This window comes from Maylandia zebra, linkage group LG11, assembly GCF_041146795.1.
Source record: "Maylandia zebra isolate NMK-2024a linkage group LG11, Mzebra_GT3a, whole genome shotgun sequence".
Classification (NCBI taxonomy): Eukaryota; Metazoa; Chordata; class Actinopteri; order Cichliformes; family Cichlidae; genus Maylandia; species Maylandia zebra.
The window spans coordinates 1,586,760-1,657,145 of NC_135177.1; the positions used below are offsets into that span (position 1 = coordinate 1,586,760).

The 70,386-nt window shown below is 45.1% G+C and overlaps 4 protein-coding genes and 1 long non-coding RNA gene across 6 annotated transcripts in view; 3 read left to right on the plus strand and 2 right to left on the minus strand.

Annotated features, from left to right (window-relative positions):
- Positions 1-27,251: 27,251 nt before the first annotated feature.
- On the minus strand, positions 27,252-33,499 carry rrp15 (ribosomal RNA processing 15 homolog). Its single transcript, XM_004569105.2, has 5 exons — positions 33,345-33,499; positions 28,637-28,884; positions 28,126-28,223; positions 27,863-28,052; positions 27,252-27,777 (listed from the first exon to the last, which is right to left on the minus strand). The coding sequence occupies exons 1-5, from the start codon at positions 33,376-33,378 to the stop codon at positions 27,640-27,642; spliced, it is 708 nt and encodes a 235-aa protein (XP_004569162.1). The 5' UTR covers positions 33,379-33,499; the 3' UTR covers positions 27,252-27,639.
- Positions 33,500-33,626: 127 nt separating this feature from the next.
- rwdd1 (RWD domain containing 1) lies at positions 33,627-40,472 on the plus strand. The gene is made up of 8 exons (XM_004569104.6): positions 33,627-33,782; positions 34,727-35,044; positions 35,871-35,936; positions 36,616-36,746; positions 37,853-37,996; positions 38,079-38,211; positions 38,296-38,358; positions 40,039-40,472. Exons 2-8 carry the CDS (start codon positions 34,972-34,974, stop codon positions 40,149-40,151), a joined length of 723 nt encoding a protein of 240 aa, XP_004569161.1. The 5' UTR covers positions 33,627-33,782; positions 34,727-34,971; the 3' UTR covers positions 40,152-40,472.
- Positions 36,848-46,078, minus strand: LOC143421017 (uncharacterized). The gene is made up of 3 exons (XR_013100731.1): positions 45,944-46,078; positions 42,216-42,368; positions 36,848-37,505 (listed from the first exon to the last, which is right to left on the minus strand). It is a non-coding gene; the product is annotated as an uncharacterized LOC143421017 (long non-coding RNA).
- On the plus strand, positions 45,319-58,677 carry kpna5 (karyopherin alpha 5 (importin alpha 6)). 2 transcript variants are annotated; one of them, XM_004569106.4, is made up of 14 exons: positions 45,319-45,463; positions 51,272-51,405; positions 51,842-51,943; positions 52,026-52,125; positions 52,579-52,673; positions 53,055-53,186; positions 53,406-53,494; positions 53,564-53,663; positions 53,798-53,961; positions 55,107-55,185; positions 55,273-55,398; positions 55,486-55,613; positions 56,023-56,201; positions 57,005-58,677. In XM_004569106.4, exons 2-14 carry the CDS (start codon positions 51,277-51,279, stop codon positions 57,190-57,192), a joined length of 1,611 nt encoding a protein of 536 aa, XP_004569163.1. In that variant the 5' UTR covers positions 45,319-45,463; positions 51,272-51,276; the 3' UTR covers positions 57,193-58,677. The 2 variants fall into 2 exon arrangements, with proteins under 2 accessions (XP_004569163.1, XP_076745781.1); XM_076889666.1 differs by having other exon boundaries at positions 45,329-45,416.
- Positions 58,678-65,818: 7,141 nt separating this feature from the next.
- cnih4 (cornichon family member 4) overlaps positions 65,819-70,386 on the plus strand; it is a 4,739-nt gene continuing 171 nt past the window's right edge. The window contains exons 1-5 of the mRNA XM_004569107.5: positions 65,819-65,967; positions 66,455-66,523; positions 66,689-66,801; positions 68,846-68,986; positions 69,066-70,386. The exon at positions 69,066-70,386 is cut by the window's right edge and continues 171 nt beyond it. Coding sequence (XP_004569164.1) covers positions 65,899-65,967; positions 66,455-66,523; positions 66,689-66,801; positions 68,846-68,986; positions 69,066-69,093 — 420 coding nt within the window. The 5' untranslated portion in view covers positions 65,819-65,898 and the 3' untranslated portion in view covers positions 69,094-70,386. The remainder of the gene's footprint in view (positions 65,968-66,454; positions 66,524-66,688; positions 66,802-68,845; positions 68,987-69,065) is intronic.

Consider the following 70,386-nt stretch of genomic DNA (forward strand, 5'->3'; position numbering starts at 1 on the left):
AAAGCGCAGACTTCCCAGTCCGTTCTCGACCCTTCTACCCCTGTCCCTAGTTCTGCTGTCTTTGACAGGTTCGAGCCAGTTTCCTTGCTCTGCCTGCAGGAGTTGGTTGCTCACATGAAGCCCTCAGCTTCCCCTTATGATGCTCTCCCTCCTCGATTTTTCAAAGAGGTTTTTCTCTTTTTGTTTTTTTTTTGCGTGTCCCGTTTGGCTCTTTTGCATCAGAATTATTGTCTAAAGGCAAAGAAAGATGCCCAACGGATTTACTTTACCAAATTGACCATCCCAGCCTTGCCGTAATGGTCCATTTGATTCACCTTTTATTGTTTATTTTATTTTCACTTACTGAATACGGGACAGACTTGACTGGAGGAAAGAAGGGGAGAAAGAAAGAGGGAAAGAGAAACAGCTGAGAAGAGGGACGGGGGAGAAGGGCAAAAGACAAAAACCAACAGAATGAGCAGAAAAAAAAAGAAGAAAAAAAAAAGAGAAAAAAAATGCATATATCGATCACCTGGATCACCTGTTGAGAAAGAAAAAAGAAAACAAGCAGAAGAGTGTTGTAATAGTAATTTTACAATGTATGTTGAAGAGATATTACTGCCCTCTGTTGGTGTGTCTGTGCATTACAAGCAATAAAAGGTGTTCGTTAAAAACATCAGGTTATGGGCCCAGAGGTCGCCAAGGGAAGCTGCTAACACGTTTTCTTTTGGGAGTCATAATGTCATGGTCCTGGGTCGTTGACCCAGCGTTTTGTGTTTTGTGATTATTTCCCTCTGTTCTAGTTATTCTGTGTCCTCCCCCCTTGTGTCCGGTTCGGGTTCTAGATTTCCTGTTTTGTTCTGAAAGTCTGTGTCTGTTGTCATTGTGTTCAGCTTGTGTCCTCCAGTCATCATGTGTATTCAGATCAGCTGTTCTTCCCTCCTGTGTGCGATTACCCGATTACCGTGTGTGTGTGTGTGTGTGTGTGTATATATAGTGGGTGTCGGTCTGTGTTCGTTGTCGGCTCGTCTGTGTTTCTTGGTATCCTGGTCCTTGGTCTGCGTCTCTCTGCTCCGCTCTCCGTTTTGTAAGATTTCAGGTTTGCTCTTTAGTTTCTCCCAGTTTAGGTTTGTCATTACTCATGCTTCATTGCCTGTTTTTGCCACTGCCACCGTGTAAATAAACTTCACTCGTATCATCAGTTTGCTGCATTTTGGGTCCTCCTTTTCCTCCACACCACACGGCTCACTCCGCCAGCCGTGACAGTACGAGCCGACCAAACATGGACCCAGCGGCATCCGCACCTCCCGAGGAGCTTCGGGAGGAACTAATTGACTCTGTTTCCAGGTTGGTTAACCTATGGCTCGAGCATGAGGGGGAAGAGTGTCTCCGCGCTGTAGAAGCCAGGCTACAGCAGCTCATCTCTGCTCACTCCTGGCTGCTGGACTCTCTTCACCCGCTCGCACAGGACTTCATACTCAACGAACTGCACCTTCACCCACCAGCCGCTACCGCTTCCCAACTCAGCCCGGCGGTGAAGATTTTGCCCGGCCCGCCGGAGGTTTTGCCCGGCCCGCCGGAGGTTTTGCCCGGGAGGAAGCGACGATCGCGCCGTCGGCGCATCACCCCACAGCCGAAGACTAGGACTTTGGAACTGCCAGCTGTGGTGAGTGAAAAGGACCCTTTTTCTGTTTTGGACTGTGTGTCTGTTTATTCCGGGGCTGTGTTTTTTGAGTCGGCTGCCCTGCCGGTAGCTCAGTTAGCTGCCCAGCAGCCACTAGCTCAGTTAGCCACTCAACCGTCACCCCCATTACAGTCACAGCCAGACCTATTAGACACCTTGTTACAATCCGTGGCTCAGTCAATAGCTCAGTTGGCAAGAGACTCATCAGCGTTATTACCAGCTCAGCCACCTATTCAGCCACCATCTTCACCAGCTCCGCCTGTACTACAAGTCCAGTCCATCCAACCGGAAAAGCACTGTATTTCACCTGTTCATGTCAAGCAGAGAGACACACCACATAACGCAGTAGTCAGTCCGCAACAGCTGGCCAGCCCAGAGACTGTGACGCACTCCAGGGCCTCCCCAGAGGCTGGGTCCCAGCCCCCGGCCGACTCTGGACCCCTGGAGATTAAGAAGCCAGCTGAGGACTGTATCCGGCTGTCGCTGCCCGAGCTGGGTCAATGCTCTGTGCAGCTGCAGTCTGCCTTGTGTTTGCCAGAGGCCCGTGTGCCTGCTGGTTCTGACCCGTGCCTGCCAGAGGCCCGTGTGCCTGCTGGTTCTGACCTGTGCCTGCCAGAGGCCCGTATGCCTACTGGTTCTGAACTGTGCCTGCCAGAGGCCCGTGCGCCTGCTGGTTCTGAACTGTGCCTGCCAGAGGCCCGTGCGCCTACTGGTTCTGACCTGTGTGTTCCAGGGGCCCCGGTGCCCACTGGTCCAGAGACTGTTTTCGCTGGGGGGCCCGAGGAGCCCGTCCAGCCTCCTGCCTCGTCAGCTGGGGGGCCCGAGGAGCCCGCCCAGCTTCCTGTCTCGCCAGCTGGATGGCCCGAGGAGCCCGTCCAGCCTCAAGACTCATCGGCTGGAGGTTCAGGAGAACCTAGCCAGCCTCCTGTCTCGTCAGCTGGGGGGCCCGAGGAGCCCGTCCAGCCTCAAGACTCGTCAGCTGGAGGTTCAGGAGAACCTAGCCAGCCTCCTGCCTCGTCAGCTGGAGGGCCCGAGGAGCCCGTCCAGCTGCCAACTGCAGCCTCATCATCCTCGCCAGCTGCAGCTTCATCCACGCCGCGGGCAGCAGCAGCTTCTTTCACGCCTGCAGCGCTACAGTCTCCGGCTTCCACGCCGTCGCCTGCTGCAGCCTCATCATCCTCGCCAGCTGCAGCCTCCGAGCCTTCATCCTCGCCCGGTCCAGCCTTCGTGTCTTCAGCATCGCCTGGTCCGGCTCCAGCCTTCGTGTCTTCAGCATCGCCTGGCCCGGCTCCAGCATCCTCGTCAGCATCGCCTGGTCCGGCTTCTGCTTCAGCTTCGCCTGGTCCGGCCTCTGCTTCAGCATCCTCATCAGCTGCCTCGTCTGGTCCAGCCTCTGCTTCGGTCTCGTCTGGTGCTGCGACGGCCACGCCACCTTCGGGTCCCAAACTGCCGCCTCGACATCGGCGGTCATCTGCCAGGCCGCTGGTGGAGCGTCATCGTCAACATGGACGACCTCCTAGACGCCGCCGCTGCCTTCTGCGCGGTCGGCCTCCAGACTTGTGTCATCGCCGCTGTTGCCGTCCGCACGGTCGGCCTCCAGACTTCTGTTATCGCCGCCGTTGCCGTCCGCACGGTCGGCCTCCAGACTTCTGTCATCGCCGCCGTTGCTGTCCGCACGGTCGGCCGCCTGAACGGTTTCCCTGTTGCCGCCGCTGCCGTGTGCACGGGCGGCCCCCTGAACTGCCTCCACTCCGCCACCGCTGCCTTCCGCTCGGTCGGCTTATGGATCTACGTCGCCGACGTGGCCGGCCTCAGAAGATGAACTGTCCTGGACTTCTGAGTTGTCAGCCTCCGGGCCGGCCTCCTGAACTGTGTTTTGTTCTCGTGCTCCAGCATGTGTGTTTTTGTTTTGGACAATTCTCTCGGTTCGCTGGAGCTTGTGTTGGTCCCTCCGTCCTGGGCCCCCGCCGCCCGCCCTGGGTTGGTCGTCTGTTTTTGTTTTGGGCTGTCTGGAGCCAGCCCTTGGAGGGGGGGTACTGTCATGGTCCTGGGTCGTTGACCCAGCGTTTTGTGTTTTGTGATTATTTCCCTCTGTTCTAGTTATTCTGTGTCCTCCCCCCTTGTGTCCGGTTCGGGTTCTAGATTTCCTGTTTTGTTCTGAAAGTCTGTGTCTGTTGTCATTGTGTTCAGCTTGTGTCCTCCAGTCATCATGTGTATTCAGATCAGCTGTTCTTCCCTCCTGTGTGCGATTACCCGATTACCGTGTGTGTGTGTGTGTGTGTGTATATATAGTGGGTGTCGGTCTGTGTTCGTTGTCGGCTCGTCTGTGTTTCTTGGTATCCTGGTCCTTGGTCTGCGTCTCTCTGCTCCGCTCTCCGTTTTGTAAGATTTCAGGTTTGCTCTTTAGTTTCTCCCAGTTTAGGTTTGTCATTACTCATGCTTCATTGCCTGTTTTTGCCACTGCCACCGTGTAAATAAACTTCACTCGTATCATCAGTTTGCTGCATTTTGGGTCCTCCTTTTCCTCCACACCACACGGCTCACTCCGCCAGCCGTGACACATAAACAGAATTGTGGGATTCACAATGGAAGATAGACTGTTTATTGACAAGCTGAGCGGACCGAAGAATTGGGCAACATGGAAATTTCAACTGGAGCACCTGTTGAAGGCAAAAGGACTGTGGGGTATGGTACAGGAGACGGAGCAGTTAGCTGCGGATGCTAATGCCCAAGCACGAGCTGAATTTGAACGGAAGAAAGAAAAGGCATTTTCAGTGCTGGTACTGAATGTAAGTACACCCCAATTGTACTTGATAACAAACTGTAAGACCCCCAAAGAAGCATGGGAGATGCTAAAAGCACAGTTTGAAAGAGATACTGTTGCTAACAAGCTATTTCTGAAGAAGAAGTACTTCCGGTGTGAAATGAAGGAAGGAGAACATCTCAATGATCATTTAAAGAGGATGAAGGAACTTACTGATCAGCTAGGGGCAATAGGTTCTGTAATTGAAGAGGAAGATCAAATTGTCACCCTTCTAGGTAGTTTGCCACCCAGCTATGCAACTGTTGTTACTGCTTTGGAGACAAAGATGGACAGTCTGACACTACAGTTTGTTCAACAAGCCTTGATAAATGAGGAACAAAAGCGAGTGCTTACTGAAAACACCACTGTGTCCAGTAGTGTATCAGCGATGTCATCTCAGATGCAAAGAAATGAACAGAGTGGATCAAAAACACTGGGAGCAAACAGCTCCGACTCATGGAGATGTTACAAATGTGGGAAGGAAGGACATATCAAGCGTGATTGTCCAAGCATTAAAAAGAAATACAAGGCCCACAAGGCTAAAAGCGTGGTGTATAAGGACAAAGAGGACTCATATGAGGGAGCTTTTGTTGTAAATGAGTCATGTAAAAGTGATGCACAACAAGAAGAATGGTTAATTGATTCAGGAGCGTCAAAACACATGACATGGAATAAAGAAGCTCTACAAAACTACCAAGAGTTTTCAGAACCACAAACAGTGAAACTCGGTGATGGCAGAGTAGTTGAGGCTTTAGGTCTGGGCAACATAACAATGAAAATGTCATTCAGAGTTAGTGATGGAAAAGATGTCACAATGTATGATGTGCTGTATGTTCCCAAATTATCAATGAACCTTTTCTCAGTGGGAGCTGCTGCCAAGAAGGGAAACAGTGAAGTTCAAAAGGACTCATTGCTACATAAGAGGAAAGAATGGAGCTCTCCATGGAATGGGAACACAAAGATCTGACGGATTGTATCAGCTGGATATCGAGGGAAACTGCACAACCTGTCATGGAGCGTCAACTGCTTCAGTTCCAGCAAGTACACTCAACAAAAATATAAACGCAACACCTTTGTTACTGCTCCCATTCCCCATGGGATGGACGTAGAGACCTAAAATTCATTCCAGATACACAATATAACCATCCCTCCCAAACAGTGGTCACAAATCAGTCCAAATGTGTGGTAGTGGGCACATCTGCTATATTGAGATAATCCATCCCACCTCACAGGTGTGCCACATCAGGATGCTGATCTGACATCATGAGTAGTGCACAGGTGTACCTCAGACTGCCCACAACAAAAGGCCACCCTGGAATGTGCAGTTTTTTGCACTATTGGGGGTCTGGGGACCCAGAACCGGTCAGTATCTGGTGTGACCACCATTTGCCTCATGCAGTGCAACACATCGTCGCATGGAGTCTATCAGATTGTCAATTGTGGCCTGTGGAATGTTGGTCCACTCCACTTCAATGGCTGTGCGAGGTTGTTGGATATTCGTGGGAACTGGTACACGCTGTCGTATACGCCGGTCAAGCACATCCCGAACATGCTCAATGGGTGACATGTCCGGTGAGTATGCTGGCCATGCAAGAACTGGGACATTCTCAGCTGCCATCTGCCCTGAACAATGTGAACCATGATTCATCCGTGAAGCGCACACCTCTCCAACGTGCCAGACGCCATCGAATGTGAGCATTTGCCCACACAAGTCTGTTACGGCGACGAGCTGGAGTCAGGTCAAGACCCCGATGAGGACGACGGGCATGCAGTTGAGCGTCCCTGAGACGGTTTCTGACAGTTTGTGCAGAAATTGTTTGGTTGTGCAAACCAATTGTTCCAGCAGCTGTCTGGGTGGCTGGTCTCAGACGATCTTGGAGGTGAACCTGCTGGATGTGGAGGTCCTGGGCTGGTGTGGTTACACGAGGTCTGCGGTTGTGAGGCCGGTTGGATGTGCTGCCATATTCTCTGAAACGCCTGTGGAGACGGCTTATGGTTGAGAAATGAACATTCAATGCACGGGCGACAGATCTGGTTGACATTCCTGCTGTCAGCATGCCAATTGCACGCGTCCTCATTGCTTGTGGCATCTGTGGCATTTTGCTGTGAGACAAAACTGCACATTCCAGGGTGGCCTTTTGTTGTGGGCAGTCTTAGGTACACCTGTGCACTACTCATGATGTCAGATCAGCATCCTGATGTGGCACACCTGTGAGGTGGGATGAATTATCTCAATATGGCAGATGTGCCCACTACCACACATTTGGACTGATTTGTGACCACTGTTTGGGAGGGATGGTTATATTGTGTATCTGGAATGAATTTTAGGTCTCTACGTCCATCCCATGGGGAATGGGAGCAGTAACAAAGGTGTTGCGTTTATATTTTTGTTGAGTGTATATATATATATATATATATATACATATATATACTGGTAAGATTTCTGGATATATATATATATATATATATATATATATATATATCCAGAAATCTTACCAGTGGCTGGACAAAGCTGGACTGAAAGACAGCACAGAGGCACTAATCATGGCAGCACAAGAACAAGCTCTGAGTACAAGATCCATAGAGGCTGGGGTCTATCACACCAGGCAAGACCCCAGGTGCAGGCTGTGTAAAGATGCCCCAGAGACAATCCAGCACATAACAGCAGGGTGCAAGATGCTAGCAGGCAAGGCATACATGGAACGCCATAATCAAGTGGCCGGCATAGTGTACAGGAACATCTGTGCCGAGTATAACCTGGAAGTCCCGAGGTCAAAATGGGAGATGCCCTCAAGGGTGGTGGAGAATGACCGAGCTAAGATCCTGTGGGACTTCCAGATACAGACGGACAAAATGGTGGTGGCTAACCAACCGGACATAGTGGTGGTAGACAAACAGAAGAAGACGGCCGTAGTGATCGATGTAGCGGTTCCGAATGACAGCAATATCAGGAAGAAGGAACACGAGAAGCTGGAGAAATACCAAGGGCTCAGAGAAGAGCTCGAGAGGATGTGGAGGGTGAAGGTAACGGTGGTCCCCGTGGTAATCGGAGCACTAGGTGCGGTGACTCCCAAGCTAGGCGAGTGGCTCCAGCAGATCCCGGGAACAACATCGGAGATCTCTGTCCAGAAGAGTGCAGTCCTGGGAACAGCGTACTGCGCAGGACCCTCAAGCTCCCAGGCCTCTGGTAGAGGACCCGAGCTTGAAGGATAAACCGCCCGCAGGGGCGTGCTGGGTGTTTTGTTTATATATATATTAACCACACATTTAAATGGAAATGGCCCTTTTCTGCCGTGCATGGAGCGTTTAATTGGCCTCTGGCCCTTTAAACTCCGAGGGGCTGTAACTTTGGTTTCTTTTGGTCAATTTGCATGATTGACACCTCTTTTTAATCGTTTGAGCCAATAGAATCACAGTAACGATGCCACGTTCACGTTACTTCAACCAATCAGACGTTGCAATGCCAAAACCCATGTGGGCCCAAATTTACTGCATGTGGCGTCTGTCCAGTCACGTGTCTGTAAGTGGGTCTAAAATGGAGGTTGTTGATGGGAAACGGCTCTGATGCGGCTAGGTAGGCGTGGTAACTGCTGATAATCACGTGGCTACCAGCTACCAGTGAAAATAACAGAGGAAATCGGGACGGTAAGCTAATTTCTGTCTTAGCGCATTTGCGCCGCTGTGTGTTTTTGTGGTCTTCTTTTCCGGCTCATTCAGTGAATTTTGGTCTGATTGTGGTGAAACTTGGTGTGTGGAGTCAGTAATAGCTCTGGAAGCTAACCAGCCTGTCTTTAGCCGGTGTTCTGGGAATCCATTACCTCAAAAAACATCCTACCCAATGTTTCTGCGCAGACGCAGCGCATGCACACAACACCAAACCCAAATTAACTTCTGTTTCTCTCATCCAAGGTTGTGGTTCTTAAGGTTATGGTTAGGGGATAGTGTTAGGGTTAGTCACAAGTCAACGTCAAACTATAAGACGGGTAGGACACTTTGTCAGAGTAGGATGGCTTCTCAGAACACCTGTTACATGAAGTTTGAAGAATTTCTTGTTCGGTTTTGTTTGTTTAGCGGACTAATGCGCATTTACGTAACTGCTTGTTTAATCGTGGCTTGTTTTCGGTGTGTTTGGTGGTTGTAGAAATGGTTTATATGACATTTTAGCTGAGATTCAGAGGTTTCTGTGGATACCACACATGTCTGGACTTATATTTCTCACCCCGTGTTATAACCGATTAAACATGATCTCCTCCTTTTCGCCCCTGATACCGGGGGCGGACACTAAAACCATTAACTGAAGTATAAAAGTATGCAAGTATGTAAGGTTCCCTTCAGGGTCCATGGGGTCAGGTGTAAATTAGCTTTAGTCACTGTCTGTGGCAAATAAATTCAACTTATCATCAGAACCAACGAATATCTCCATAATTAAAACAGCAGCAAGACGTCTGCAGGGATGTTTCCTGTGCTCACTGCAGTTAAAGTAGTGTTACTATAAATGTCTTTAAATAAAGACAGAAATGGCAGTAACACACATTGTGTTAGGTACACTTGCTCAACTGCTCATTGTCACAAATATCTAATCAGCCAGTCACATGGCTGGAAATCAATGCATTTAGGCAAGATGACCCACAAAAGTTCAAACTGAGTATCAGAACGGAGGGAAGAAAAGGTGATTCAAGAGACTTTGAATGTGGCATGGCTGCGGGTGCGAAATCGGCTGATCTGAGTATTTCAGAAACGGCTGATCTACTGGGATTTTCCCACAGAAACCATTGCTGGAGGTGAACGACAATAGAAGTAGCAAGCCTGAAAAAAGCGTCCATAGCAGAGGAAAAGATCAGCCCATCATGATTGCAGAAAAAGAAAATACAGATCTTCAGCCTGGTTACCTACCTTTGATTTTAAAGTTCAGCTTCTTCCTTTCTGTACCAGCTTGTTGTGGTGAGATGTAAATCATGTAACTGCTTTGCTGTCTCACTTGTCAGTTACTGCCTTTAGGTGGCACTAAATGCCTGTAAGAAAGCAACATTCAAGTATTTGTAATTTTCAGTAATCTCTGTTTCATTATCAGTCTGCAAAGGCACTATATTTTTCTACACCTGCACTCGTCATACTGCGACAGAGCACTTATGTGTTCGCTGTTTCAGATCTGCTGTGTTTAGAGTGCAATATATGTTTTTACTTAACCTTTTATGTTGTTACGCAGGAAAATTGCATCACATTGAATTTTAGATGTGTTAAAATACACATTGGCTGATTTTCATGTAAACAAATAAATAAACATTTTAATGGGGAGCCATGAAGTTTTTGGAGTAACTCTCAGTAATTATTTGGACGTGAAATATTTGGTCGACATGTCTTATAACCTTATAAGAAAGCCTTTAGTTTTATTCAGGTACAGAACACCAGTGCTCCCAGTAGCAGGGGCGAAGGGGGGCAGATTGTATTTCATGGGCTGTAACACGAGCTCAGCTATGTAAGTATCAGCATGTGATTGTTTTCACAGAGTTGTAATTGCAGAGAAATACTCCATTCATTTTCAAGCAGGAACCTCTTTTGGGTTCTTTGGGGCTCTGTTACGCCCCTAGTCTAGGCGGGTAGGGACGCACATAAGGTTGGAGGAGAGAGAGACCAAATCCCCGCCCTGGTTCCCAAGCCAAACATCCAAACCAGTTGTAAGTAAAAAAAGTGATTTTATTTAAGGACAAGAAGCATAGCTCCGGGGTGAGCCCAGGCCAAAATAATAAACAAAACCAACTAAGTCCCACCAGAAAAGACTAACTAAACCCTAAGAAAGAAAAAAGAACAAACAAATGACAGAGCTATCCCTCGCTCCCTGACCAAGAAAACAGGAGAAAACGATTCCAAAAGAAAAGGCAGCTCACCCCTTCCGCTTCAGCCCACGAGTGCCTAAGCTTACAATTCACACTCCCACAAATACACAAGATAAACGCAGGCTGGGAAAACCAGGGTCAGGACTGCGACGGCTGTCAGGCTACTCGCTCGTTCCACACTCTCTCTCTCTCTCTCTGGAGCTGTCAGAGCGGCTTTTTGAATGTGGTCACCTGTTCCATGGTCCAATCAGCTCACTACTCTTCATTAGGGGAGGTACCTGTAGAGAGTCTTAAGCACAGTAAAGAGACACAGAACAAACAGCCCACACAGTGTTCTTATGGCCACAGCCGTAACACCCCCCTTCCCAAAATCAAAGACATCTCCTTTGTAGATGTTTTGGACAGTCATGTTTAAGGGAAAACACGGGATAGGGCATCCGCTAACACATTCTCTGTGCCCTTTTTATGACGGATTTCCAAATTGAAGTCCTGCACCAGGAGGGACCACCTCATCAGCCTTTGGTTCGAGTTCCGCATCCGCATTAGGAATACCAAGGGATTGTGGTCGGTATAAACAATCACAGGCGAGGGACTGCCACCGACATACACCTCGAAATGCTGCAATGCAAACAGCAGAGAGAGGGCCTCTTTCTCAATCGTGCTGTACCCTCGCTGATGGACATTGAATTTCTTTGAGAAATAGCCGATTGGGTGATCCACACCATGATGGTCTTCCTGCAGCAATACGGCACCTGCCCCGTTTGCACTGGCGTCCACTTCCAACTTAAAAGGGCGTGCAAAATCAGGGGCGGCCAGCACTGGCGCACTGCACAGGAGAGTCTTAACAGCCCGGAACGCACTCTGACACGCAGAGGTCCACACAAAAGGTCTCAACACACTAGTGAGGCTAGTGAGAGGTGCGACCACGTCCGCGAAGTTTTGACAGAAACTCCGGTAGTAGCCCACCATGCCGAGGAAACGGCGAAGCTCACGCCTAGTCTGAGGGGCAGGAAAATCCAGTATGGCCTGGATTTTGGCCGAGATAGGGCGCACTTGCCCCTGACCCACCTGCTTTCCTAAGTACGTTACCATGGCTTTACCAAAATCACACTTGGCGAGGTTGAGGGTGAGGGATGCCCTTTCCAAGCGATGGAACACATCAGTGAGTGTCTCCATATGCTCTGACCAGGTGTCTGAATAGACGACAATGTCATCCAAATACACTTCACACTTGCAGACGCCGCCCAGCACGATATTCATGAGCCGTTGAAATGTGGCGGGAGCGTTGCGCAACCCGAAAGGCATGACAGTGTACTGGAGAAAATGGTCAGGAGTAACAAAAGCAGAGATTTCAGCCGCACGTGATGTTAGGGGAACTTGCCAATAGCCCTTTAACAAGTCCAGCTTGGTAACGAAGGTCGCAGAACCGACCCTATCAACACAATCCTCCATTCTGGGCAGAGGATAGGAGTCAGGCTTGGTCACACTGTTCACCTTCCGAAAATCTGTACAAAACCGTGGGGTCTTATCCGCTTTAGGCACTAGGAGACATGGGGAACTCCACGCACTAGAGCTAGGGACAGCAAGACAATTCTCCAACAGATAAGAGGCTTCTGTCTGGAAAAGAGCACGCTTAGTGGGATTCACCCGGTAGGCATGCTGTTTGATTGGAGGATGGTCCCCCACATCGATATCATGCTCCAACACGGTGGTACAGGATGGAGTGTCCGAGAAAAGATTAGGATGATTTTCAATCAACCGACACACGTCATTTCGGACATCATCGTCTACCCCAGTTAAATGTGACCTTAAATCACGTAGGATTTCAGAATTCCTAAGTCGTGCGCAGCCCACAGCACAACCGAAAACCAAATCGTCACCTACTGGGTCATACCGAGTTTCGGAAACCGGCACCCCCACAGTCGCAACTGTTGACACACCACCAGCAAAGTAGGGCTTCATCATATTAATATGACACACACGGCACTTTTTCCTTCGCTCTGGGGTGTCGATGACATAATCCGTGTCACTCAATTTCGCCTGCACTGTATACGGACCACTAAACTTGGCCTGGAGGGAAGATCCAGGGACTGGTAAAAGTGTTAAAACTTTATCACCAACCTCAAATTTTCGCTGCACAGCCTTCACATCAAACTTCCTCTTCATCCTACCTTGTGTTGCACTGAGAGCATCCCGTGCAATTGCGCACGCTTTATGCAAACGCTCTCTGAAAGAGCTCACATAGTCTAACACATTTTCCTTAGGGGCAACAGTGTCGGACAGGAAGTTCTCCTTAAGCAATCGCAAGGGGCCACGCACTGTGTGACCGAACACCAGCTCAGCAGGGCTAAATCCTAACGACTCCTGCACACTTTCCCTTACTGCTAAAAGAAGCAGCGGCAACCCCTCATCCCACTCCTTTTGAGACTCAAGGCAAAATTTCCGCATCATCGATTTCAATGTCTGATGAAACCGCTCGAGCGCACCTTGCGACTCCGGATGATAGGCACTAGATTTCCGATGTTTAATGCCAAGTGACTGCAAAACCTGAGCAAAAATCCTAGACATGAAATTAGAGCCTTGGTCAGTTTGAACAGCTTTTGGTAAACCAAAGATAGAGAAAAAGTTCACCAATGCCTTAACAACTGGTTTAACCTTAAGGGTGCGCAACGGAATTGCCTCGGGAAAACGGGTAGCAACACACATCAGAGTCAAGAGGTACTGGTGACCCGATTTTGTTTTAGGGAGCGGACCAACGCAGTCGATGAGGATGTGTTCAAAAGGTTCCCCTAAAACTGGAATAGGGTGTAATGGAGCGGGTGGAATGACTTGGTTAGGCTTACCACTAATCTGACAGGTGTGACAAGAACGACAATACTGCGCGACGTCATTCTTCAATCCTGGCCAAAAGAAATGACGCAGAATGCGGTGATAGGTTTTCCTAATACCTAAATGTCCAGAAAAACTGTCATGGGCAAGACCAAGAACTTTGGGTCGGTACTGTTGAGGCACCAGAACCTGTTTAAACACATTCCAACCCAAATCACCAGCTGTAGGCGGATACCAAGTACGCATCAACACGTCATCCTCGACACTATAAACACGAGGGTACTGGTCGCTAGAGTTGGCCGCGGAAAAACAACTCACAAGAGTTGGGTCACTCTGCTGTGCCGAAACCAACTCCTTTTTGTTGATTTCCAAAGACAGTTGAGGTGTCACTGATGGGCTGATAGGCAGCATCGCCTCAGAGTCGCCCGTCAGTGGAACACGGGTTTCAGATTCAGACTCCGGACCACCACCAGCACAGAGAAAAGAATCAGATAAATCCACGTCACCGTACTTGCGCCTATGCGCACGAGTTACCGCGCAAGCAGGAAAAACAGAGGAGGAATGCTCCTCAGCGACAGGGTTAGGTAATGAAATATCAGGCACCGGTATCTCAACCACTCTCGGGGTAGAAAACACTTTTCCGTTAGCCAAATCATTCCCCAGAATCATCGCAACTCCGGGCACTGGCAACTGGTCGCGCACGCCAACCGGTACCGAACCCGAAACGAGCGGCGATTGAAGAAACACATTGTGCAATGGCACACGTAGTACATCCATTTTTACACCCCAGACAAGAGCATCCGAACCACAAAAAGAGTCATCAGAAAAAGGTAGAATACCCTTCAAAATAAGAGTCTGCGCGGCCCCAGTGTCACGCAGAATCATGATCGGCACCCGATCCTCCTCTTTTTCATTCAACGAAACAAACCCCTCCGACACAAAAGGGCGGTAGCTCTCATCAAAGCCTTCACTTCCCACTCCATTGCTAGGTGAAGTGGAAGCTGACATAGAACGAACGAAACCCACACTTTTCGGCTTCCTCACCGTGTTGGCCTGCTCCCTGCGCTGTAGTGATGGGCAAGCAGCAACGAGGTGCCCGATTTCATGACAATAAAAACATTTGCGATCTGACATAGGAATAGCAGCAGAACGTGTCTGGCGCTTAGGGGAAACCCTATAACTTCTGACAGGACGAGGTGAGGAAGTGTACTCACGGCGCTCTGTCGAAAGTGCAGCACGATGAGTTAACACAAACTCATCGGCAAGGACCGCGGCTTTAGACAGTAACCCCACCTTCTGCTCATTAAGATACACGACAATGTTTTCAGGGAGACATGTCTTGAACTCTTCCAGCAGGATCAACTCCTTTAGCTGAGTAAAGTCCTCCGCGTGACTGGCAGCCACCCACTTGTCAAATAAGACAGTTTTCTCACGTGCAAATTCCACAAACGTTTGACTATCAAACTTGCGACAGGCACGAAACTTCTGTCGATACGCCTCTGGGACAAGTTCATAAGCCCGCAAAATAGTGGATTTGACAACCTCATAATCCAAGCTGTCCGCAATAGAAAGACTCGCACAGACCTCCTGCGCTCTTCCCATTAATTTGCATTGCAGCAACAGACTCCAGACGTCCTTTGGCCATTTTAAAGTGGTTGCGATGCGCTCAAAAGCAGTGAAATATGAGTCAACCTCTCCTTCCCTAAAAGGAGGTACCAAAACAACCTGTTTGCTAGCGTTAAACTGGTCTATGGTGGGAGTGTCGGGGAGTGTACTTACAGGAACGGGAGCAGCGTCACTCGCTCGAGAACGATCAAGCTCCATAGCTCGAATGCGGAGATGCATGAGCTCGACTTCCTTAGCCTTAGCCGCCAACTCCACCTCCTTCAAGCGAAGGGCAAGCCTGAGATCCTCCGTCACCAAACCCGCCCCAACCTGGCCAGCCGGGTCAAATACAGGAGACTGAATGGCGACAGGAGCTTCCGCCCCCGACGGCATCCGCCCCTTGGAAGGCTTCGGGACGGCCCCAGCAGCTTCCGCCCCCACTGCCGTCTCCAAACTCCCAGACCCACTCGGCGAGGTTTTCTGCCCCCCAAACACTCCCCTGTCCACCAGTCTCTCCACCAAACAGTGTTTAATTTCCGCCTTCTTAGCATTCAACGGAACATCCACCCTGAATAAGTTAGCCACTACCAACAAATCTGCTTTTGTGCACCGCTCCAACTTTTCAATGGAGGGACGTTGCGCAAAATCATCCATGTCAAACGACATCACGAGCAAAGCGAAAAAGGAAAACACAACACCGCAGACACCCAACCGCATCCGCGCACTCCAGAGCCGCAAAACTCGCGCACGACGTTTCCCCCCCACCACAAACGCAAAAAGGAAACGAACCAATCACACGAACGAAAAGGGACGAGCCCCCATTTATGTTACGCCCCTAGTCTAGGCGGGTAGGGACGCACATAAGGTTGGAGGAGAGAGAGACCAAATCCCCGCCCTGGTTCCCAAGCCAAACATCCAAACCAGTTGTAAGTAAAAAAAGTGATTTTATTTAAGGACAAGAAGCATAGCTCCGGGGTGAGCCCAGGCCAAAATAATAAACAAAACCAACTAAGTCCCACCAGAAAAGACTAACTAAACCCTAAGAAAGAAAAAAGAACAAACAAATGACAGAGCTATCCCTCGCTCCCTGACCAAGAAAACAGGAGAAAACGATTCCAAAAGAAAAGGCAGCTCACCCCTTCCGCTTCAGCCCACGAGTGCCTAAGCTTACAATTCACACTCCCACAAATACACAAGATAAACGCAGGCTGGGAAAACCAGGGTCAGGACTGCGACGGCTGTCAGGCTACTCGCTCGTTCCACACTCTCTCTCTCTCTCTCTGGAGCTGTCAGAGCGGCTTTTTGAATGTGGTCACCTGTTCCATGGTCCAATCAGCTCACTACTCTTCATTAGGGGAGGTACCTGTAGAGAGTCTTAAGCACAGTAAAGAGACACAGAACAAACAGCCCACACAGTGTTCTTATGGCCACAGCCGTAACAGGCTCCAGAGGTTAAGTGCTTCCAAGCTAACATTCACACACACTTACACTCCAAGGGATCCGAGAGCAACCTTGAGTTAGTGTTTAGCCCAAGGATATTTGGCATGCAGACTGGACCAAGCCAACAACCTTCTGATTAGCAGATGACCTGTTGTAAGCTTTAACTTCCCAGTTTATCAAATGCCCCTCAGCACTCCTTACCTTTAAATATAACCTCTTCTTTCTCTCCTATCCTGTCTGTCTTACATTTTTCTCCATCTCTGAGTGAAATCTCCTCACAAATACAGCTGCTGTATATTAGTGCTGTTGCCAAACTGCTGTTGAGTTGATCCAAACATTACATTTGAAATTACTTGCCTTATTCCCTTAATGTTCACTTCTAGCTTGTTGCTGAAGCTCCAAGACCACAGATAATGAACATCTGTACCAAAAACACTGTTTCGGATTATCCATCCATCCCTTTTCTGCTGCTTATCTGGGTTTGGATTGCAGTCTGAACAGAGAAGCACAGGCTTACCTAACCCCAGCCAACACCTCCAGCTCATCCAGGGGGACACGAAGATGTTCTCCTCCCAGTAGGACTTTCCTGGAATACCTGACCAGGGACACGTCCAGGAGGCATCCTTGTCAGATGCCTGAACAATTTTAACTGGGTCCTTTCAATGTGGAGCAGCAGCAGCTCTACTCCAAGTCTGCTTACAGGCTTAAACACAGCCGTGTCATACTAATGATCATATAAAAAACTTCTATCTTTGGGCAGTTTGCAGGGTCAACATCTAGTTCTGTGTTCTGTAGGTCAGAAGGCTTCCAGCAAAAAGGCTCTCTTAGAGATAAACATATGTGGTGTCAGATGTACAGAACAACAGCAGGTATAAATGTGAATGTAGACAGGCTGTGTCTGTTGTCTTACTCTGTATGATGGGAGAGATGAGACCCAAGTGTAAATAAATACTTCAGGCCACTTGGAACTTTCTTTTTTATTGTCTCCTTCTTTAACTCAACCACCATCATTACAATAATGTTCTAAATATCTTAAGCAGGCAGCGGTGCATCACGATCAGCTCCAGTGGCTACAGGATCAGGCCAAGCATTGGACAAGAGTGTTGGAGGACCTGGTCACTTGGTCTGCCTTTCTCCCGGCACCGCCGCTGCACTCGAGGTTGATGCTCCACCAGGTGGGGGAGGGAGATGACCCCAGGCATTCCTGGAGGTTTCTTCCGGTCCATGGGGGAGGTGTGCCAGTGGCCTGAAGAAGATTCGAGGCTGCAGCTACTGCTTCTACTGTCGAGGAACCCCAGGCAGCAGCCCTGAGCCTGCCAGTGGTGGTGAGGGGCCATTTTGAGGATGTCCACCAGGCAATTATGGACCACCTGGTTGTCGTACCTGTGGAGCACTGCAACACTTCCAGGAGGGCTGAATGGGGCTGGAGGATCGGCCCTTCACCTATGTCAGGCATCTGAACAACGTGGCAGCCATGTGGCTACAGGGGGGCACAAATAAGGGGAGGCTCAGCTGGTGCATCTGATCATTCTCAGGTGGTTTCTGGAGAGACTCCAGGCAGGAGAGGCGGAGTGGGTCCACTGCACCAGCCAGTGGACCGGATGTTGCTGCAGTCCAACAGCAGTTTGCAGATGTGTACTCCCCACTTCTTGGCTGTACAAACTCACCATTTTGAATCATGCCCTGGCATGACAGTGCGTTCTCTGTCCTATCGGTTACCTGAACATAAAAGACTAGATATTCAAACAAAACCAGCTGAGATGCTGAAAATAGGAGTAATAGAGGTGCACAGTGCGTGATGTTCTTATGCTAAAGAAAGATGGGTCCATACTGTTCTGTGTTGATTACTGCAAGTGTCACAGTTTGATGCCTATACCATGCCCCAGCTTGATGGGGTCCTGGACACGTTAGGCACTGCTCGCTTGGGGACTGGATTGAACCCAGGGCAGATTCCCTGCCTGCAGAGTCCAAAGAATCATTCTCAACTTGTACAGTGTGCTGAATGGAAGTGTGACAAATTGGTCAAAGTCCAGCCACTTATAGACTCTGTGCAACATATGCTGCTGCCTACCTGGATGACATCATCATCTGTAGTGACACCTGGGCAGAACATGTGTCCGCAGTGGCCACGGTCCTGGGGTCCCCGAGGCAGGTGTGGCTTGCAGCTAACTCCAAGAGGTTTGCAGTTGGACTGAGGGAGATACAGTATCTGGGCACCACTTGGGAGCCAGGCAGGTGCAGTCGGGACACAGGCAGGATGTGATGGCTGTTGTTTTCTCCAAGAACAAAAGAGAGGTGAGACGGTTCTTGGGGTTCACTGGTTATTGACTAGGTTCGTGCTGAACTTTGCAGAAATGACCGGCACTTTGACAGCCCTGAAAGAGGGCCCCACATCTAGTCCAGTGGACCGAGCAGTGCCAGGGAGCATGAAGAAGGCTCTCTGTGGGGTCTCTATTCCACACCCCTGATTTTTTACTCCTTTTATTCTGCAGACAGATGCCTCAAGCAGAGGGCTTGGGGCCATTTTGTCCCAGCAGGTAAGGGGGTGTCAACCTGTCGTTGTTTACCTCATCCTAACAAACCATCACTGATTTAAGTGATCGGGGCTGCTATTTCAGTTCTCAGCTGGGACCGGAGGGGAAGTCTGCACCAGGATCAACAGCTGCACAGAGTACCGAACAGTGTGTACGTGTGGGCCCTTCATGTCACACACAGCTAATAATATACGATATGATGTAACCAAAGACAGAGTCAGTCCATCATGTAGCTGTGGATATGTACTGCAGTGAATGGGCCTCCACACATATCAAAGTTACCCTTGAATACTGTTCTAAATTTCTTTTTATTACAGTTTTAGCTTACAGATGTACACTGTTGTCTAAATATTTACATATGTTCTGACATAAATCATCAGCCTGTCTTATTAAGCCTGATACCTAAACTTTTTTTATTAATATACTTTAAAAAATAATTATGTTTAAATTCATGTCTCAGACATTTTTAAAAGCATATTTTTCTTCAGATTTTGTAATATAACTATGATAACTCATATTGTGACAGTCGTAATGCCAATATGATGATTTATCAAAGCTCCTGCTTTTAAATACAGAACTTTGAAGTTGCACCTCATGAAAGTCAATAATTCAACAATAAAAATGGCATTTTAAGACACAGAGGCACTTTGTCAGGATAATTCTGACTATAAAATCGCTGTATAGAACTGCTGACAACGGCTGAAAACATGACCACATCTCACAGCTGTGTGGTCTTATAGCCTTCAGCTGATCCAAAATGCTGCAGCAAGAGTCCTGACAGGGACTAGAAAGAGAGAGCAGATTTCTCCTGTTTTGGCTTCCTGTTAAATCCAGAATTCAAAATCCTGCTCCTCACATACAAGCTCTTAAATAATCAGGCCCCATCTTATCTTAATGACCTTGTAGTACCATATCACCCTATTAGAGCACTTGGCTCTCGCTCTGCAGGCCTACTTGTTGTTCCTAGAGTATTTAAAAGTAGAATGGGAGGCAGAGCCTTCAGTTTTCAGGCCCCTCTTCTGTGGAACCAGCTTCCAGTTTGGATTCAGGAGACAGACACTATCTCTACTTTCAAGATTAGGCTTCAAACTTTCCTTTTTGCTAAAGCATATAGTTAGGGCTGGACCAGGTGACCCTGAATCCTCCCTTAGTTATGCTGCAATAGACGTAGGCTGCCGGGGGATTCCCATGATGCATTGAGTTTTTCCTTTCCAGTAGGGCTGTTCAATATAACAATATATATCGGATGGCGATATAAAAACGTCTGTCGTTTCCTATTATGCTATCGTTTGTTTTGTGGTGTCACAAAATAAACTGTTTAATATTTTTCATGGTTTTGATGGTCACTGTAGTTATTATTAATTTCTTAAAGTTCTCTCTTTCTCTTATATTTTATATAAGTAACGCGTTACTGCCCATCTCTGGTACACTCATTCATACAAGGACTTTTTCCTTTATTCTGCTGCGTTCTCTCTATTATTCACACTCTGATGTGATTCTTAAATGTACATGCTGCTCTTCAGGATTCATATTTGAGTTGCAGCATCGATTATGGCTCACCTGGGAGGAGGCACTTGTTTTAATTACCTAGTGAATTTGATTTAATCTCCTCATTCCTTTCTTGGTAGACGCTGCAGTCTTAATGGAAAAATTTTGCTCTCTCTTCCACGTTCATGTCCTTCATTCTACCTCCAGTGCTTGAAGAACAGAAGCATATATTGCGCAAATACAGGGAGTGCAGAATTTAGTATTTAGTATTTATTTATTTATTGTCATTGTCAAGAACAATGAAATTGCGTTTGGGGCTTCCATACAACCCAAAAAAAAGAAGAAAATAATAAATACCCCTTAAAACCCAAGTGTACATATTTAACCCAGTGTGACTCCAATGCAATAAGACAATCCTTAGCAATAATGTTCGTAGAAATTCAGACAAAGACCTGAGAAACATGACAAAATACAACAATGCAACCCATTCAATATTATTGTACTGTGAGATATGATATCAGATATGATAGTTATCTATTTAAGAAAGAGGGGGGGGGGGGGGGGGGGGCGCAGGAGGGGGAAGAGAATAAAGATATGATGCACCAATGCAGACCAGTTCATTGCTATTAAGAAGTTGGATATGGTTATTGTCCGTGAGAGGGGGGCAGAGAGTTCAGGAGCCTCACAGCCTGTGGATACAGGCTGTTGGCCAGTCTGGATGTTCTGGCCTGTATAGACCTGTACCTTCTCCCTGAGGGCAGCAGATGGAAAAGGTGGCGCGCAGGGTGATGTTGGTCCCGCAGGATACTGTGCACCCTCCTCAGACAGCGAGTGGGGAAGATATTACTGATCTCTGGCAGACTTGTTCCAATAATTCTGCCAGCTTCTTTCACCACCCGCTGGAGTGCTTGCTGATCGGCCTTGGTGCAGCTGGGGAACCACACTAGAAATCCATACGTCAGAACGCTGCTGATGGCACAGTTGTAGAAGTTCAACATCAGAGATCTGGGAATGTGTGCGCTCCGCAGTCTCCTCAGGTAGTAGAGGCGCTGTTGGGCCTTCCGTGCAACTGAGGTGATATGGTTGCCCCAGGACAGGTCCTCGGTCACAGTTACCCCCAAGAATTTAAAACTGCTCACCCTCTCCACCGCCTCACTGCCAATGAAGAGAGGCAGATGGTTGTTATGACCCCTCTTCCGGAAATCTACAATGATCTCCTTGGTCTTTTTGGTGTTTAAGACCAAGTTATTGTCGTGGCACCATGACTCTAGTTGTTGCACCTCTGTCCTATAGTTTGTCTCATCAATGTTGGATATAAGTCCGAGCACTGTAGTGTCATCTACAAACTTAACAATGAGATTGGACGCGCAGGAGGAAATACAGTCATGGGTGAAGAGAGTGTATAGCAGAGGGCTCAGAACACACCCCTGAGGGCACCGGTGTTGACCACAAGGGTGGAAGAGGTGTTCTTACCCACTCTGACACTCTGTCTACGGTTAGTGAGGAAGTCCACAATCCAGTTGCACAGAGAGGAGTTAAGTCCCAGTTGGTGGAGTTTGGGACGGAGTTTGTATGGCCGGATGGTATTAAAAGCCGAGCTGTAGTCTACAAAGAGGAGCCGTGCATAGGTGTTCCTGTGTTCCAAGTGCTTCAGTAATGTGTGCAGCACTGTGGCGATCGCATCCTCGGTTGACCGGTTCTCCCTGTATGCAAACTGGTGCGAGTCCAGGGATGGTGGAAAAGCAGCTCTGATGTGTTTAATGACCAGTCTCTCCAGGCATTTGGCGGGAATGGGGGTGAGTGCCACAGGTCTGAAATCGTTCAGACATGTGACATTTGACTGTTTTGGGATGGGAACGATGGTTGCTGCTTTGAAACAGGATGGTACCAGTGAACAATTATTAGGCAAATGAGTATTTTGTCCACATCATCCTCTTCATGCATGTTGTCTTACTCCAAGCTGTATAGGCTGGAAAGCCTACTACCAATTAAGCATATTAGGTGATGTGCATCTCTGTAATGAGAAGGGGTGTGGTCTAATGATATCAACACCCTATATCAGGTGTGCATAATTATTAGGCAACGTCCTTTCCTTTGGCAAAATGGGTCAAAAGAAGGACTTGACAGGCTCAGAAAAGTCAAAAATAGTGAGATATCTTGCAGAGGGATGCAGCAGTCTCAAAATTGCAAAGCTTCTGAAGCGTGATCATCGAACAATCAAGCGTTTCATTCAAAATAGTCAACAGGGTCGCAAGAAGCGTGTGGAAAAACCAAGGCGCAAAATAACTGCCCATGAACTGAGAAAAGTCAAGCGTGCAGCTGCCAAGATGCCACTTGCCACCAGTTTGGCCATATTTCAGAGCTGCAACATCACTGGAGTGCCCAAAAGCACAAGGTGTGCAATACTCAGAGACATGGCCAAGGTAAGAAAGGCTGAAAGACGACCACCACTGAACAAGACACACAAGCTGAAACGTCAAGACTGGGCCAAGAAATATCTCAAGACTGGTTTTTCTAAGGTTTTATGGACTGATGAAATGAGAGTGAGTCTTGATGGGCCAGATGGATGGGCCCGTGGCTGGATTGGTAAAGGGCAGAGAGCTCCAGTCCGACTCAGACGCCAGCAAGGTGAAGGTGGAGTACTGGTTTGGGCTGGTATCATCAAAGATGAGCTTGTGGGGCCTTTTCAGATTGAGGATGGAGTCAAGCTCAACTCCCAGTCCTACTGCCAGTTTCTGGAAGACACCTTCTTCAAGCAGTGGTACAGGAAGAAGTCTGCATCCTTCAAGAAAAACATGATTTTCATGCAGGACAATGCTCCATCACACGCGTCCAAGTACTCCACAGCGTGGCTGCAAGAAAGGGTATAAAAGAAGAAAAACTAATGACATGGCCTCCTTGTTCACCTGATCTGAACCCCATTGAGAACCTGTGGTCCATCATCAAATGTGAGATTTACAAGGAGGGAAAACAGTACACCTCTCTGAACAGTGTCTGGGAGGCTGTGGTTGCTGCTGCACGCAATGTTGATGGTGAACAGATCAAAACACTGACAGAATCCATGGATGGCAGGCTTTTGAGTGTCCTTGCAAAGAAAGGTGGCTATATTGGTCGCTGATTTGTTTTTGTTTTGTTTTTGAATGTCAGAAATGTATATTTGTGAATGTGGAGATGTTATATTGGTTTCACTGGTAAAAATAAATCATTGAAATGGGTATATATTTGTTTTTTGTTAAGTTGCCTAATAATTATGCACAGTAATAGTCACCTGCACACACAGATATCCCCCTAAAATAGCTCAAACTAAAAACAAACTAAAAACTACTTCCAAAAACATTCAGCTTTGATATTAATGAGTTTTTTGGGTTCATTGAGAACATGGTTGTTGTTCAATAATAAAATTATTCCTCAAAAATACAACTTGCCTAATAATTCTGCACTCCCTGTAGACCCCAACCTCATCTCCCAATAACAGATAAGTGTTTGAGCACTGGAGACTTTCCAAGCCGTCAACTGAGACCAAAAACAATCCCAGTCGTCTGACGCTAAGTGGGAACTGATTTCAGAAAGTCCTGTGCAGTGTAGGATGAAGACCTTCACTGCACAGTGGTTTTAAGAGCATCTGCTGGCCATGGCTCAGTCTGTCACTGAGAACAATGGACAGCTCACAGTGCTACAAACTTAACCGCTTCTTGTATGAAGCAAGCCATTTATTTATATAGCACAACTCCCAGCTGAGCACAGAGTGCTGAACACTTGACACGCTAAACGTGATGCAATGAATACGTTAAAAAATAAAGATAAAAATAAAAGAATAAGATGAGAATTAAAATAAATTTTAAAATAATGAAATTAGCACAAATACCAAAAAATAAAATAGTGTGCAGGTTTGTAAAAACGACAGGGGCGGTCTCAGTGTCTCACTCCAACTTAATTACTGAGCCAGCAGAACTTCACATACAGAAAAGCGCCAAACTCTCCACCCCAGCACTGCCCTTCCACTTGGTGTGAGTGGAGCCACCTGGTGGTCCGCCACGATAGTATAAAATGATAATTAGAATTAAATTTAAAACAACAAAATCAGGGTCAGACTGTGTCACATGCCAAGGAGTAAAAATGGGTTTTAAGACGTGTTTTAAAAGTGGACAGTGAAGGGGCCTCTCTAATGTTCTGGGGCGGAGAAGACCGCGAAAATCTAAGATGAACAGGCAGCCAATGGAGTGAGGCCAGGATGGGAGCTATGTGCTGGTTAAAAGTCGTGCAGTAGCATTTTGGACCAGCTGCAGACGAGAGAGAAGACACCGACTAACTCCAAAACACAGCACATTACAGTAATCCAAACGAGATGAAATAACAGCACGCACTGTTTCAAAATGCGGCCTGGATAAAATAGTCTTACCTTTGCCAAACGCCTTAAATGATAAAAACTGGCCCTAATTTGAGCGTCCATCTTAAAACCCAGATTAGTGACAACAGGTTTAAAATACTCTGCCAGGGGTCCCGAGTCAATAGCAGAGGGTTAGAAGGTCTGCTAGGACCAAACACAATCACCTCAGACAAAAAGACAACCTCAGACCATCTCCAGTCACAGATGCCACTTACACTCTAGAGCAATGTTACCTGGCTTATAAACAAATGCCTACAGACCAGTGGCAACGTTTGGTCCAGTGTTAACTGTTTTTGTAGGACCACTGCAACCATAATAATAAAGAACATCAAACTTACTTTTGATTCAGGGAATGTCAGAATCCGTATTTAAGAGCCGAGAGTAGAGCAATGCCTTTGAGTGTATCAGCTCAAGATGAGAAACATCCAGATCCTCAAGCCTCAATTATTCTTTTAAACTTATTCAGAAGAATAAGTTTAAAAGAATAATTTCAACTAGTATTTTGTTTTCTTTACATTTCTTTTGCTTCATTTGATCCACATCACAGCAGCACAAGTGACAGCAGGAAACAGTGAAGCTGAAATAAAATGCTGCATACAGCTTACAGTCAAATATACCAAGATTTCTATCCTGTGCACATGAGGTGCAGCTGGAATGACAACATGTAGGTGACAGTATCTGTGGGCACTGTGCAGTCTGACAGCTGCTGGGATGAAAGACCTGTGGTAGCTGTTACAGTCTCGCCCAGTTCCTCTGTGGAGTCTGGGAACTGGCCAGGACCCAGTTGGTCCTTTTTACCAGCCTATAATCCAGTTCCTTCACCACCTGTTTTTAAGTCACTCCTGAAAACCCACCTCTCTACCCTGACCTTTGACACCACGTGAGAAGTTGCTTTTTATTGTTTAGTCTTATTTTAGTTGTTTTTAGTTGATTCTATGCTCTTTTATCTTGTTTTCTTTTTTAATATATGGCTGTTTTAATTTTTATGTGTTTTATTTACTTATTTGTGCTGTTTTCTGTTATTCTATTGTTTTGAACTTGTACAGCACTTTGGTCCTGTGCTTTAGAAATAAAATTAGACTGGAGTTCCTGTCCCTCTCCATGCTGCCACCTCCCCAGCAGACAACAAGATGCTCCACCATAGTGGCATAAAGTGGAGGGGAGTGGTCAGGGAGGGTGGCGGGAATTGTGATAGTGGAGGAGTGTGGAGCAGCCTCGGGTGGAAAGAGGGAGCGTGTCATTATCAGCCCAGCACGTGCTCCCGACGCAGGGGAAACTCTTCTGCAGGGAGACGTACCTGGGCACCAGCGTTGTGCAGCGTTCGAGTGGGAGCCCCGTCCATTGTGCTAGCAGTGTCCAAGCATTCCTTTTTTTATTCATACCCCCCCACCACACACACACACACTTTGGGAACCACTGCTTCCATATTAGTTTCTTTTATAATTCATTAAATTGCATTTTTAGAAAATGTTTTGTTTTATTCTCCCTTGGGGAGGGGGGGGTCGGTGTGAAGTAGGCTGCTTCTAATAATTATGTCCCGTGGGGGACATGCGTACCTAGGTGGGCTCAGCATTTGACCTTCACTGCCCGAGGACAAAGCTGACCTTGGAACCAAATTTCAAAACACCACACTGACTAATATACTATCTCATCATATATCATATTAGTCGTAATCCATTCCTTGCAAGGTCGTGGTGATCCTCAGAATCACCTCAGATCTATGGCGTTATTTTAGTGCCTCTATTCTGAGCGCACGTAAAAATAAATAAATTTGCGAGCACAAATGTTGCGTTGAGGAGAAAACTATTTTGAGCGAACAAAATTCATTGCTGCGTGCAATAAATGTGTTTCGGTGTTTGCGATTATCCACACACAGAATATAGCCCCTCCCACTAACATCTCTGCTCCCTGCACGAGCAACACTGTTATAAATGTGCCACAAAACCAACCAATCACAGACTTGGATGCAAACCTTCTGATTGGCTGTTATTGTCTCCAATCAGCTCCCTAGCTACTGCAATCCAGGAACACGCTCCAGAATGTAGCTAAACCCATTTTAGGTTTGTATGTTTAATTATTTTAAAATATATAATTTTTTAGACCCTTGTTGGCAGCTGCTCTGCTCTGTGTTGGTACAGGGCATTGAAGATGATAACAGTGGGTGGATTATATTCTTAAACTTAGTTACAGCGCTTTCAGAAAGACATCTACTGTGATAAAGTCTACTCTCCACCGCTGTGTAATCAATTATTGTAAATGTAAATGTTATCAGGAAATGATCAGACAGCAGAGGGTTTTCAGGAAACACTGTTAAATGTTCAGTTTCTATGCCATATGTTAAAACAAGATCTAGAGTGTGATTAAAGTGGTGGGTGGGTTCTTTTTCATTTTGAGAGAAACCAATTGAGTCTAATAACAGATTAAATGCCATGTTGAGGCTGTCATTTTTAGCATCTACATGGATGTTAAAGTCACCCACAATAATTATTTTATCTGAGCTCAGAACTAAATCAGATATAAAGTCTGAGAAATCAGACAGAAGCTCTGTGTAAGGCCCAGGTGGACGATAGATGATAACAAGACTAGTTTTGCAGTTGCCACACCCCCTGCTTGTAGCCACACTGAGATGCCACTGCTCGACTCGTACTAAAATCAGTCTGAAAGCAGCTGATGTAACAGGCTGTTCCACCTGTGAGCGTGTAGTACACTCCAGCATGCACACATTTATTGTTGAATAGAAAACTGTTAACATGAAGGATGCATTTCTCCAGTGTCAACAAATAAACAGTTTTGCATTTGAATGAATCTGTGAAGAAATTTGTAGTTTAACATGTTCTCTGCTACAGTCCACATTCAGTATGTTTCACAGTCACCTGTCAAAATTTATTCAGCAACAAATATAAAACTGTACATCTCCAACGCAGCGGTGCACGTGAGCGTGCACGTGTGGGTGCACGGGCGTGTGCTGACGCTAAAGCTCGTCTTTTCAGTTCAGGGTCTCCTGTTGGTTTTTCCCAGACGGTCAGAGCTCAGCCTTTCAGTGTGCACGGCTGATGTCAGATCTGAATCGCTGCCTCACTGTTTCCCTCCTGTGGCTCGTCCTGGTCACTGCTTTTGTCCCAGTCTTTCATTGTGGCTCCCATCATGAAGTCATCTCTGAGAACAGTCCAGGCAGGCTTCTCCACAGCAGCGACCTTTGCACGAGCACACACACAGAAACATCAGGATAAACACACTGACAGCAGAGGTACAGAACGAAACAAACATCTGTCAACTCACAGCAGCCTTTTCGGTCTTGCCCGTTGCTCGGACACCTCCGTCTTCCCTCCTCAGCACATCGATGAAGTCTTTCTTTGAGACAGAACAAAGGATCTTTGCCCTCTTCCTGTCTGATCCACCAGCATCCTTCACCTTTTCCTGCACAGTTTTCTGGTGTTTCCTGACAGCGTTGAACAGCTGAACCACCCCTCTGAGTGAAGGAGGACCACATTAGAACAGATGCTCGGTTGCATATACGTCAAACAAAGACACAGAGTGGTCACCTTGTAGCAATTCTCTGTAATGCTTTCTCAGTCTCGCGGTCCGTCACTATGTCAGGTTTCTCCCTGCACATCTGCTCCCACGCTTTCTTCTCGTCAGCCTGTTAGGGACACACAATCTTTGGGTTTTCAAGGCTTAGAAATAAACGTGTTGCTTTTTTGAAAGTGTTCAACAACAAGGAGGAAATGAATGAATATATATTTTCAAACACAGCTGGTCACAGTGCAGTTTTGATTTTACATTATTATGTGGATGAACATTGTGAGCAGAGCACAGTGTCTAAGGTCTGCCTGCTTTCCTGAGTGGTTCCTGTGTTCAATCACTAGTTTATACTTATGGTCGTCTTTAGAGCCAAAACATGAAAATAAACTCGCCTACTTATTATAACTTGTTATTATAAGTCGAACGTTGTCATTTCTTGTCGACAGTGATGAACAAATGTGGAAACTGTGCTCGGTGAGTGATGAACATCTGCTCGGACACATCATCCTGAGCCTGGGACTCGGCGCTCACCTGTTTCTTCCTCTCGAGCTGCTCCTGTCTCTCTGCTGCCTTCATCTTTTCCAGCTCCTTGTTCTTCTCCAGGATGCCGCTCGTGGTTTTCTTCCCGAGGATCTTTGCCATGGCTTCAGCCCATCCAGTGCTGGCATCTTCATTATGTTCATTTTCATCCTCTTCTTTCTCTTCATCATTCACTCTTTCACCTTCACTCTCTCCTTCAGAATCAACCTTGCCTTCAGACCAAAGAGCCATGCTGTCACCTGATTCACACAAAGAAATGATGCAGTGAACTACAAACTCTCGCTGACACAGTAGAAGCATTTTGATTCATGCTAAAATATCCGACAATCCCAGAAAGTTGATCCTGTCCTGATGAACCGAGCGTCTGATTTCATCCAAAGGTTACAGACGTGTTTACTCCACCACAGCGACAAGAAGACCTTAACTGGCAGAAACACATAAACACTGTTTATGTGTGGACATTAGTCCTACCACATGCAGACAGGTGATGATGGGAGTAAAGACGGTGGAGAAAAGTTGATTTATTTGACTTCTTGGATGCAAACGTTTGAAATCACATTTAAATGTTGATTGTACACAAGAAGATTTTCAGTAAAGTTTATTGAGATTCGGATGCTTAGCGATAAAAACTGTACTAATAAATGTGTGAATGAGGGAAGTTGTGCCGCGTGCAGAGAAACGCTATCTAAGAACCTTTCAACATAACAGCTGCAGTGGTGATGACACTGTGTCTACATAAAGATACCAAGAAGTGCAGAGAGGTGAAGCAAAACATCCAGAAACGGTGGCGCTCGTTACTGCGATCGATATTTAAACCTTTGCTGGAAACAGCCGGAGGGAGTCGGCTATCAAAGCACCTGACGGATAAACTCACAGTGAAGAAAAGCTCCGTTTGGAACAGCTGCCATCCACGGTGTTTGTCCCACACAGCAGAAATCTACAGACGTGTAACTGATGCAGCGTTTCAATCACAGTGATCCTGGAACAACAGGGGGAGTCTAACAGGGGGTCAACTACACCCTCTTTATTTCAGCACCTCTGTCACATTATATGTTTTCACTTTAAATTCGCTAAATAAATGAGATTAATATTTCAATATATAAAAATAAAAGCTCTTTACCCCCAGACCAACAGAAATGCACCAGTACAGCTGTTTAATGAAAGTTAATGAATGACTAAGCACTACAGCAGCGGTCCCCAGCCCCCGGGACTCGGACCGGTACCGGTCCGTGAGAGTTGAGGCTCAGGTGTGAAATGTCTGGTTTTCAGTGTTTTTATCGGTTTTCAGCGTGATTTTGTTATCGTTTTTATCATTAACTTGGTTTTCCTGGGTCTTTCACGTCTGTTATGAATAAATCTTCTTTTTTCGGTACCGGTACTAGTTTTATTTTGTTGTATTTATCCGCGACACCTTAAAGGCCGGTCTGTGAAAATATTGTCGGGCATAAACTGGTCCGTGGCACAAAAAAGGTTGGAGACCGCTGGGCTACAACATCACAGCTGTAGGGCAGACTTCAGGATGCTGACGTGCTTGTTTTCACCATATACGCCTTTAAAGGCTCACAGACACAAACTCATCCATTCACTTGCACATGAACATACGTCCTCCTGTACGTCTCCACTGCCCGGAAGACAGTGGAGATTATTGTGGACTTCAGGAAGCACACAGCTCCACTCCCCCCCATCATCCTGACTGACACCCCCATCACCTCTGTGGACTCATTCCGCTTCCTGGGTACCACCATCACCCAGGACCTGAAGTGGGAGCCCACCATCACCTCCGTCATCAAGAAAGCCCAGCAGAGGATGTACTTCCTGAGGCAGCTGAAGAAATTCAACCTGCCAACACGGACGATGATGCAGTTGTACACTGCAATCATCGAGTCCATCCTCACCTCCTCCATCACCGTGTGGTACGCTGGAGCCACTATCAGGGACAAACAGAGACTGCAGCGTGTTGTGCGCTCTGTTGTGAGAAGGTGATTGGCTGCAGACTCCCATCTCTGCAGGACCTGTACACCTCCAGGACACTGCGGCGTGCAGCTCAGTCACAGCTGACCCTTCTCACCCTGGACACAGTCTGTTTGACCTGCTCCCCTCAGGCAGGAGGCTCCGGTCCATTCGCACCAGAACCTCTCGCCATAAGAACAGTTTCTTCCCCTCTGCTGTTGGACACATGAACAATAACCACATGACTGTCCCCGCCACTAACACATGACCCTACGCTGTGTCACTGCATCATTCCATGTTGGCACTGATCACCACCTGCACTCATGTATATATCTTTCTACGTAGCACTCTTAATTCTTATTCTTACTTTTATTTTTTCATGTCTATTTAAGTGCTATTTATGACAGCATGTTTGCACTGAAGCACCGCAGCAATTTCCTAATGTTGTAAACCTGCTCAACATTTGGCAATAAACCCCTTTCTGATTCTGATTCTGATTCTGATTCTGATTCACTTACGTCCTCTGTAACGGACGTCTGATTTGTGGTCTGTATCTTTTGGCTCATTCGAGCGATCCTAACAAGTCCTGATGGACGACATCGAGGACATCCTGGACTTTGAGCTCTCTTTATTTTTCCTCAGTTCTCAGAAGGATAAACTTTATTTTATTTAACATTACTGTATTTGAGATGATTTTATTTTCCCATTAATGAATATTTTCTTTAAATAATGTCATTATATCACTGCAGGCTCAGGGTTTGGGGTTTTTGTTTTTTGGACAGATGTTTTAAACAGTTCATTTTGAAGACCTGCACTTTTCCCCCCTTTGGAATATATATTATTGATCATAGTAACACAAAAGTATTTCTTACCTGATTTCTCGATTAATTAATGGAACAACTGATAGAACATTCAGTGACTAACAATCAGAGTCTACATGAGAGCAGCCAGCATAGTTCAAGAGAGAAGCACAGCGAGGTTCATGGTTTGATGAACAGTATTATTATTATTCTAAGAGTCTGTAACGATCAAACTACAAACACTTCATGAAAGCACAAAAATTAACATGACTAATCCACAACTACTGTGACAGCTTAGAGCAGCAGCACAGGTAACACTCTACAAACCATGAGTTCACTTTAAAAGTCCAACTACTGCATCACTTGGAAAATTCAAGTTGGATAAACAATAATAAACAAATAATGACCTTTCAGCTGCTGGAAGCTGTTGCTGTGCTCCACAGGTGTGTCGGGGCTCGAGCCACAGATGGTTTGTGATTAGCTCTGGATCTTTAAAGAATTGTTTATTAAAGTCACACCTGAAACAGTCACATATCTGTGTGAACCAATTACAGCTGAGCATCCCTCAATAGGTCCAACCTCGTACGAGCACCTGATTGGTCTGACCAACGGGGTTTAACGATGCGTGGGACTCCAGCATAAGCGTTACAACAGCGTTTATAAGAACATCAGGAGGAACTCTGAGACGCTGTGAAATCCCACAGCAGCTCAGGGTGATGTCATCCTGCAGGGATGGTTTACACATGACAGTGAGTAACCATGGAAACGCAGGGGATGTTTTAAATTTCATGAACTGAAAAATTAAGCCTTGACTTGAGTTCATTTGGTGTAATTTCTCTGTTTACTCGTGCACGTTTGACTCCTGTGCTCCTCACAAATATGCACGTTTGTGCCGTAACACAGCAGAGTGACCGCTACGATCTTTTTATGTTGCATGTTTACCGAGGATCAAAGAAAGCTATTGGACATTTGAAGATACTTCACAGAAAAGCTTGAAATAAATCAGATGTAGATTTTAACAGAGTGAAAAATGAAATCCTGCAAAATGAAGAAGAAAACATAAAATGACAAAAGAGGAAGTGCTGTGACTGAAGACAGACGTCACTGTGTGCAGTCTACCTCTGCAGCTGAACTAAATGTTGGCCTATAGCTCACATTCACCACTGACTTTGTTTGCTGTTTAGCTCTTGTGTCTTGGCAGAGTGCATGAGTCATTTTGCTTTTCTGCAGTCTGATATTTGAGGTTGAGTCAGTGTGTATAAAATAAGTTGATGCCTTAATAATCCCATCAAACTAGATGGTGGTGGCGTTTGATCGGCACATGCTGACTGCATTCTTTTCATAACCAGGTCAGGAAAGAGAACAGGAGGAGCGAGCAAAGAAGAGATGCAAAATGAGGGACACCACAACAGCAGGAAAGACGAAGAAGAGGTGAGCATCAGAAAGAGGGCATACAGTTCAAACGCAGCAATCGTGGTGCAATAAAAGCTCCGAGGCTGGTAAAAACTCTGTACTGGCAAATAAAACTGTAACAAACAAGAAGGACTCAAATTAATGTTCTTCTCAAGCAGGAACCCAAAAGATTTCAGGGCTGGGCCAAGTCCTCAGTGATGCTAGCGACGCCCCTGTTGATCGTTGTTGTCTGAATACCGACGCAAATGCGGTGTTCGTGTGCGATTCACGCGTGATTTGTTACACTATTTACACTTAGTACGATGTAAACGCTCGCATTCAAAGAGCAGGTTACAGGAGAAAAGTTTCGCTCATTTTCTACCAGGTGAACAGACGGACTTTAAATCCATCCTGTAACCACAGCAGACCATTCATGTCTCTGCTGCTGTGTTAACAATAACAGCAGAGACCGCCTTTAGTGCTGTTGTTGTAAGAATCTTCGAGGCCGTGCGGCTACAATTAGCAGCAATAATAAAAACGTGAATTACAAAACTCACCGGAGTCCAACGCGTGTGCTTCCACCAGAGACATTGTGTGTTACACTACGTCGTTTCCGTAGAGTACAACTAACCGCCCGTCAAAGGTTCCGTCCAGGAATTCCGATTTGTTCTACACGTATGAGGAAAAAGCTTCTTCGTGTACTCGCCAATAAAACCCAGAGAAATAAACACTGCGACGTTTGTTCTGTCTGCAATGGTAATGAAATGGCTTATTCGGGCCATTAGAGGTTGAAGCGGGCCGGAAGGATCTGGAACAGGGTTCCGTGCTGTGCCAAAGTTAACCCGGTAGAAAGTGTAGCTCGGGCTGTGTCCCAGTTCAGACTTTTTTCTCTCCATCTTTATTTCAAGAGGAACAGTAACAACAAATGTAAAACACGGAGGAGACAATGTACTGCAAAATTATGATACAATGGAAGAGTGCGCCAAATTAAACAGGTAAGATGCATATCAAAATTAAAAGGGGGAAATAAGAAAAAGGAATAAAAAAGAAAAGAAAAACAAGCGAGAGATACAATGACATTGAATCATTAAACGGGGACATTAAACACACAATCATTACATTATTACATTACAGATATTTACGGTTTTAAAAGCTTTTTTGTTGTGAGAGGAGCAAATTGTATTCACAGAGTTCAATTTCTTTCCTAAAAGTGAGAAAGTGAGGTTCATTGCTTGAGAACTTTTATGGTCTTTGGCGAGGAGTAAAATCAGATTAATGAGGTAAAAAGCATTCGAGTCTTTCCTACTAAGTCAGTGTAACCAAATAACACATTTTGGTAAAAAAGCACAAAATTTGATAAGATGTTCTTAGAGATGAAACCACAAAATCTACGTAGAGGTACAAGACCAGAATAGATGTGAGCAGGACTCTGGGGCGATCTTACAGAAGGAGCAAAGAGTGTCTACATCCCTCTTACATTTCTGAGGGAAGCATTTAACAGGGTAGAATCTATGAATTAGCTTAAATGAAATTTCCTTCACTTAGTAAGGAGGAATTTTTTTTGGCAAACACCAAACTTTCTTCCAGTCAATGTCCTAAAAAAAATAGACCAGAAAGAAATGGAAGGAGGAATGGAGACAAGTGACTCTTAAAAAAGAGACCTAATCTTGGCATTCACACCTGTACAAGAGGAGAAACTAAATAAATACCAACAAAAGTGCGAAATAAGATTTGGTAATTTGACTGGTTCTTATATCTCAAAGTCCTTTGTACAACTCGACTCATTCCCCCACTCAGACAAACACTTTCGATACGCCCCCTGTTAGTAAAACGGTTCCTTTCCCTTATCTATTTATTTATTGTTTATTTGTTTTCCTCCAAATGATAATTGGTAAACGACCATTTCCCGATTGTTTTTTTTTTTCACTCATTCATAAAGAAAAATCACACGGACGCAAGTTTTTCTCTTTTTCTTGTGTGGAGCGTGTGATCTACACAAGTCCAGGAGGTGGCGGTAATGTACGTTCAAAGCTGGTTTGCGACCCCCGCTAAACCCGAAAAGAAGAAGAAGAAGAGGCGGATCGTCGAGATCGGCGATCGACTGTTTCAGCTGAGTACGCAGCACACAGCGAACGCATTGGTGATGATTTTACGAACTTCCAGATAACCTGCAGCTTCACAAACATGACAGACTACGCCGAAGAGCAGCGGAATGAACTCGAAGCCATAGAGTCCATCTACCCAGACTCCTTTACAGGTCTGAATGGCACGTAACGTTAAGTAGGATTGTAGCACGAAAGTAGTAGCTAGCTCATAGCTAGCAAGTACACGTTACTTAGCTTGCTGGTCTTGATGCATGCTCAGTGATCCAGGTAAGGAAATCCCAGAAGGTTGATTCTGTTCATCTGGACGTTTTCAGCGGGAGAAACGTTTCATCCAGGGGACTTCTTCAGTCTCAGCTGACTGCAGGTTTCCAACCTTATAAACAGAACATTTGTACAACGACTGAAACCTTTCACGTGAAAAGGGAAAGACCATCTCTGAAACGAGGAGGGGACCTAAGGGTACACCTGTGTGCATCTTACAATGCTGTGATTGCAGCCATCCCTCAACTCTCTGTGAATGACACTCACCAATGGTTGTTGATCAATGGTCATGAGAATTTGCAGAACTGACCTCCCAGCCCGTTGATAATCAGCTGTGCTGGTTTCAGTCGTTGTACAAATGTTCTGTTTATAAGGTTGGAAACCTGCAGTCAGCTGAGACTGAAGAAGTCCCCTGCATGAAGCGTTTCTCCTGCTGAAAACGTCCAAATGAGGAGCATCAACTTTTTGGGATTAGCTTGCTGGTGTTCTTGTGTTTGTGAAAGGATGCTCATAGTAATGTCAAATGTTAAAATACTAATACTATTTCTATTAGCACGCGGTAGCTGTTGGGAAAAGCAAAGCTTGCCTGAAGTCTTTGTTATTGGTATCCAAATCTTTATTATTTCTGGTTGGTAAAATCGTGAAATATGCCTTAGTTACCCAGCCACTTATGAAATCATGGTAATAGTGATGTTACTAATGAATGTGTACTTGCAGTGCTCTCAGAAGATCCAACCAGCTTCACCATCACGGTCACGTCTGATGCCGGGGAGAACGGGGAAAGTAAGTAAACTGATGAATGTGGTTGGAAAACGGTGTGTTGCTAGCACTGCAGCTGTTATTATGTCAGGTGTTTCAAACTGAACTGCTCATTGCTTTCCATTATAGAATGTGTGTGTATATGCATGTGTACATTTATAGCATATATTTAAAAGCAACTTAGCATTTGAAATGGATCATGATAATAGAACAGTATTGTAAAACCTCTGGTGTGAAATCCATGACCGTTGAGCCCGTCTGTGACTACCGTCTGACAGCAGTTGAAGGAACACTGGTCCCAGTGATACTGCTTTGCTTCTAAGGATGTTCCCCTGCATGGTCGCAGGATCAGTTATGTTATCAGAACTGTTCTTGTGGGGTCTTAGTAACACAGCAAAGGCCACTTTAACGCACCCCACTCAGGGCCTCCAGGAAGGCTGGGTAGGCTGCATGGTTGATTGATGAGCACGAATAACAAGACCCTTTACTTGACCAGAATGAAAGCAATCCTCTCGTCCACTAGTGAAAACCCCACTATGCTGGCACTAAGCTGGGGGGGTACACGTATATCCACCTGTTTGACTTTACACGTAGTGAATAAAGAATAAATGAAAGTTTTATCTTTAGTTAAATAATAAAAAGAACTTTTTCATTGTGCACTTGTAAAGTTGTGGAACATGAACTGTCTGTTGTCTTTTTGCAGCTGTGGAAACAACTTTAAAGTTTACGTATGTAGACAAGTACCCAGACGAGCCCCCGCTGTGGGAAATCTATTCCCAGGAGAACTTGGAGGAGAGTGACGCAGAAGATATCCTCACACTATTACAACAGCAGGTCTGTCATTGGATTTATCTGAGCAGTCGTGGGTCTGGTGCTGGTTGAGGGCTAATTAGTGGCTTCTAGATCTTTCCAGATGCTTGGATGGAAGCCCAGTGCCTTGGATGACAGCTTCACTGTTGCGTGTCTACATTTGTGATGTAGCTGAAGCTCAAACCTCATTAAGAGGAATCTGTGAAGAAATGCTGCCGAATCTTAAAGCTTCAGACATTCGTACAGCTGGTCCATGGGCACGACTACAGTAACATTGTAATGAAATATGGGTGCATACTAATAACACAATAACAGTGTATGTTCATTGAACTGTGCAGTGATGCCTGTCGGACATGTAGCGAGATAGAGACAACTTTAAATGTTTCCAAAGCGTTTAAAAGGATTGATATACGTGTTCTTTTTATCAGTGTAACTCAGAGTATCAGATTGATGCTTTATACGAGCAGTCAGAAGCTTGGACACACCTTCTCGTGTGATGGTTTTTTACATTGTAGATTCTCACTGAAGGCATCAAAACTATGATTGAACACATGTGGAATTATGTAGTAAACAAAAAGTGTGAAACACCATAATACTGTTTCAGGCTTGAAGGAGTTCCCACAGATGCTGAGCACTCGTTGGCCCTTTGCCTTCACTCTGCGCTCCATCTCATCCCAAACCATCTCCACTGGGTGTAGGTCAGGTGACCGTGGAGGGCAGGTCACGGTGCAGCACTCCATCACCATGTGATGTCTTCATGTTGTACCTACAATGTCCAAAGTGCTAAAAATAAAGAAAAAACATTGAATGAGAAGCTGTGTCCAAACATAGATATCCATGTGACAACGCAGCAGCGGGAGGATGCACTTAATGAGAAAATTTACTTTCAATTTTGTATTTTTTATGTGAACTGAAGAAGCTTCACAGGTGAAACATCTCCAAGAACCTTACAGAAGCTTGCTTTCCAAGCCCCTTAAACTACACAGCAATAATAACAATCAAAATGTAGGTGACGTCAGACGTCTCTCCATCGCCTTATTGCAAAAAGAAAAAGAATTGAACCAAAAGTGTTGAACTGTTCTTGGACAGTTGGTGAAATGTGGCTTTGTATGTTTGTGTTCACTGTGCAGGCAGAAGAAAACTTGGGCATGGTGATGATCTTCACCCTGGTTACAGCTGTTCAAGAGAAACTTAATACAATTGTTGATGTGATGAAAAATAGGCAAGAAGAGGAAAAGCGGAGGAAAGAGAGAGAGGCCCAGGAAGCAGAGAAGGTAGAACCCAGACGGGATTCATGACCATTCACTCTCTGCAGCCAAGGTTTTATTTTATTATAACAGTAGTTGCTTTCAACAGGTGGCTTTCCAGGGAACAGTGGTAACCATTGAAAACTTCCTGGCATGGAAAGCCAAGTTTGAGCTGGAAATGGCTGAACTGAGGAGAAAAAGACAGAAAGAGGAGGAGCAGGCAGGAAAACCCAAACTGACAGGTACACGGTGTTACTCAAAGACACCAAAAACTGTAAAGATGATGACGTACGTGTCCTGACTGAAGACTGTGCATCTGTCACCAGGTAAACAGCTGTTTGAGAGAGACCACAACCTGGACACATCTGACATTCAGTTCCTTGAAGATGGTAAGGACTGTTTCTGAGTGTTGTGCTTCTTTTTGTTGTGAGGACTAAAGTCATTTATAGGACAGTGGAATCTAAACATAACACTTGTGTGGACGTCTGTGTTTGCAGGTAATCAGTAGGCACGTGATCAGTCGTGGCCATCTTTGTGATGGGCTGATGGATCCTTGTTTCATTCGGGATGGTGGTTTCGACCTCCTTCCTTCCTCTCAGTGTGCCGTGTCTGGGGTGAAACCCTCGCTTTCTTGCCTCGGTCTCAGTGGCTTCCACCTTTTCCTTTGGCCATCCTATTATCCCAGCAGTGTTGATTGCTCGGATCTCGTTCTTCCCGTTCAGCCGATCCTCGGGGCTCGCCTTATTCTCTGCGGGTATTTGGTGGTTGCAGTTTTCCGAGGTTCCTCTTTACGGCTTCCATTTTCTCGTGGGATTAAAAGATACTTATAGCTGTACTCAGTAGCTGCAATTCCCGACCAACATTTCTTTGTTACCATCTGAGTACGTTTCTCCAGTCCAAATGACATTCCGATGTCATTGCTGTAGATCCCAGCGGTGTCAGCTGACAGGTTTATCCTTCGGGAGTATGAGGTGTCTTGTCTGTCGTTACAGGGCGTTAGGTACGTGTAGCGACGGCCATGTGGTCGGCAGTTTCTGGTGGATGCTGCCCTTTGTCACAGATTCTGTTATGGACGGTATCCAGGTGTAGCAGGTAGTGGAGGGTCTCTGTTTTGGTGGCATCAGGGTTTCAGCTGTGCTTTTTGCGAATGTTGTGGTTCTGTTGGCTTCATCAGGTGGTGACCTCCAGCTTTCACTGGAGCAGTTTGCTGCTGAGTGTGAAGCAGTTGGATTCAAAATCGGCACCTCCGTTTCCGAGACCTTCTCAGCTTGAAAGGGTGGAGTCAAACTCTGTGTCAGGGACGAGTTACTAGTAGGTCGGGGTCTCGTTTACAAGTGAGGGCAGAGTGGAGTGTGAGAACGTCAGAAGGATTGAGCCACGGACTTCGTATCATCTTGTTTTGGTGAGGAGAGCTTAAAAGCAAAGTTGTTGATTTACTGCGATCTTCCTTCCTGCCCTCACCTGTGCTCATGAGCTCAGCCTAGTGACCAAGACGACAAATTTGCAGATACAAGTGGCAGAAGTAAGCTTCCTCTCCTTTAGCGATAGACTGAGGAGCTCAGCTGAGAGTAGAGCCGCCAGCCACAGCGAAAGGAGTCAGTTTACGTGGTTCAGGCATCTGACGAGGAGGCGCCCCCCCCCCGACCTCCTGGGTGAAGTATTCTGGGCGTGTCCTACTTGGTGGGTGCACTCATACAGACCCAGGACTTGCTGGACAGATTATATGTCTTGGTTGGCTTGAGAACAACTCATTGTCTGCCCAGATGAGCTGAAGAGCCAGGGTGATGGAAGTCTGGGCTTCAGACCCCGGTGACCCGAACCTGGATAAGTGGCAGAAAATGGATGGAATTGTGTTTGTGTAGCTCGGGAGAAACGGGATTGGCAGCAGGCAGACACGTGAAAGAGAGAAAAAAACGTGACTTTCTAAGATCTGATTTGCTGTGTCAGAGTCACAGATCATCTGGATCTGTTGGCTCAGTCAACAACTCCCAGTCAGAGAACAGCATTTAGTAGGAATAATCTTTTTCCTGTGAAGTTTCTTCTAACCCCGTGGCTTTCTTCTTATGCAGCTGGAAACAACGTTGAAGTGGACGAGTCACTATTCCAGGACATTGAGGACTTGGATTTGGATGAAGATGACCCAGATTTTGACCCTATAGAGATGGGTAGTGATGAAGACTAAAGGCAGAGCAGGACGGTGGAATCAAAGGCTTCAAGCATGATCAGAGGAACATGCTGCTCTTGTCCTGGACGCCGTCTTCTGGCCATTAAGGACATGTCTGCTTTTTTTTATTTTACAAAACTCCGAATGAAAGGAGAGGAAATTGTTTAAAAACACTCAACAGTTGGTGTTTATTTCAACTGCCTCGATTAAGTCTGATAAAAATGTGTGTTCCCTCTGGGGCTTTGTCTTTAAGCTCATCCCAGTATCAGCAAGTTTCTGTCCAGTTGAAGGCACTAAACTGTCAGGTATGGCCAGAGAATAAAAGTCTTGCTTTGCTGAGGTTGAAGTAACTATACTCTATTACACGTGACCGCATTTCCAGAAAAACTAGAATATTTTCCGATGTGCAGTAAAAACATTCTGTGACAATAAATCAGGTGAGCAGTTCTTTACGTGACCAAAGTAAGATTTTAGTAGTTGGACTGACCAACTCCAAATTTGAATTTGATGGCTGTAACACTGTGGGAAAGTTGGGCATGTTTAGCAGTTTCTTACATCAGTTTTCCTTCAAATAATTTAATTTAGAAGTGAGTCTAAGATGTGTAGCAGTGGTTAGCATTGTTGCTTCAATGGATAAGGTCCTGGGCCGGAGCCTTTCTGCATACACACACACACACACACACACACACACACACACACACACACTACCGATTAAAAAGTTTTGAACAGCCCAATTTTTCCAGTTATTTATTGCAATTCAAGTTTAAGTCCACTAAATGTCTTGAAATAGAACAAACAAGTGGTGAACTGCCAGGTTAAAATAAAAGATACCCAAAAGTGAAAAATAATGTACATTTCAGAATTATACAAAAAGGTCTTTTTCAGGGAACACAACATGGGTTAACAATTTAAAGCTGCTCTGCAGCAATTGAGACTCAGGTTAGTGCTACTAATTCCTGCAGGTACAGCCCCTCTGTGTGCTGGGCACACTGTGGTACCAGACCCTCGTGAGCATCAGTTGAACATTATTGTACTGCAGAAAGTAGCGTGTTGGTACAGAAATGGTGACAACAAGACGATTAACAATGGAAGAGAGACAGACCATCATAACACTTCAAATGTAGGTGTGTCCTACAGAGAAACTGCAAAGAGTGAGTCCAGTTTCCTTCATCATCCAAAGGCTCAGAAACAAACTGTGACAGGAGGGGGTCTGCAGACCCAAAGACACGACTGTATCAGTTACAGTGTGATGGCGGCTCACAGGACAACAGCTTCAAGCAGCTTAATCGTGGTTGTAGTGAGAAGTCTCAGTTTCAGCTGTGAAGAGAAGACTTCCTGCTGCAGGTTTGACAGGACGAGCTGCAGCAACATCACAATAAGACAAAGAGGCTTGGCTGGGCCATAAACTCCACCACTGGACTACTGCAGACTGGAAGAAGGTCTTATGGACTGATGGATCAGAATTTGGAATCTTTGGTTAAGTGTTATCAAACACAGAGGTGATCACTGAGCAGCTACGTGGTTTCACTCCATATGTGACGTTTCCTTTGACAGTGTTGATGAAGACTGAAGGTGTTGCACTGTCTCTTTAGACAAGAACTGTGTGTATGACAAGGTTCCTATATAGTACATTTCTGGTGTACTTGACCCCAAGTATTTTATTCAAGGTCTCATTCACAGCATTTACTTACACATTCACACTACAATGAATGCATTGGGAGCAGCACGGGTTTAGTCTCTTGCCCAAGGATACTTTGGCATACAGTTTGTATGGAGATGAGTGTTTTTTGGTGATTGGTGACAGAAGGGTGGCAACAAGGAAAGTCCACAAGTGGACATATTACACAAAGGATGTTGAAGCTACCAGGTGGAAGGAAAAGAGGAAGACCTCAGAAGAGTTTTTGAATGTAATGGGACATACAGAGGGCATATGTGACGGATGCTAATGATGGAGTTAGATGGAGGCAGGTGATCCAATACGGCAACCCCTTAAAGGAGCAGCTGAAAGATGAAGACTGTTCTGAGTAACCAGTTTCTCAGTTTTTCTCATTGCTTCTCTCCGTACATATTCAAAATGTTTACCATTTGATGTAGCTGTCCCTCTCAGTCAGATGGGTGTCTGCAGTGCTTTTCCCAGCTCTTTGGGTGTGGACATCTATTAAAGACTACAGAGAAACCATGGTGGGATCATCAGCTGACGGATGGTGACGAGGTGAGGTGATCGTCCTGGTTATACTAAAGTTAAAGACAAAAAGTCAAAATGATTGATCATCCATGCTGTCACATAGACTCAGATCTGCACGGCTTCTGTTTTAAACACTGTAGTCAGCTGCAGAAAGAGGACATGAGATTTTCTCTGACAGCATTCAATACAACCTGATGTAAGGTCAAAGGTCGTCACTTGATGATGAAATAAAAACTTGAGCAAGGAATTCTTTCACACTGGGTCTTGCCAATAGTGTGTTACTTACCATAAAGTAATTCAGAGTCAGTCATATCTGAGTAATGACATTGTAATGTATATACATTGTTACTGTATAGCTTTCTACAGGACTGAAGGAGGTGCTGGTAAAGACTACGAGTCCTGCTTGATCCCTGCGCCGAGATCTGGTACAGGACAGCTGTGATGATGCATCCAGGAGACGCAGCTCGGTCCTGATGGTCTTCTCATTAGTGCTTTTCCAGGGTGAATGTTGATGATGATAATATCATCATATATATTTAATCTCGGTAATATTCAACACTATTCTTCCCTCGGTTCTAAAGGACAAGCTGGTGAACTCTGGAGTGGACCATCACCTCACTACCTGGATCCTGGACTACCTCACCGACCGACCACAGTATGTGAGGACTCAGGGCTGTGTGTCGGACAGGGTCGTCTGCAGTACGGGGGCCCCACAGGGAACGGTTCTGGCTCCGTTCCTCTTCACCATCTACACTGCAGACTTCTCCCACAATTCCACCCAGTGCTTCCTGCAGAAGTTCTCTGATGACTCTGCAATAGTCGGCCTCATCACTGATGGGGACGACAAGGAGTACAGAGGACTGACCCAAGACTTTGTGGACTGGTGCCAGCTGAACTACCTCCAGATCAACGCCAGTAAAACCAAGGAGCTGGTGGTAGACTTCCGCAGGCACAAGCATTCTCCACTGCAACCACTGAACATCCAAGGTATGGACATTGAGGCTGTGGACAGCTACAGGTACCTTGGTGTTCATCTGAACAACAGACTGGACTGGACTCATAACTCAGACGCCCTCTACAGGAAAGGGCAGAGCAGGCTGTACCTGCTGCGGAGACTCAGGTCGTTTGGAGTGGAGGGCCCACTCCTGAAGACCTTCTATGACTCTGTGGTGGCTTCTGCTATCTTTTATGGTGTGGTCTGCTGGGGCGGCAGCATCTCTGCTGGGGACAGGAAGAGACTGAACAGGGTGATCCGAAGGGCCAGCTCTGTTCTAGGATGCCCTCTGGACCCAGTGGAGGTGGTGAGTGACAGGAGAACGGCGGCTAAGCTGTCATCCCTGATGGACAACATCTCCCACCCCATGCAGCAGACTGTGACAGCACTGAGCAGCTCCTTCAGTGGGAGACTGCGGCACCCACGGTGTGGGACGGAGAGATTTCGCAGGTCTTTCCTCCCCACTGCTGTCAGACTCCACAACAAAGACTTTAACTGAACAAACACACACATCCACACATGTGCAATAACACTAAGTGCAATAATCCTTTCTGTCATCGTTGTATTTTTACTCAGTTGTATATAGTATTTGTATTTGTATTCTATTTTTATCTTATTGTATATTTATTTTATTTTATTCTATTCTGTACAGTTGTGTACTGTATTTATTCTTATTGTATTCTAATTTTTGCCTCATAACTTTTGCACTGTCCACTTCCTGCTGTGACAAAACAAATTTCCCACGTGTGGGACTAATAAAGGTTATCTTATCTTATCTTATTCTGGGTATTTATATTTGAGCTATTTCTTCTATTTTGTAGCTTTGTTACATAATGTATTATTTGATTTAGTTCAGGCTGTTGCTGTTCTTATTGTGTTGAATGAAATGAAAAGAACAAATTACACTTGTATGAAACCTGCTGCTGCTGTGTTTTTAAATCTAACGAGCTGTAGAGTGCTCATGGATCTAAAACTTTAAATCTTCAGTTTTATATCATCTTCAGTCTTGTCTCAAGTACAACGTTTAATTTCCAGGTAATTCTTTAACAGTACTCTGTGGAGTGTGCAGCTCATGTCATCTCTGTCTAAGGGAGAGTGCTGAAGCATTCAAACATAGACTATTAGAGTAGCACAGGTGTGTAGCATTGCTATCTAATTAACAACAGGGATACAGAGTGAGTGATTCTTATAGTATCAAGTGTTAGATTATAATATTATTTTATGCCATGTTATACCCCTAACTAAAGATTGTGAATTATTATGTAGTTTTAGTTTGCATTAGTCTCCTGAATTAGAAGAAGCTGATAACTATTGCATTCGTTAAACTGATTTGCATTACATTAGACTGCTGATTTATTGTGGATGAATGATATTGTTTTATGATGTTATAAGAAATACTGTTTGCAGAAAGTCATCGCCTTATTTGTCTGATTAGAACAGAACAGAATATACTGGAGTTTTCTGCCCCAACTCAGCAGGAGCAGATAAACGGGGAGCCAAGGTCGTAGCTTAGGCGCCGTGTGAGAGAAAAGCATGTGAATGTTTAGGCTTTTATGATAAGGTGGGAGAACCAGAGGCTATACGAGTTTGAGCAATGCTCCACCATTTGGAGATCTGAGGCTGTCTGCATACGGTGTCCATCTCCCACGCGTGTGTTCATTAAAATCATCGTTTGACTCAACCCGGCCGGACCAGTGTTGTTATTGTGGTTTTTCATCCCCAATATTTTGAACCTTAACACAAGTTAACAATCAGAATCTAATCGAATGCGAAAGAAGACCCCTGGACACAAATCAGCGTGATGAGAATGACTAATAATGGCAGACAAGCATATTTGGGAAAAATGAGAAGAACTCTCGTCCCGTCCGCTGATCTATGATCTATACCGCATCAGACACCAGGGGGCGAAAGAGACGTTTTGGCTTCATGTTTGTGGAGCTCTAGGTCGTCCATGGGGAAAAGGGGGCGGATTTGGCTCTTTCGGCTTCCCGTACTATACCGGTGGACGGAAACGGAGGTGTTGTTGACGCGCGGGGTTTGCTGGGAAAGTTTTAGTTTGACGCCATTTTGGATTAAGAAACAGAGGGAGTAGTCGAAGTTGCAGGTATTTCACAGCCGTGCGTGTTTTCAGCTACATCAGATCTTCACTGGGTAAGAATCGGGGAAGGTTATGTAATAAGGGTAGAGTTAGTAAAACCGCTGCATTGAATTTACAGCAGAGATGTTGACCACAAGTTAGCATTAGCTATCGAGTTGTCCGGGAAGCTAATTTAGGGTCTAACCAGGAATAAGTTGGCCAAAATCCGTTTTGTTCTGTTTCACGGAGTGAGGTTAGTTCCTGCAAGCTAGTAAAACGACGTGTTACGAAATCGGATAACGTGGGTATTCACTGTTCATGTTGTCTGTTAAATGTGTGCCTATACTCTCAGGAGTGGAGGGATTTAAGCAGTTAGGAATGACCTCCTTCCTGACCGGGAAAGCGGGTCGTGTCCACTTCCCTGATAAAGAAATATCCTAGTTTAGGAGCGGCTATCGCTGTCATTGTTTGCAACGCTTCAGTTTAGAAGAAGGTGAACGTTAGCGCTCATCATCTGTGGAGGTCCTCTTAAGATCTCGGGTAGGAGAACTCACTTGGAGGTGGAGATTGCTGTGACCTTAAATACTCTACAGTTTTCCAGGTGGTGCTGCATGTCTTCTCCGACTTGCTGAATATTCCCGAAACGATTCAAACTTGGTGTCGATTTAGATGGAGACGAGGTTCCGAAGGTGAAGCCGTTGTTCTAAACAGCGCTTTACTTTGGAGGTGTGGTTCGTTGTGTGGCAGTGATGTACCGTTTCTAGCACATTCTGTGGGAGACTTGGACTATTGTTCTCTAATTGCTGTTGAATTGCTTCTGTTGTACTATTTTCTGTGGCTACAATAATAAAAAACAATAGTGCACTCTAATTTTGAAATTAAGTTAAATAATAAAGGGTTGAAAGTAGGACTGCAACGATTAATGCGAATAATTTGATTATAAAATTGACTCAAATGCTTCGTTGAATGCATGGCTCTGAATTATGCAGATGAAATGTTAACTTCAGTTACAGCTCGGACGGAAGCGATACCTGCAGCAAACGGGGGTTTGAGTCTAAAGGGCGGCATTCATGTCGAGCCTTTCGTAACATTTTTTCAGATTGAAAGTGGCATTGGGTTAATATTTAAACATATTAAAATAAAAGCTTGTTTTCGGACACTTGGTGTCGTAAGCCCCGCCCTCTGTTCAAAGATGGCCGTTCACAGTGGACACAGATGCCTCTTTCACTCCTCTTTCCAATCATCTGTGTTCTCTGTCCAAAATGTGAACATTGGCATCCTTGAAAGAGTGACCCTCGACCTTTAGATGATGATGTCCAGCCCACAGAAACAAAGGTCTAGATAGTGACTATAAAATCTTCTGCAGAGCTATCAAAACTCTGTATTCCAATGCTAATAAGATAAGATAAGATAGAACTTTATTAATCCCTCGGGTGGGTTCCTCTGGGAAATTCTATTAGAATGAAAAATGGCACCACTTCTCGTTTTAGTCTTAATCGAGGTGTACGCCAAGGTTGCCCGATTAGCCCTTATCTTTTTTTACTTTGCACCCAAATTCTTGCCTCTCATATTTCGAATAGCCCTGTGAAGGGTATAAACATAGCAGACAGAGAGATTGTCATCAGTCAATTGGCAGATGATACCACAATTTTTCTTAAAAATGCCAGCCAAGTGCCAATTGCTTTACGTGTAATAGAGGATTTCTCAAAAGGGTCTGGATTGGTCCTAAACTTAAATAAATGTCAGTTACCTGTCAAAGAGTGTAATGTTCAGAGTATTTGTAATATAACAGTTAAAAATGAAGCAACATATTTAGGTCTGATTATCTGCAAAGATCCAAAAGACAGAATTTTACTAAATTTTCCCCCAATTATTAAAAAATCTCAAACCAAATTAAATCAATGGTTGCAGAGAGATTTAAGTTTAAGAGGAAGGGTATTGCTCTCAAAAGCAGAAGGTCTGTCTCGACTGACTTATGCAGCAATTTCTCTGCATGTGGACGGCAAAACTTGTAAGGATATCGACCGAATGCTCTTCAACTTGCTCTGGAAAAACCGGACACATTACATCAGAAAAAGTGTATTGATGAATGACTATGAGCACGGTGGTCTCAATGTTTTGGATTTTACTACTCTAAACAATACATTTAAGATTAATTGGGCGAAACATTTTCTTAAAAATCCGGTATCCATTTGGAATTTTATTCCTCACTACATTTTCTCTAAGTTTGGTGGTCTAAGTTTTATCTTAGGTTGTGATTATAATATAGATAAGCTTCCAGAAAAGCTCTCGATGTTTCACAAACAACTTCTATTAGCTTGGTCCCTTATATATAAACACAACTTTACACCCCATACATATTCAATTTGGAATAATAGGAACATAGTGTATAAAAATAAATCATTATTTTTTTCTAGGTGGGTTGAGAAACGGATTGTTTTAGTGAATCAGCTGTTTAATCCTAATGGGCAGCTCATGTCCTATTCAGAATTCTTAAACACCTATAAATTTCCAGCCACACCCAAAGAATATGCCACATTATTTGATGCAATACCTACGGGTATTATAATGCTTTTTAAAGGTATTCAACCTTGCATATCATTGTTTCTCTCCCCAACCCTTTAGATTCACACATAGGAAGAATCTGTCTAACAAACCACAGTAAAAGTAATAAGAATATCCATGCTTTGTTCCAGACAGAATCTCTAACTTTCCCACATGTGGTCTCTTATTGGAATTTCTTTGTCAGTGACATTAACTGGAAAAGAGTATGGACAATTCCTAACAAGTATCTGGTAACGAATAAAGTGAAGGAAGTCTCATTTAAAATACTGCATAAATTTTATCCTGCTAATCATTACATGACAAAGTTCAAAAGGGACATAAATGTGAGCTGTGGATTTTGTGGAAGCCATCCTGAGACTGCAGCACCTCTGGATCTGTTCATACGCTGGAACATTTTGGAAAGACTTCAGTAGATTCATTGCTGGACATCTCTACAAAGACTTTACTGTGAAATGGGAAAATGTTGTATTTTGTTTCTTTCGAAGGCAAAAAAAAGAAGAAGTTTACTTTATAATAAACTTGTTAGTTATCTTAGCTAAATTTTATTTTCACAAATGCAAATACAGTAACAAAAAACCTAATTTTAAACATTACTTTAATGATGTTTTATGTTACATAAAATTGATTAGTGGATCACTTAACAAAAAGGCTATGAAAACTATTACTATTTGTAGTAATTACAAATTATTTGAATGTTTGTAATTCTTTGTATTACACCCCCTGGCATATGTTAATTTTGTTCTGATTGTATACATGTTCTGTATACTGTTTCTTAATAAAGTTTAATATTTGGAAGAAAAAAAAAAAAGATAGTGACTATAAAAGCCACCGACCGAGAGCAGTCACAGGGATCACAGCTGGTGTGTTTGACGTGTTCTTTGGTGTGCGGGGAGCTTACCACAGGCTTCATTTTGACTTTTGAGCTGGTGGAATAAATTTGTGGTACTGCTGCCTTTTGTGGCATAGTTTTATGGCATGTTTTGAAAAATACTGCATTTTGTTCGACATCCAAACGACAGCGAGTCTCATTCCTTCGCTCATCTGAGACTTCTGCTGTCCCTGTCCGGCAGCATAGAAACTAGGGCTGCCACGATTAGTCGACTAGTCACGATTACGTCGACTATAAAAATCGTCGACGGCTAATTTAATAGTCGGCGCCTCGTTTGAAGCTTTGTAAGATCCCAAAAGACGCAGGAATGAGTAGCAGGATTTAAGAGTGTAATAACGGACTGAAACAGAAGATGGCAGCACTGCATGTACAAGGATGCCAGCTGCCGTTAAACCCCGAAGAAGAAGAAGCTGTGTCCCAGAATTCATAGCGCAGCTGTCAACAATGGCGGCAGCTAGTTAGTTTTAACTTTACTCTTATTATTCTTTCTGGGTCACAAAATAAACGTTTAACATATTTTCAGGCGAGAATGTAGCTGTGTAAACCTCAAATATCTGCTCAGTTTATCAGGACACCGCATATTTTCAAAAGCGCTCCGACGTTTTTGGAGACGTCTGTTACCCACTAGCTCGTTAGCGAGCCGGGGGCGAGGCTAGCTAGAGCCGTGAGAACACCGGACTCCCGGCAAATCGTTTTCAAACCCACCGCCGTCTTTCGCTAGTCAGGTTAAACATGATATATAAGTCACTTAGATAACTTAAAAATGTTATTGTTTGGCTTTCTTTAGTATTTTATTTGTTCCTGAGTAAATCGGTTTGGCTGAGATTAAAGTTATAGTTTTTACACAGCTGAATAAACATCAAGCAGACAGCTGATTATCAGAAGTGTGAGATGCTGGAGAATATACTCCGGTGTCCTGTTATATTTTAGATAGCAAGGAGTTTATTAAACTTCACCGAAACAATCTGCAAATGTCATTAAAATTTAATAAACTATCATCTTGTCTTTATTTTTAGTTAGCACAAACACTTCAAGCTGTAAGCTAATGATAGTTATATAAGAGCAGATGCTGCTGGTGCAATAAGCTGTACGCTGTACGTCCAATGGATGATGATCTGATTAGTCGACTAATCGCAAAAATAATCGGTGACTAGTCGACTATCAAAATAATCGTTTGTGGCAGCCCTAATAGAAACACGCCTGCTCGGCGCGTTCCAGCCGGTAGACATGTTTCCAGTTGGCAGGTGTGAATAAATGATGCATTTGCAGCCTGTGGTAGGAAAACAACCTCACAGTGAATTACATGCAGGCAGCTTTTACGATGCAACCATTGAACCCATGTACATGGAAAAACTCAGGATACATCGAGTATATTCGATATATCGCCCGCCCCTACCCGAGGGTTGTTAGGTTGGACGCTGATTATTGATATTACCATCTACACCATCACGTCTTGTTTTCAGCAGCACAAAAGTGTTGCATCAAAGCACAGGGCAAACTTGAGAATGCTAATATGTTTGCTTTCCTTCATTGCAGACACGCTTGGTCTTTTAAAGGTTTACAGACACAAACTCACTCGCTCGTCCCATCAATCGTCCCTTCAAGGCGGTGAATCGCCCGTTTAACGAACTAGTGAAACGGCCCCAAAGCATAATCTGTCAGTGCCATCAACTCCTACGGTGCTTTACCAGCTCCTTTTTTTTCAAGCAGTTTTGAATGTATTGGGAGAGAGAATAACAATCATTGACTCCGTATATAGAAATAATAATCATTGCATTACTATAAGGACTCACAAATGTCAGCAGATTTGTGAAGGCCGATTGCTGAAATGATTGAATGGACATAAGAGAATGTAGTGCACTGGGAAAGTATTCCAGGTGTGTTGCTAGCAGCCTGGACAACCACAGATGGTCCCACAGCCACTCTGTGCTTAGGTGGTTCCTGGTTTGACACTTGGCATTCAAGTTCGGTCTTTGTTTGATCAGACCAGAGAATTTTCCCAAGTCCTTCAGGTGCTTTTTTGGCACTCCAGGTGTCTTTCACCTCTTACAGAGTCACTTCTGTCAGGTGACTTTACCATGCAGGCCTAATTCTCGTAGTGCTGCAGAAATGGTTGTCCTTTGCAAAGTTCTGCTGGAGCTCTGTCAGCGTGACCATCAGGTCTCTGTCCCCTGCCTGACTAAGGCCCTCGTACCGTGACTGCTCAGATTGGCAGGGCGGCCACCTCTAAGAAGAGTCCAGGTGGTTCCAAACTTCTTCCACGGAGGCCAGTGTGCTAACTTCAAGCTGCAACAAGTTTTATGCACCATTCCCCAGTCTATTTCTCCCGCGCACACTCTGCTTGTTGATGTCATTTCGTATGTTGTAAAGTAAAATGTACCGAGGCTTCAGCACGGTGGTGACTGCATCAATCTGCTTAAATCCTCAGACACAATGGCGAGTCCAGGGAAAGACAACTACAGGATGAAGAGCTATAAGAACAAAGCGCTGAATCCTCAGGAAATGCGTCGAAGGAGAGAAGAGGAAGGAATTCAGCTACGCAAACAAAAAAGAGAGGAGCAGGTGATCTTTGCTAACGTTTGGTGTATAAAATGGAATTAAGCTAACAGAGTTCAACATGTGTGTGGGACTGTTATGGTCCTGTTAGCACCTGCTGTGTTTTTCCTATCAGGGTGTGAGTTCTGCTCTCCTGCCTTTGCTACCAGCTAACTGCACTCAGCAACTGGGGCTCAAGTTCCCATTAAAGAGTTGTGTCCATGTGGCTTCTTGCTCACTCTGTGTCTGTGTGTTTGGTTAACATTGATTTTGCTGAGCTTTTGTTTTTTGACTGGTTTGTGTTTCTCTCTTTACTTTGGTCCTGATTCTTCTCCGTCTCCATTTTCAGTCTGGACTTCTTTACAATATTCAGGCTGCATCTCTGCTCCGATCACCGCCGTCTCCTGCAGCCTTTCATTTGTGCGTCTGTGCATTTATTTAATGTGTGTCTGTATGACTGCAGCTGTTCAAGAGAAGAAATGTCTGCATACCTTCAGCTGATGACTCCATGCAGGAATGTCCGATCCAAGATCCAGACATCAGCTCCACAGTACCCATCACAGCTGTAAGTGTAAGCTGCCTCTCTCCTGTAGGTTTGCTGTGCTGTAGTCTGAACTAAACATGAACTCTCTGATGCGTTTGTGCAGGATGGAGTCATAACAGCAGATATGATTCAGATGATCTTTTCTGAAGACCCCGACCATCAACTAATTGCTACACAGAAATTCAGAAAATTGCTTTCCAAAGGTGTGTCTCTGTGACGTTTAATGGAAGATTCGTGTTTCTGTAGTCGGTTTACTAAAAGAGAAATAACTGTTTGGACCAAAGTTGAACAGAGAAGCTGCCAAGTTATTTTATTCTGCTTCCACCTGGCTGTCAACAACAGGCTCTGCTCTGTGTGCAGCTTCTGCAATGCCTCGTTTCTACAGGCGCAGTGCTGCCTCAGTATCAAAATACTAAAGTAATCATTTCCCACAACTTTATCAATGTTGCACCACACCTGTGCTGGCTTACACAACAGAGATTAAACCAAGAGAAACACACAAAATGACCTGAAAAAGAAATCTTGCTCTTTGAGGTGTTTTTCTGCAGAACACAAATTGAATTGGTTTTATGAAACAGCCTGTTGCTCTGTCTGTGAAATGCCTTTAACCCTTTAGCAGGTTTGTGCTCAAGTGTTCACTTGTTTCTTTTGCACAGAACCCAGCCCCCCCATAGATGAAGTGATTTCCACTCCTGGTGTTGTGACTCGGTTTGTGGATTTTCTGCAGCGGAGTGAAAACTGCACACTGCAGGTCAGAGAATCCAACACTGTACACCTGAGAGTATCAGGACATCTGGATGTCCCACTATCAGATAACAGATGTGTTCCTGTGTCACGTGTTCACCTCAGCAGACGTCTACAGTCAGATTATTGCTCGTATTTCATTTATTGTTTCATTTTGTCCTTTTCTAATTTGTTATTAGTCTCAAAGCGAGTGGGTGACATGGTGCTTCACAGGGCAGCAATTTACATGTTGCTTTGTTATGAGTCATATTTATATGTATTTAATAATAATAGCTAGAATGTTGAAATGATTGGTAGGCGTTACACAGCTATTGTGAGCATTGAACCTCCAGTTGTATTGGGTAAAACTGTTGTTGTTGTCATATTGTCCACGGTGTGCTCGTAACAGTTCGAAGCGGCCTGGGCACTGACCAACATTGCCTCTGGGACCTTCTTGCACACCAAGGTTGTGATTGAAACAGGAGCTGTTCCCATTTTCATTGAACTGCTGAACTCAGAGTACGAGGATGTGCAGGAACAGGTGAGAGTCACATGATAACACCTGCTTAGTTACAGGTAACCTGCTCATCTATAGTGAGTGAGTTGAGATGTTGAGCTTTTCTAACAGTTTCAGGACTTTTGAGAGGCACAAACCTGAATGTGTGTAAACTGCTGTGGTAGTGTTTGACAGGACGAGTTTTAGTGTCAAAGGCGGTCTGTTGGGCTGTGACGTAGTTGAAGCATGTTGGCTGTTTTCCAGGCAGTGTGGGCACTGGGGAACATAGCGGGCGACAACGCTGAGTGCAGAGACTACGTACTCAACTGTGGCATCCTCCCGTCTTTACAGCAGTAAGTGTTCGTCGTCTGTCTGCGTTTGTGTGTCAGAGCTGCACTAACAGCTGGCTCTGCTCTGTGCAGGCTGCTCGCTAAATCCAACCGTCTCACAACAACCCGAAATGCAGTGTGGGCTCTGTCCAACCTGTGCAGAGGGAAAAACCCACCACCAGATTTTGCAAAGGTCAGCCCCGTCATTGTTGTTGAGTCACTGAATACTGGAACTCATTCGCCTTCCTCCTCCTTAAAGTTATATTTCCTGTACTGATCATGTGGTTCCAATATTAAATTGTCCCCTTGTCTGTGTTATTTTGTCAGGTGTCTCCTTGTCTCAACGTTTTGTCCAGGCTGCTGTTCAGCAGTGATCCAGATGTGCTGGCCGATGCGTGTTGGGCTCTCTCCTACCTGTCTGACGGCCCCAATGAAAAGATCCAGACGGTCATCGACTCCGGGGTCTGCCGCAGGCTCGTTGAGCTGCTCATGTACGACACTGACATACTCTTTGGTTGTTGTTGTTGTTTTTTGCACATTTGTTGAACATAAATGAAAATTGCTCCCTAAATGTAAGAGCTGATTGTGCTGTGACAAGCTTTGAGTGTTCCACGTAGCTGTGAAGCAGTTTCAGCCCCCTGTTCTTTGCAGAATTGAAGGGCTGTTGAGCCAAAACGTAACGTTGGATTGGATTTAAGTGTCATGAGTGTAGCTGAGTTTCCAGTACGAACTGGCTGGACATGGTCCTTCACAATTTTCTGGGAGACAGCTGAAATGATTCTTGCGCCAGTCATGGGGAACACTGGCCATTTGCCCAGTTGGGTTAATTGAAGGGACGCTCCACACCAGCCCTGTAAGTGCTGACACGAGCCCATTCGTTCATTTTCATTGCTGATGCTGTATTGCCCAATCAACACACTTAAGTGCCACAAAGTAAATAAACGGCAGACGAAAATGACGCAGACTGAATCATCAGCACGCGAGCATGAGCGTTTTCAGTGGGGATGAAAACAATAGTGTGGACGCGGAGACCAAAACGCTGTTTTCAAGTTTATCCAGGTTGGTGTAGCTGAGAGGATTATTCCTGTGTATAGTGAAGGGGGCATGTTGAGTGCTGGGTATCGGCTTGGACTGAGAGCAGGTCAGATCGGGGGTGGTGACACTTAAAGGCAGCCAAAAGAAGAAAACTGAAACATTAATAAACGAAGTACTGTGGTGAATAAAAACTGCTGTTGGGTGGTGCTGGATTTAAAAAGAAGGGATCAGCGTGTTGAACAGAAATGTTGGATTAACAGTCGGCGGTATTAGTTTCCCTTGCAATGAGCCTATTCATGCACAGTGTCTAAGCTCCAGCTTTCAGTCCTTTGAGTTTCTTATTGGTGGTATGAAACTTCCAGAGTCACAGGTTCTTTTCTGATATTTTCTTGTCTGAGAGCGTCTGTTTTGTTCGTCTGTTTTCTTTGGGAGACGCAGCGTCCAGTAGAACACAATCAGCTTCCTCTGATTTCGTTCCCTGGACGATTTGAAGCATCAAACGTTGTTTTCTTTTGATGGCGTAACATTGTTGCACAAAGAATCTGTCGTTTCTGATCCCGTCCACGCTTTGCACGTCTCACTGTGTGCCTCCTGTTTCCAGGCACGGCGACTACAAGGTTGTTTCTCCTGCCTTGCGTGCAGTGGGAAACATCGTGACAGGAGATGACATCCAGACTCAGGTACAGCCTCTGTTTCTTCCATCGGTGCTGCTTGGCCTTTTCTCATTGACAGCATTAAGATCTTTGGCTCCTCTGCTTTCGTCTCAGGTAATCTTGAACTGTTCAGCACTGCCGTGTTTGCTCCACCTTCTCAGCAGCCCTAAGGAATCCATCAAGAAGGAGGCCTGCTGGACTGTGTCCAACATCACCGCAGGAAACCGAGCTCAGATTCAGGTATTCTGCTGCGGCGTCTCCGTTTGTCGTGGCGAGATGAAGAGCTGCTGTTCTTTGCTGCTGACCACATTTTTCTGTTTTTGTCAGAACGTCATTGACGCCAACATCTTTCCAGTACTGATCGAGATCCTTCAGAAGGCCGAGTTCCGCACAAGAAAGGAGGCTGCGTGGGCAATTACCAACGCCACCTCTGGGGGCACTCCCTCACAGATAAAGTGTGTTTACCAGACGTCTTAAAAACACTTGATGTGAAGATTCCTCCTTACGTAGTTCTGGTGCCGTGTTTCCCACAAATACAAACTTGAGTCACAGTTCAGTGCGAGTAGTTGCACCATGTGATGAGTCATTAAAATCCACCAATGTTAGCTGAGCACTGCTTCAGATGGTGCACCACACTCTTTCCTACAAACACCACGTGGATGTTAATGTGACTCATTCAGACTGTTAAATCAACAGCGCTGGTTTCATTTTACATGTTCATATATTTGGTTTGTCAGATTTCACTGTGCTGGGACTTCTCTGCACATTTGCACAGCAGGAATTGGTGGAAATCCAAAAATCAGTCGAGCTTTATAAACAAAGTGAAATGCTGCTGAGGACTAACGTCTGTGCTTTCCGTGACAGGTATCTGGTGTCCCTGAATGCCATCAAACCTATGTGCGATCTGCTGACAGTGATGGACTCTAAGATTGTTCAGGTGTCACTGAACGGTTTAGAGAACATCCTCAGACTGGGAGAACAGGAAGCCAAACAGAATGGAACTGGCATCAATCCGTACTGCGCTCTGATTGAGGAAGCTTACGGTAATGCTCGCAAACCACCAACAGAACATTCACGAGCTTTCATTCACTCAGAAAAGTGGACACGTTCTTTTGTGTCGCGTTTGGTTCCACACCCACCGCGTGTTCACTGCACCTCGGTGGGGTTGCTTCTTTCTCGGCACTTCTTTGTAACCGAGCGTGTTTGCAAGAACGTCTAAGTTTAAAAAAGTGTCAAATAAAAGTGAAAGCTTTGTTTAGGAAGTTTGTACGTGAGGGCAGAAGGCAAAGTTTGGACATTTTAAGAATCACAAGCTTTATAGGCATGCTGGTATTTTTGTCTCTCACACACACACACACACACACACACACACACACACACACACAGCCTCCATCTTCCCTGACTATAGTCTCAGGTGTGTCATTTGTAACATCAAAGGTTGGAGGTTAGACCCTCTGTCCACATCTTTGGAGTTAAATCATTTCTGATCACTTACAAGAAATTTAAATTGGCAGCATTTCTGCATCGATGATTAAAATGAATGAAGAAGATAAACGGGCTGGTTCTTGTGTAGCATGTTTCTAATTTGCTCGCAGACTCCCAAGGTTTTTTACCCCACACACACACACACACACACACACACACACACACACACGCTGCTGGATGCAGGAGAGGAACTCGGGGTTCAGTATCTGGCCCTGCCGTACTTTGGCACACAGACAGGGATGGAAACAGCAGCACTTTGATTAGAAATGCCTCCTGTAACTATATTCACAGGAGCTTTTTGTCACTCAGTGTTGAAACTTCTGTCGTGTGAAGATTTGTGCGTTTGCTTCCATTCTTTCAGGATTGGACAAGATTGAGTTTTTACAGAGCCACGAGAACCAGGAGATCTACCAGAAGGCCTTTGACCTGATTGAACACTACTTCGGTGTGGAGGAAGAGGATGCCAGCCTGGCTCCACAGGTGGATCAGAATCAAGGCCAGTTTGTCTTCCAGCAACAGGAAGGACCCATGGAGGGTTTCCAGCTTTAATCCCACTGCACTTCCTTAGTTCGGTCTTGTTGGACTTGGAACGTCTCTGCAGCAGACCCGTCTCTTCTCTGCTGTGCAGGATCTTCACGTGTACTATGCCTGAGATTTGTGAAAATAGAGATCAAGCGTTTGGCTCCTCTGGAGTCCTAAATAGAGAGCTGAGCTTTACCCGTTTCCGTACCGTTGATAAAATGTCTCTGCCATCGAAAGCCGACTCAAGTCAAAAGGTTTTGAAACCTTGTTTTCAAATTTAGTGCAAAATCACAACGTTAAGCTTTCAGTGGTGTTTTTTTAATCATTCAAAATGATGTTAATATTTATGTCTCCAAGCCATCATCCATATCCCTTTGTGAATGTGAAACTACCTCTTCAGTCTCCAGAAAGAAGAGTGAAAAGGGAGAGAAAAGAACACCGAGCATTGCTTCATTTTTCCATTGATGTGGAAATCTGAAAGGAAATCCGGATCCGAAATGTTCAGATCAGGGTCACCTGTAGAACAACACTACTGTATGTCCCAGCGCTGCCGTCTGGAGCAGCGGCACATCCACCTTTTACTTCTAAAGGACTTGAAGAACGGAGGGCTGCTGTGTCTGCTGAGCTCGTTAGAAACAGAAGAGTCGGAGCTTTTTTCCTGCATCGAGCAGCGGCCTGAGTTAGTCTGTCACAGTGTTAGCTTTTCATTGCTGCTAATTTCAAACGTTCTTTCAGTTGATCCGCAAGTTATCAGGACGTGGCAGGTAATGTCTGTGACACGATGCTGTGTGCAAAACTCTTTCCCGTGAGATTGTTCAGTTGTCTGGTTTGCCAGTTATCTGTCTTAAATTATTTCTGCCTGGTGTGATGGGATTTCCTGAGCGACCTGGAGGGTTTTGTATATTATATATACATGTAAGTGCAAAGACGATATTTAAGTGGCTGTGGGAATAGGTTATATGCAATATTTTTTCTGCTTGATATGCAGTTTTGACAGTTTCATTTTGAACTTTGAATATTTCCACTTTATTTTTTCATGTTTTGTTGTGGTCGAGGTCTTAAGGAGGAAGCGGAGGCTTCTTTCCTTCTTCGAGCTCCGCCCCCGAACACTTTTGATACGTGTCGATTTGAGTACAGTGACATCAACTGGACGCAAAATCAGTCTATATTTATGTGAAGTAAAACTATTTGTAATGCAGAATTTACATCAAGCACATTCAATCATATAGTTTTCTAATATTTCTGGTTTCTCTGTTTTTCTTTTTTTTGTAGTTTTTGGGTTTTTTGCTTTTGGAAGTTCATTTGCTGTGTTCCCGTCGCTCGTGGATTCATGTGTTTAATTGTCAACAGCCGATGTACAACAGTGTGATACTATAATATGCAGCCTGTGGTTCCTGACACACGGAGACCTGATGGTGGAGGCTGTTGTAGTCACTGATCACGTGTGAGGCTGCAGCTATATGATGTAAAAAAAAAAAAAAATAATTAAATGCATCCATTGGATAAAAACGATGTGAGCTGTGGTGTGCTGTGAGTATCTGGAGGAAAGTTCTCGTCCTGTTTGACTTTGGTGTTTAGTCTGTGAGGAGGACGACCAGCAGGTGTCCCTGTGCAGATGAGTCAGATTGTCTCAAAGCCTCGCTGCGACCTGTGCCGGCTCGTTTGAAGCTGAAGCTCCGGCACGAGTCAGTCACACAGCTTCAGAAACACTGGGCCGAGGCGGGGGCTGAACAGAGTCACGTGATCGATGACGTCCGAAGCTTCGTCACTGCTTCAGCACCTTATTCAGTGTTTTGTAAGGAACTGAATCACTGGCAGGATGTGTGCTGTGTTTGGGTGATTTAGCGCGAGGTTGTGTGCCACATAATTAGAGACATGAAGCCAAGAAGAGCTCTGCCTGTTTCTAAATAAAAACCAGTTCAATTTTATTTAGCAACAGTCACCTCAAGACGTGTTATAGTGTAAGGTAGACCCTACAGTAATAACTGCTGGTAATAAATCATCAGCGATTCTGCTCCCAGCTCTAAAGACAAACACTGCAATTATAGAAGTTATAGTTTATATAAAAGCATCTCCTGGTAAATTACATAATCAGGTGGAGGCAGGGACCTCACTTCACCTACTACAGAGGTTCCCAAAGTGTGGGGCCCGCCCCCTAGGGAGGTGCAGAGCCATTGCAGGGGGGGTGTGGTATGAAAAGGAAAAAAAAAAAACGCTTGGACACTGCTAACATCATGGACAGGTTTGTTGACGAGGCGCCCACACAAACGCAAAGCAGGAGATGAAGCGTCGCTGCATATGTTTCCAAACCAACTTCATTCTGAGCCAAAGACTAGAAAACATGGTGAAGAAAATCTTCCCTTTGGCTTCACCTGCACAGGTGCTGAGGTAGGTCTCCCTGCAGGACTGGTTTCCCTGCGTCAGGAGCAGCTCTTCAAATCACGGACAAACAGGATCCCACATTCTTGATCTTTAGTTCACAAACACTTGTTGTAATGACTAACTGCTCCTGACATGTTGGAGATGTTTGCTCTTTATACAGTAAAGTTACAGCTGGATACAAATAATATCAGGCTGATCCTGCCACGATTTTGTGTTTAAACCCATTTTGCACAGAGAGGCATTTTTTGAAAAATGTATTGATGCAATGTTGAATATTATTACACAGGAAAAAACAACTACACGTAAAATAATCCCACCGTGACGCCTCTGCCTTTGTAAATGGAGGGACAGTAACTGCGTGTAAACCTGCAGACAGTCAGATTAACAGTATTTTGTCTCTATCTGCTATTCTGCAGTTCATCCCATGTAAACAATAACGTGGCCACAGCGTGGCGTGGAAAAAGGCACATACCTCTGACGTTGGGTGACGAACTCTGTATTCCTCGTCCACACGTAAACGCAAAAAAGGAGATTTAAAAAAAAATCGCAGTTTTCGGTGATTGGAAACGCCGTTTACGTGGATGAAACAGCTGCGTGTTCAAAAATACCCGTGTAGATGTGGACGTAAAAGAGTTAGTAGTTTATTTCATTGCTACCTGTAATTTATTGCAGATTATTGTATTTGCTTAATTATTTACTAAATGTTTGTGGTGTGAAATAAACCACAATGGCGCAAAATATGGGGGTGTGTGGTTGGAGGATGTGGGGGGGGCATTTTTCTTGTAAAACAAAGGGGGCCCAGCGAAAAAGTTTGGGAACCACTGACCTACTGTAAGACTGTGCTGTACATTGTTATATATAGTGGGGGGTTATTAGTAATAACCATCAAGCAGAAGAAGAACACACCATGTGTTTAAACAAAGGTTTATTAATTGAAAATGATTTTGTTAGAATAGACATATCATCATTTTTTCACTCAAAGAAACATGTTCAAAGCCTCAGCTGTCCTCGGGGTCGGTGTATCTGTTGTTGTTCATTGTGGTAGGTGATGGACTTTATAGTCATCGAGAGGACAAGAATCAAATTCTGCGGTCTGAAGATCGCAGCTCTTCTGTTTTTAAGATGATGCATTTGGCTTCATTGAGCTCATGCAAAGGTGGTTTACGACCAAATATTTTGGCTGCAATGACAGTTAGCATCTTCCCACGCCTTTTCCATGGGTGAGGGAAGGAAGGAGCAGGAGATCGATGGACTAATGGATGTAGCATCTGCAGTAATGTGTTAGTCTGAGTCATAAGGTGCCAGCAGAGGTGGCTCACAGTTTGTAGCATAAAGGTCTGAATTAACTGAGACTTACTGCTGTTTTCTGTGTTTTTATATTTGACCCTGTGATGGTTTTGTTAACTTCACATTTCGATCATAAGATTTCATGTCCGTCAAAATGTGTAAACGTCCCAAGATCCAGTCGCCTGCTTTTGTGCTTGGATACAGTATGCATTGGTACATATTTTTCTCTACCATTTATTTTTTGTGCAGGAATTATATTAATTATGGAATTCTGTTATGGGCTTAGAAGATAGTGAAAATAACATTTAGGAGCCAAATTACCACTCAGTGGATGCTCAACACAGTCACGATTTGTGAAGCTGATGAGAAACAGATCATCTTGACACTAAGACCTTACCTGATAGAAGACTGCAGGTGTCGAGCAAAGGTTTTGTTCTTTGTCCCCACGTCTTTGTCAATGGGAAAAATTCCTCCAAACAAAATATCTCCTGGAACTGGAACTCCTGGTTTCCTGGTATCCATTCCAGTAGCATGTCCACTTTGCAGGCTATCCGCCATCCAAGATGGCGCCACGGTAGGCAGCCTGTTTCCTCAGCTCCCAGCTTTTTCCTTTCCTTTCTGTTTTTTCTTGTGCTTTAAGCTTTTTTTACCCGACACTCTTGGTCGTGTTTTATTTGTTGTGCAACGGGACATGGACCCACAAATTTTCATGAGAGTAGTAGTATGTCTTCTACTCTTTTTGGGACTTTTTACCACCACTTCTGGAGAATCTGTAAGCCAAGCCATTGTTTACAGTACGGAGCAGCTGCTAGCACTGGGCAACAGGAAAGTACTCCCGGAGGAGCGACCCAAGATTCCAAAGGAATTACAACGTTGGAGGAGGGGACGCAGGGCTGGAGTGAAGTACCAGGAAAGAAGGAGACGGTACAAACCAAGCATTCCATCCATTCTCATGGGTAATGTAAGATCTTTACCCAACAAGATGGAAGAGCTAATTGCGCTAACCAGACTGCAGTGGGAGTACAAGCAGAGCAGCCTCCTCCTGTTCACTGAGACATGGCTCATGGACCACACACCGGACTGTTATAACTCTGGATGGCTTTCAACTGGTTAGAGCACCGGAGTGCAATGGAGAGTGGTAAGAGGAGAGGTGGGGGACTAGCAATGTCTGTCAATGAGAGATGGTGTAACCCGGGGCACATCACTGTGAAGGAACAGAGCTGTACCAAAGACATTGAACTGTTGGCAGTTAGCGTCCGGCCATACCACCTGGCCAGGGAATTTTCACACGTTATTGTGCTGACTGTTTACATCCCACCCTCGGCCGACGCTACAGCAGCCTGTGAGTACATTCACTCCACTGTCTCAGCTACAGATGGCACATCGGCAGTCCCTCATTATTATTTCTGGGGACTTCAATCATGCCTCACTATCTGTCACTCTCCCTAACTTCTCCCAGTACGTTGACTGACATACAAGGGACAGCAAAACCCTGGATCTATTGTTTGCCAACACGAAGCAGGCTTACAGTGCATCACCCCTCCCCCCGCTTGGCCACTCAGACCACAACCTGGTCCTTCTCCACCACACCTACACTCCCATGGTGAAGAGGAACCCCCCCACGAAGAAGGTGATAAGGGTGTGGTCTGAGGAATGCACTGAGGCCTTAAGAGACTGTTTTGAATGCACAGACTGGCAGGAACTCTGCAAGCCTCACGGTGAGGACATCGACCTCACTCACTGCATCGCGGACTACATTCATTTCTGTGTTGAGAACACTGTGCCTACCAAGAAGATACAGTGTTTCTCAAACAATAAACCGTGGGTCACCCCAGAACTGAAGGCCCTGCTGAACAAGAAGAAGAGTGCTTTCTGGTCGGGAAACAAGGAGGAACTGAAGAAAGTCCAAAAGGATCTTAAGTACAAGATCCGAGAAGGCAAGGAGCGCTTCAGTAGGAAGATGGAAAACCAACTCCAACAGAAAAACGTCAAACAACAACAACAACAACAACAATCTTTATTTATATAGCACATTAAAAGCCAGGGGCATGCCAAAGTGCTTTACATAAAACAATAAAACAATAAAATGATTTACACTAAAACATCGGAGTCATATAAGTGTGGGATTATGTTCACAGGTAAAAACCACTAATAGGAATAATCTATAGCACACAGCTATAGCAAAGTAGAACTGTGCCATCATACACAGTGATAGAGAACATAGACAATGCAACAATAAAATAATAAAATAATTAGCACTATAACGTCAAAGAAGTCTGGAGGAACATGAAACAAATCTCTGGACATTTCCAGGATAATGGAGGAGCCACAGTGTCTGCTGGCCGGGGGTGGGCTAACGACTTGAATCTGTTTTTTAACAGATTTGACAATGGCCCACTGATCACCGATCCCACCCCCCAGGTTCCATTAACCCCCCTCCATTTGCCACCCCCCCCTCCGGGTGCAATGCCATTGTCACCTGAGCTCTCCTCTCACCACAACCCTGCTTCACCCCTATCCACACATCTATCCACAACGAAGCGAGCCCCACCCCCCACTCCAGCCCAGCCTCGCATCTACTTCACAGCTGATCAGGTGAGAAATCAGCTCAAGAGGACGAAGGCAAGGAAGGCAGCAGGTCCGGATGGAATCTGCTCCAGACTGCTCAGGGACTGTGCAGACCAGCTCTGTCAGGTGGCCCTGTACATCTTCAACCTGAGCCTGAGCCTGGAGAGGGTTCCTGAACTGTGGAAGACTTCCTGTGTGGTTCCGGTGCCAAAAATCGCACACCCCAGGGAGCCCAACCACTTCAGGCCTGTTGCCTTGACTTCTCATCTGATGAAGACCATGGAAAGGCTCATCCTGCACTACCTTCAGCCACTGGTGGGCTCAGTGTTGGACCCCCTGCAGTTCGCCTACCGTTCTGGAATTGGGGTGGATGACGCTGTCATCTACCTGCTACACCGATTCCTCTCTCACTTAGAGCAGACGGGGAGCACTGTGAGGATCATGTTTTTTGACTTCTCCAGTGCTTTCAACACCATCCAACCCGCACTACTGAGAGGGAAGCTGGAGGGAGCCGGAGTAGGCACACAGCTGACTGCATGGACCATCGACTACCTTACCAACAGACCACAGTATGTGAGGCTCCATGACTGTGTGTCTGAGGTGGTAATCTGCAGCACGGGGGCACCACAGGGCACGGTTCTCTCACCTTTCCTGTTCAGCCTTTACACTTCAGACTTCTGTTATAATTCGGACGATTGCCATCTACAGAAGTTCTCAGATGATACAGCCATCATTGGATGCGTATCAGACGGGAATGATCAGGAATACAGGGGGGTCATCAGTGACTTTGTTGGCTGGTGTGAGACCAACGTACTCCAAATCAACGCCGGCAAGACAAAGGAGATGATCATAGACTTCAGGAGGAAGTCACCCCCTGCAACACCGGTGAACATCCAAGGGAAAGACATTGAGATAGTGGACTCTTATAAGTACCTGGGTGTTCACCTCAACAATAAACTGGACTGGACTACAAATACAAACGTCCTGTATAAGAAGGGCCAGAGTCGACTCCACCTGCTGAGGAGACTGAGGTCCTACGGAGTCTGCAGGACTCTGTTATTCTATGACACTGTGGTAGCATCTGCCCTTTTCTATGCAGTGGCCTGCTGGGGGAGTGGATGCACGGACAGGAGCAGGATTGACAAACTGGTGCGGAGGTCTGGCTCCGTGCTGGGATGTCCCCTGGAGTCTGTGGAGGTGGTTGGTGAGGGGAGGATGTTAGTAAAGCTGACATCCATCATGAACAACCCACATCACCCACTGCATGAGTCTGTGAGTGGGCTGAGCAGCTCCTTTAGTCAGAGACTGAAACACCCTCGCTGCAGGAAGGAGCGCTTTCACAGATCATTCATCCCAACAGCAGTTAGACTCTATAACTCCTCAATCATGATGTCATAAGTCACTGGACACTGTGAACATCCACGGTCACCACTTCATGCATAATGGACCCTCCATGACCTTCCAAGCTATATAGTTTATTTCTTCCATATTTCCAACCATATCCATAATCACATACTGTGTATGCTACCATTGTATATAGTGTATTATCTTACTTTTTTCCATTGATTGTACTTAATTGTATTTCTGTATTTCCTTCATATATCTGTACTTGAGCTGAGGTGACGCAAAAATTTCCCCGTTGTGGGATCAATAAAGTCTTATCTTAATAACAAAAAAATATAAAACACCAATAGCATGTAAGAGTCCTGACCATAACACTGTCCTGAGTGTGTTTCCTCCTTATTGGCTCTTAAAACGTTTTTCCTTCTTCCGCTGAAGTTCAATACTCTTTTCTGACAAAGTTGGATTTTTACTCAGTTGTATATAGAATTTGTATTCTATTTTTATCCTATTGTATATTTTATTCTATTTTATTCTACTGTATATAGTATTTTATTTTATTCTATTCTGTACAGTTGTGTACAGTATTTTATTCTCATTGTATTATAATTTTTTCTATACAACTTTTGCACGTGGGAAATTTGTTTTGTCACAGCAGGAAGTTGCTGTGACAAAACAAATTTCCCACGTGTGGGACTAATGGAGGTTATCTTATCTTATCTTATTACAAACTCCATTTGGATTAGGATAAAAGAAAATTCCCTCTTGCTTCTGCCTCCAGGCTTTAGCATTCTCGCATCCCCCCTGCAGCCTCCATTTCCCCATAACCAACAGCACACCGAGCATCTGTTCTGCTGAAGCCGCCTTATAATATTTTTGCTATTTGATGTTTACTGTCTTGTTAAATACAGAGACAGCCAGGAGTTCCTAAAGGTGCGTTTTTTGGGTTTTATGTTATGTTACGTCGTTATTTTAAGTCCGTGTTGACAGAAAAAAACCCCACTGTTACAGTTTGTCTGGATCCATGGTTGTCTTGAGTCAACCATGTCCACTCCAGTCCGCTAGGTGGCAGCGCTGCATTGACACTGTCACAACTCCCGGCAGCACAAACGCGTCAACTGTCCGGAAATAAAAACTACTTGCGGAAAAGGGAACATGGAAGCGGCAGTGTTCATTTTGTCTCTTGTGGATTGTTGTGCGCTGATTTTCCTCTCCGTTTACTTCGTATCCTTTTCGATTCAGTGAGTCGGGCGACGGTACTCGTCTGCGTCAAAGCGGTTTTCTGTCCGAGAGCTTTGCTGAAGTCTTCTCCGTATAAAAAAGCTAATTTAATAGCAGCCAGCTAGCTTGTTAGCCGCCTTGTTATGAGCGTTGTAGTCGGGCTTGTGTGACGGAATAAGTGTATGAAAGTTTGTAGAGTGTTTTGAGTTAGCAGTCACGAAGAGCCGCTATCTGCAAATATCTCTGTACTGATAGTTTCATTTCACACTGTCGGCTTTTATATTTCAGTCCCACGCAGCGCTGGGTGACCCACGCAGCGGTGCGGTGCGTGGGTCCACTGTTGCTGGACCGATCGGCGATGAAAAATGAGGCCAGTCCAGCACATCCTTAATATGTATGTATATATTTTAAAGGATAATCAAAGGAGCCAGTCGAGGTCCTGAATGCAACATCCTTTTCACAGCACATTGTACCTTAACTTGAAATATAGATTATAACCTTGTCTGACCTAGAATGTGACTACATCAATGCTAGAGCCTGCTGTTCCAAGCTGAACAAAGTAAGTTGTCTTATTGATTTCATAGATATGGTTGATGATGCAGTTGATCTTTTACCCCCCGTCGTTTATGAAATAATCATCGCTTTTCTTTTTGTAACCGACTGTAAAGATCATTTTCACGCTCAGATTTCTAATCTGTAATTCAAATGTTTGTTTGATGTTTAGTGGGTAATTCCAGAGATGGTTGCCCAGTGTCTTTCCACCATGCTCATGTTGGTCTCGATGCACTGGTTCATCCTCCTCCTCAACCTGCCTGTAGCAGCCTGGAACATTTACAGGTATGCCCATCCAGTCTCAGCATCAGTTAGGTCCACCACGGCTACACGTGCATGTCGGGATCCTTTCTCTTTTGTAGTTGTTCCTTTTATGTCACGTGGTTGGAAAAATAATTAAAGCAGCAATGATCGGGCCCTCACCCAAGAGGCTTCTTGGGTTCTAAAGCCAAAAGATAAAAATCCCAATATTTAAAGTGGACCTGAAACACTACATGTATACAGGCTAACATGAATAACTGTCTGTGTCGCTGGATTTAAGAAACAAGTGCTTTAAAACATGTTTAGTGCCATCTAGTGTCGGTACAGAACATGATGTCACCAGGTTGGCTGGTGCTAATGCTGCTTACATTCATTTGTTAGCAGACTAGTGACCAAAACTCAAAATGAGTCTGTGGGCATCACTGTTGTATTGTCCCTTGGTACAGCAGTGTGCACTGCTGCACTGAAACAGGAAGTGTTAGCTGTATGTTCGGTTCTGTAAAGCACTTTATAAATGAGACCTGTGTGGAGGAGAGCCTGTTTGAGTCACCAGACCAACCAGCTGGACTGTGACGCTGGTATGTTCCTCGCCAGGCTGGATGCACCAAGCCGTACGATCTCCAGGCAAAGCAATGCAGTCGTTGTCATTTCATACAGTCTCTCTCAAGCACACCAGACAGTTCAGATCGTGTCTCTTCCTCGCAGTCACCATTTTATTTCTTTTTTCCGATTGCACGCATCGACCTATTTTTCCCAGTTGTGCTTCAACAAGATACATAGTTGTTTGTGGTGTGCACGTAGGAACCTGTTGTTTTACTGTTTTGCTTGGGAGACGATTGAAATAGAGCTGATCACATGGGCTGACTGCACCGCTCGCTGCATCCAGCCACATGAGGAAAATCAGACTCAAACAGGCTCCTCTACACACCTCTCATTTAAGCCCACTGTATAAAACCCAACATTACAGCTAACAGCTGGATGCTCCTGTTTCCTGAAGCACTTACTGCTGAAGACGGAGTGAAAGTACGTCCTTATATTTGTTAACACGAAACTCCTCGTTATTGGTTCTGTCACTAGTTGGCTAATAAACTAATGCAAGTCCATTAGCAGCAACTAACCAATCAGATGATGTCATGTTCTGTACTGGCACAAAACATGTAAAACTTTAAGCACTTATTTCTTAAAGGAGTCGAGCTTTCCAAGCTTAAGACTAGCATGACCCGAGAACCTACACAGACCTGACAAAAGTCAGAGCTCGTTCCTACAAGAAGTCCTGCCATTAATTAATGCTTCGATGTTAAATATGATCAACCTATCTCTAATGATCGGCTATGTACCACAGGCCTTCAAGCTGGCTGTAGTTAAACCTTTACTCAAAAAGCATCTCTAGACCCAGCAGTCTTAGCTAATTATAGGCCAATCTCCAACCTTCCTTTATATCAAACATCCTTGAAAGAGTAGTTGTCAAACAGCTAACAGATCATCTGCAGAGGTTTATTTGAAGAGTTTCAGTCAGGTTTCAGAGCTCATCACAGCACAGAAACAGCTTTAGTGAAGGTTACAAATGATCTTCTTATGGCCTCTGACAGTGGACTCATCTCTGTGCTTGTCCTGCTAGACCTCAGTGCAGCGTTCGATACTGTCGACCATAATATCCTATTAGAGCAGCTGTAGGTGTTACAGGTACTGCACTGCAGTACACAATGTGTTGAATCTTATCTTAATGACCATTAGAGCACTTTGCTCTCAGACTCTCGTGGACTTTCTTCATACATCTAGAAAGCTGAGGAACTGCAGTTGGTTACCAAAATAAAGGTTTGGATGTACTGTACCGTTATTCAGACCTTTACACAAAGAGCGACAAATGAATCGTTTCATCAGGCGAGTGGCAGAAGCTCTTCCTTCTCATGTTCTATCAAAGAGCAGGGTTATACTGTGTCGGGACCAGCAGACACCTTAACAGTACTAACCAGTGACTAAACCTTCGGTCACAGACGATCAGCTGGAACAGTCGTACTGGTGTTTAGAGTCTGCCGGGTGTGTCATCTTGATCCGTTTCACCCTGCAGGTACTTGAAGGTTCCAATGGGGAACATGGGAGTGTTTGACCCAACGGAGATCCACAACCGAGGTCTGCTCAAGTCTCACATGAAGGAGGCCATGATTAAACTGGGTTACCACCTGCTCTGCTTCTTCATCTATTTGTACAGGTGACACACGCACACTTTGCTAACACGTCCAGGGCTGTCTTCGCTGTTTGCACTCACATATCCGACTTGTGTTTTCCAGCATGATCCTGGCTTTGATCAACGACTGAGCCCGGAGCAGGCCACGGACTTCAGCTGCCAAATTCCAGACTGCAGGCTTTGCTGCGTCCCCCTCACATCCTGTGCTCCTGTACTGTATGCATTTAATGTCTCAGAACAACTATTACATTTTTTGTATTGAATTCCAGAGTTTGACTTTGCCACATGGATATGGTTAATATTTAACCTTTCAAAGATCCACCTTCATAGCCTCCAACAGAAAGCTCGTCTGCACTGTGGAAAACAATCCTTTATTTTTGAACCTCTGTTTAACACAAAGTCATTACAACCTCAACAGCTGATAGACGTTTGCAGTATGTTTCTTTACCAATAACGATGAGCCCAATCCCTCCCAGTAATGAACTGCTTTCAGCCTCATCATGAGTGCTCATTATTCTGGTGCTTTACACAAAGTATTGCAGGTTGCTGTAAGGACTTTGGGTCGACAGCTTGTACAGAGTGGAGGACAGCTGAGTTAAATCAAGCTAACAGCGCGGGCCCTGCAGGACCCGTCTTGCTGTAGCAGCCTAAGTTATGGATCCTTCCAGTGCGCTCGGACATTCTTCTTCTCACCTCGCTGGTCGCTCTTGTGCACCAGTGTGATGCGACCCATGTAATAACTATAACACTTCAGTTCATCCTGTAAATTGTGCTGTTTGTGCCACACGTAATGACTTTTCCCAGCTGGTGATTCAATCAGGTTCACAGTTAATGTGGTCCTTTATGGTGTGTGCATGCTGTGCTTCGTGTCAGGGTTTAACCACCTCCAACAACTAATAAGATGTTTCTATGACGCTGCTGCAGTCGATGCTCAGCAGCGTCATACGTGCACTGAATTAAGAGGCAGTCGGGATTCTGACTCTTTGATTGGCAAAGTTTTATTCTTTGGGGAAATGTTTGAAAGTTCTTGTTGTGTCAACATAATCCTTTTTTTTTTAAAGTAAACCTTGAACTACTTCTGTCAAATCAATCCAATAAATATCCCAAACTCTCAGTCAGAGTCAGAGGTTTGAAACTGGCTCGTCGGTCTGTTTTTGTCAGTATTTGGTAACTCAGAGTTTCTCTTATTGTCTGCACCAATAGAGATCAATGAAAGTGGCCCACTCCATGTGACTGACGTTGTGTATTTTATTGTGTAGTTTGCATATGTGCGCTCACCTGCTGCTTGGTTTGTGACCCTGCTGCTCTTTGATTTCAACACTATCCAACAGATTTACTGACAGTTTTCCAACGTTGACCTCGGGTGTCTGATTGCACTGAGGTGTAGTTGAGGTTGGATAACCAATCCAGTTCTGAGACTTATT

Bases quoted from the DNA above. Each gene is read 5' to 3' on its own strand.
- rrp15 (XM_004569105.2), bottom strand. From the start codon at position 33,378: ATGTCTCTGGTGGAAGCACACGCGTTGGACTCCG. The intron at 28,224-28,636 runs GTGAGCGCCGAG...TGTCCCTAACAG, and splicing joins AGCTCGAGAGGAAGAAACAG to GCTGACGAGAAGAAAGCGTG. The intron at 27,778-27,862 runs GTGAGTTGACAG...GCTCGTGCAAAG, and splicing joins GCAAGACCGAAAAGGCTGCT to GTCGCTGCTGTGGAGAAGCC.
- rwdd1 (XM_004569104.6), top strand. From the start codon at position 34,972: ATGACAGACTACGCCGAAGAGCAGCGGAATGAACTCGAAGCCATAGAG. The intron at 35,045-35,870 runs GTCTGAATGGCA...GTGTACTTGCAG, and splicing joins CTACCCAGACTCCTTTACAG to TGCTCTCAGAAGATCCAACC. The intron at 38,212-38,295 runs GTACACGGTGTT...ATCTGTCACCAG, and splicing joins AGGAAAACCCAAACTGACAG to GTAAACAGCTGTTTGAGAGA.
- kpna5 (XM_004569106.4), top strand. From the start codon at position 51,277: ATGGCGAGTCCAGGGAAAGACAACTACAGGATGAAGAGCTATAAGAAC. The intron at 52,126-52,578 runs GTGTGTCTCTGT...TCTTTTGCACAG, and splicing joins CAGAAAATTGCTTTCCAAAG to AACCCAGCCCCCCCATAGAT. The intron at 55,614-56,022 runs GTGTGTTTACCA...TTTCCGTGACAG, and splicing joins GGCACTCCCTCACAGATAAA to GTATCTGGTGTCCCTGAATG.